A 72,089-nucleotide genomic window follows, 5' to 3' on the forward strand; every position below is an offset into this window, starting at 1 on the left:
TCTGAACATGGAATCTTATTGATTAAGGTGCTTTCACAAAGATTCATGTTCATCGTTATTATGACATAAAGAAACAGGTTGATAGCAGGTATAACAAACTTAGCATGATTTTCATTGCGTCAGTGATATGGATCAGGTTCAGTTAGGCATAAATCTTAGATGGACATCACTTATGGACCTGTGATGCCTCCTATCTCTTCTCAAAACGTATTTGGCTTTCCCCAGATCACCACAATTTGACTTCAACCCCCTAGTGCTTGATCAAAAATTTTAGGAAACAATAAAACTTTGAGCTTTAAGCTTATCGAAAGACAACCGCACAAATTATATACATACTCAACTACTCAACATCATTCATCGATTTTTTTTGTTTTTTTTAAATAACAAGCACCTGCAAGTCCCGAATCTGGATCACTACAGTAAGATATCACAATATTTTTGGTGAGCAAGACACTAACGGGCTCGTGTATGACTGGGTAATTGCTTTTCTGCCTATCCTTCGGAGAGATGTATATGAAGACATGCACATTTCTTCAAAATGACTCTCCACAGTAAGTTTAGCATATTTAGTTTACATCACATCAACTTTTACGCATCATGGAAAGCTATCATACAAATCAATGACTGTTCTAGAGCCTTTTAAGCATAATAACTTCACCCGTTAGGCACCCAGAAACAATTTATCTATCATTTTCCAAAGGTTGGATCAATTTTCATTTGAAAATATTTTGAAGCTTCTAAAAAGCTGTTAACTGAATAATCATATCACTTCCCAGAAAGTTACAGAAGACACACATGTTAAGAACTCAGTCACCCCGGTCATTATTCAGTTTTCAGATAAATGACTATCCCGTATGACCACAGGTGGTTAACAGGACCAAAACACATATGAGAATATGTGTCCCTTCAGTTTGGAATTACCGACATAATTTTAAGTGAATGAATTCAAAAAACGAAAACATATCACAATCGCCCTGGATGCTTTCAGTCTTTAGATAAATGGCTATCCTGTGAATCTACGAGTAGATCACCGGACCAAACATATACAAGTATATGTTCTTCAAACTTGAGCAACCGACATAATTTAAGCGAAAGTAATAAATTATTATTATTATTATTATTATTATTATTATTATTATTATTTTAACACACACACTCTTTTTAACTTTTTGTTTTAAAAAACACACACACACACTCTTTTTGAATTTTTTTTAATTTTCTCCCCCTAAATTTGTGTAAAAATTTTGACCGAAGGGAAAACTTTTATGTACAAATTTACCCTAAAAAATCCTCGAAACGTAGCATTTAATAATAAAATAAGACGAAGTGTGATAGTCAGCCAACTGATGTACTCTCATTTCTCATTTCTCATGTACAATCAAGTCATTTTCACATTTTATTTGAAAAACTATACTTGAAAAACTATACGTGAACATATTTTTGTATTTTTTAAAAAAAATAATTTAAAACTTTAAAAACTTTTTGACTGATCAATCTTTCATACCAAAGTGATACGGTTACCTTTTATCTTCAAGACATCATTTTCCCATTTGTGAGAATCTCCCCCTAAGAATAAGCTTGTTTTGAGATTCTGTATCCTTGCGAGTTGAATGTCTGGAACAAGCCTTTTAATATGCAAAGTATTCCCTGATTTGTTCCTACATACTTAAAGAGCAGATTAAAAACGTTCTACCACCCTAAAATCCCGTCCAGGCAACAAATAATCCATTTTATGGTTTAAATATTTAATAACAATGGATATTCGCCATGTCATGTGCCTGGAACAACCCATTTAATAAACAATGAATTTGTGGTTGTTCCTACACGCATAGCGGGATCAGTTGGACATAGGAACCCAAGTCATAAATGTCTTGGGGTTCCCTTGAGCATCAACATATGTGACTTCTTGCCAACTCATATATTTCCCATCTTTAACAGATCATTTGTTATTACAGATTCCATTTGCTGAGTTTTAAGTTTCCATGTCTGCCTTGGTTTAGTGAAATTTGATAGAACAGACTTTGTAGTGGAACAATTCGAATTCGAATTCTTAGAACTCTCAACACTCTTTGACTTCTGAAAATTTATTTTCTTTTAACAGTTTCTAAATCATTTGAGTGCAACCTGTCATATTAACTTTGAGTCCTTGAGTATCTGTGACCCGTTGTACAAATAATTGTGGTTTTGTAAAATAAGCATTTTGTTTAACCACAGGATTCGGTTGAAACCTGTTACCTTTCACTTGAGATGCTTGTCTATTAACAGCACGGTAGTGACACTCCTTTGCCAAATGCCCAATGTTCCCGCAGATGAAACACGCCTTCATCCTTCTTCTAATGTCAACGGAAGCACTTGCCTCATGTTGGAATTCCTTCTTAGGAAATGTTTTTCCATTCTTCTTGCCCCTTGGTGCAGCCTTCTGGTTTTGCTTGTAATAGGGAACATATAGATGATGAACACAATTTCTGGCTATATGTCCTGGCGTGCCACAGTGGTAACATGTTTGCCTCTTAATATAAATAGCACCCAATGATTTATCAACACATGGAGATCCGGAGGATCTGTGAGGACGAGACTGTCCTTGTTGTGCTGGTTTCTTAGGTGCCTTCCCTTTGTTGCCACAACTCTGTGTATTATTATTGGTACAATTTTGTGTTGTGGTGTCATCTGAGTTTGATGACACGTTAGAATAAGATTCATTTTCACTAGCCTGAACTCCTTTACTATCAGAAGCAACATCATTTACTATATCTGCACATGAAGTAGAAGCATCAAAATTGTTCACACATTTAAAAACAGGCTTGATTTTCTCTAGGGATCCTGATCCAATAATTTCAGATTGAACCTGTTTACCATACTTCATGTCTTTTACCTTTTCTTCCTGCTCTTTGGTAAGAGAAAGACTAGTATAGTTGTCATTGTATGGTGGGGGTACTTGACTATATCCTATACCCTCACCTTTGTTTTCTTTCCACTATAATTGATTTTCAATCATTGAATTTACTACTTTACTGGAACTCTCGAATTTTTTTAAATCAAGTTCAGCCCCTTCACATTTACTAGTTAGATTCATAATTTCTAACTTGGAGGCTTCCAGTTTAGCAGTTAGTTCAGCGATTTCCTGTGTGGCATCTAGGTGGTGACAACTTTTTATACTGAAATCAGACTTAAGCTTAGAGATGTCCTTTTTCTGTGCTTCTATTTTGTCTATGAAAGCTTTTTCATTTTTCTTAAGTTTAAAGTTTTCAGATTTTACTCTTTCCATGTCTCTAATCAAGTTATCATTATGGAGCTGATATAAATTAATTTTATTAACACAATTTTGAGAACATGGTTGAAAACTTACCTCTGTAGAAGAACTCTGAAATACTACTTGTGAGGGACCAGACTGATTAAGAGTAATTCCAAACATTGAGATGGGTTATGGAGAATCCAATGAGTAATTAAAGGAATTAATCTGATTTTCCTGCCAAAATTTTTTTTCGAAAAAATATGATCGCCAAAATTCTCAAGAAAGATGTCCAACTCAAAAGAAGCGTCTAGGAAAAATTTCGTTCAAGATAAAATTTTCGGATTTTCCCGCCAAAAATTCACCGAAAATCACCTGGAAAAAAAAATTTCGCCAAAATTTTCAAGAATGAAGTCTCGCTTATAAGGAGTATTCAGGAAAATTTTCGTTCAAGAAAATTTTTCCCGCCAACCCAAAGCTTGACCGAGAACAAGGTTAAGATTGACCGAGAACAAGCTATGTTGCCCTAGAACAGGTAGCGTTGACCGAGAACTCACAAGTTTGATTGAGAACAGGTAGACATGACCGAAAACACTTATAGTTGACCGAAAACCCTTAATGTTGGCCAAGAACACTAGTTTTCTGGCCGAAAACAATTTAACTTGGCCGAATACGATGATTAATAGCCAAAAACACTTGGTTTTGGCCGAAAATTGGGAAAACCAGCCGAGAACACCCACAACCACGCTTGACCAGTTGATTTGGTAACAACTAAATCCCTATTTTGGTGGGATTTACACTGTTTCCAAAGATAAAGCAATCTTAGGTAAAAAAATATCCTCTGATCTTCTTCTCCAATCACAATCTCGTCGGAAACACGTCTATTCCTCCAAAACACCAAAGTCACCAATAGATCCAAATGAACAATAAATCTTGAATCGTTTGATATCAAACCTGAGCCTTGAATGGTTTAAAAGCTCTGATACCAATTGTAAGTCCCGAAACCGGATCTATGCAATATGATATCAACCTAAACACGATGTTAATGCGGAATCCTAACACCGTGGTGATTCAAGAAAAAGATAGAAAAACAATATGAATATCATAAACACGATAATACTCCAAATGCACACGATTATATTATTAAATTGTCTGGTACATGAGTTTGCTCTCTTGATGATGGCTTCTACTGATTAGCAGTGTCCTCAAAGTGAACAACCAACCATAAACCCTATACATGTTATCCATAGGGATTTCGGGACTACATCATAATCATAATGCAATTCTTCAACTCGTCTTCGTTTATGTCATTTTAGTCTTGATCATGTCATGGCCTTTTGATATACGTCAGTCTAACCAAATTATGACCCAACAGCTTCGTTTAAGGATAAAAACAAGAAGATGCCTTTCAAAATCCTGCAAAGCTCCAATCTTAACCCTTCCCTACCGAAATGATGATATTTTTTCAGTTACTACGACACATCCGATGAAGGTCTCGGTTGTATACTTATGCAGCGAGACAAACTCAACGCCTACACTTATCGACAACCCAAGATCAACTTGCCCTAGATAACACGTATCCCACTAGTTAATTTGTGGGATAAAACTCCCCACTATGATAATTATGTTTCTTATTTGAATTCTTGATAATTATGTTTCTTATTTGAATTCTTGATCGTTACCTTGAATTTTCAAAAAAAAAAAAACCCCTCAAATATATGTTTGTTTGAACGACTTTATTTTGAAACTTGGATTAAATTCTTTGGATTATTTTTTTTATAAACTTGCACTATGTTTTAAATGTCATATTTGATTAGTAGTACAAGTTACATTTTGTGGATTTACATACATGAATGTCTCATTTTACACGTTACTACTCGCTAATAAAAAAATCAAACGTGCATGCATAGGATATCTATTTAATCATTATTGTTAAGTCCTAAAATTCACGTGCTACACTACTCTCCCATAATATTCACAACTTTTGTTTACGCTATTATCATCATCTTATAAATGCATAATGGAACACATGGCACCCCAATGTAAGATAAACTGACGATTGCGGTTCGGAATGTAATCGTGAATATATAGGTACATTGGTGTGAGATGGGATCCTATTGTGTAAATACTCCCCAAAACAAATGTCCAAAACTTTAAACTCGGTCATCCAACGTTAGGGTAGTTCTGGTAAGCGACTAGTACGTCTCCGAAGTATCAAAGTTGTGATGGGTTAGCTGTGGTACACCCTATATATAAACACCAATGGTTCACTAGAAATGAGACTAGGAGTTGTTGTGAGAACTAGCCCATGTCAACATACATCATAACCCCTTTTCTACCCAAGTCTCTAGTAGCTGAATTTCGGGACGAAATTTCCTTAACTAGAGGAGACTATAACATTTGTGAAATTTAAATTGTTTGATGCGTTGGTCATTTTGTAACTGTAAAATAAAACGTTGAACAACCGGAAACGATAAAAAAATAAAAACAAAAGACAAAAAAAAAAAATAAGAAATTTCATCCAACAGAAAAGTTGAAACATATTTAATATATATCATTAGGGTGGGGTTAAAATAAGAAGTGTGGTGTGTCTAAGAAGTATAAGAATTTAATCTGGTGCGTTACATATGTTGATCTGATGGTGGATATGGAAAATGTGTTTATTGTGTGGTGTGTTTTATTTTAGTTGCGGTGTGTTTATTATGCGGTGTGTTTTATTAGATATAATGGTGAAAACACTGTAAGGCCCCGTTACCGGTGCCTCACATTGGACGTTGGATTTACTCATAAACATCGTTATAAATATCAGAGTTAATAAAAACTTTACGCGGAATATAAAAAACTTCAAACCAATATATTACATAATCATCAAATCTTGTCATAATAAACATTCAAATTAGTTTAAACATAAAACTTAGTCTTTAAAATAACATAACATTTTCTTGAGATGCCAGTATCTTCAATTCCATGCCATGTGTTTCCCCTCAAGCGAGCTGCTCCATCCTACTCACCTGCGTGCATACTAAAAGTCAGCTACGCTGAGTGAGTTCTAGTTAATCAGTTAATCGTACATCGCATTCACATATTCTCACATAAGCATCCGAAGACACATATTATATGATCTGCTTACCTTTCTTTCATACATACATTATCATATACTTTCTTTATATCTTTCATTCTTTCCTTTTCTATCTAATTTTATATTTAAACCCTACTTTACATTATTCTATTCTGCCTCGAGAAATATAAGGGCTCGGTCCCTTTTCTACCTCGGATATTATTAGGGTCCGGTCCCTTTCTGCCTCGAGTATTATTAGGGCTCGGTCCCTTTTCTGCCTCGAATATTATTAGGGTCTGGTCCTTTTCTACCTTGAGTATTATTAGGGCTCAGTACCTTTATCCTATACCTAGTCATCTCTTAAATTCATATATAACATACATATATCATTCACACATTATATATAACATTCATATCCGTAATTATAACTTGACGATACATGCAATATTCGAATATCGTTCACGCACCGACAAGCAATCATTCATATCTTTCACATATAACATTAGTGTATTAACTAATCACATCGAGTATACACACAATCCCGAAAACATAACAAGGAATTGGGCTAGAAACTCACATGGACCCTGTTTCTTTCTCCGTTAATTGTTAATAATTTCTTTAATTGAGCCCTACCAACTGTATATAAGTTACACGTATCAAAACTTGTCATATTTGTATTTCAGCCAAAATTGGCTAAGTCTGGTCTAATCTATTGGTTTTGTTTTAGATTAACTTATACTTAGATTATTTTATTCTAAACCCTAATGTATAAGGCTTTTAAGTATTTTAATATTCTTTTCTTTCTTTTCATTTTTAAACCCTAGCCTTGGTTAAATCTTCCATTCTTTATATTCCAGTAGAATACATTTATGTAATCGAGTTAAGACATTGTATGCAAAGCATACAATATAATCGAATGTTAAGATCGTATTAGAATCTATGGTGTATTTGATTAAGTATAAAGTAAGCAAATGCTAGGATTGTAATCGAGTCTAAGGTGTAACCGAGTTCAAGGTGTATTCGAGTAAGGCAAAGGGATCAAGTTTGTTTAGTGTGTGCGGATTTCAAGGTGATCGACTAGCATTGCATGCGGCTTACTTTTGTAAGCGATATTACTATGAAATCGAGTATATTAAAAGTAATCGAATACTATTAAAGTAATCGATTCATAAAAGTAAGCGAAATCTGATTGTATTCGAGTTATGTAATGTGATCGACCTCATCATTGTAATCGATATCAGGTGTAAGCGACCAGATTAATGTGATCGACCCTGATTGAAATTGAGTTAAAATGATCGATGTGTCTCAATGTAATCGAACTGTCCTTATGATCGACCCATTCGATGTGATCGAAATCCCATTGTAATCGATGATGACATTGTAATCGACCTAGGATTATTGTAATCGAATTCCGACTCAATGTGTTCGAGTATATTGTAAGCAAGTAATCCAAGTGATCGACGAAGCAAAGTAATCGAGTTAGGTTTATAATTGAACGACCGGATGCAAGCGATTTCAGAAGCAATCAAGTCTACTGTATGCGACTCCAATGTGATCGACCCCTTCTTGTAATCGAACCCAATGTAACCAAGTTAAAAATGATCGATTTCTTAAATTAATCGATTACTAAAAGTAATCGATTTGGGGCTTGTCACACCCCCATCTATGGCCTAGGAGTGCGACCAACAATTTGGTATCGTGTTTGTAAATAATTCAGAGTTGCTTTATGTTGCGGGAGACTTATAAAACTTTAAGGATCGAAAATGTAATTTATATATATTCAAAAGACGGGAATTATAAAATACCCGTTTAAAGTTGTTAACAAAAGATTACTTGTTTATGTTTACAAACCACCATGTTAAACTTATACAAAAAGAATCCGAGCCATCGGATATTAATACTTCGTCATTTCCAAGCTCTAGCTTTGTTCACCTGCAAAATGTAATAAAATACGTCAGCAACGAATGCTGGTGAACATGCTGACGCAAAAATATTTCTTTTACTTTATTACCCCTCGAGACTACGCCTGCCTCGGCCCAACGTGGCTTAGGAATAACAAAGTCAATTAACACATTATAAATATGAACCTCTACTCTAGGTCACCTCAGCAAACACCACAACGTTCGACTTAGTTAAGTACTCGTCAATATACACAACGGTCGTACTCCCTGCAGGAGAGCGTCCTACGACCAAGGGTGGTGCGATCATGCCCATACATTGCATAGTACCACCTATGTAAGGATCCACACATACGTATACCACAGCCTGAGGGCTAGGTTTATACCCTTATTCATAACGGTTTTAGGAACACATAGTTCCTTGTAAACAATTTCAAATAACAAGTTTGACTCATTTTAAATAAGTAAAAGTTTGGGGGCGTATTCACCTTGTCTCTTTAGGATCGGCTTCACTCACCGTCCAAAGGTCTTTCCCTTTCTTTATCTCGTACCTATAGTACGAGTATAAATATTAGTCGGATACACGATCCGGCTTAAGACCTTTAGTCTTATATCTCAATCCTCGATTGAACCTTTAGTTCAATTCTTATTTACTTGAAAACCTTTAGTTTAAAAGTAAATTATAAACCTTTAGTTTATATTCAAAACCCGACGTTTCTTCTTCTTCAAGAAACGTAATATTTTTCTTTTATTATTTAAGAATACTGTTTATTCATTAAATAATATTTCATAACAAAGTATATTTACATATATACTTACACACATATATACGTATTCATCAATATTCATAATCATACTTTCATTCGTTTATTTGTTATGTTTTCTTTTCTTTTCTTTTATCGAGGTATCGAGTATATCTTCGACTTAAGGCTTAAGACTTGAATATAATATTGAATTATATTGAATTCGTTATTACGCCTAACCTTAGTGGCGTATAGAAACTCTAGAGAATTGAGCAGCACTCCGACGCCGCTTTACTTTTCTCGATCAACTTTGATTTGCCAACTTCAACACTCGTCGGCACGTCTTTCGGGACTCGTTGCCATAACAACGCCTTCTTGATGAATGAGGGTGGAGGGTGGCACAAACTTTGAGGAAATGTTATACACAAACGAGGGATCGTGGCACGCTTATCGAGGCAAATCGTTTATATGTTCTAGAGAGAGTAGAGAGATGTGGGAGCTGATTTGGGATGTGAAAAATGAACACCCCATGGCTACTAGTTATAGATGAAATTTTGGCTCCCATCGCGCTACGCGATAGGTTCCTGGGCAGGCCTATCGCGTACCGCGATATAGGCCTGATGACGCAGAAGGTAGGGCTGCCACGTGTCGACACGTGGCAGTCACCGCTCCACGTGGCAACACGTGGCGACACGTGACGGCAGTGTTGCCACGTGGTGACACGTGGCAGCACATGGTGCCACCGTGTGCCACGTGGCACACGTGTCACACTGTGTCAGACTCCCCATCGCGATACGCGATGGGAGTCTCTTCTGACTTATTGCGTAGCGCGATGGGTCAGGAAAATCAGAATTTTTAGTTTAAACCCTCAACTTTGGAACTTGGCAATTTTAGTCCCTAGACTTTGGAAAGTTGATACTTTGAACTCGAAATTTTCACGTTGTTACATCCTCCCCACCTTGAAACAAATCTCGTCTTCGAGATTGCTTTTACAAGAATAGTTGGGGGGTAATTCTTTCTCATTTCCGATTCGAGTTCCCAAGTATATTCGGGCCCTCTACACGAGTCCCATTTTACTTTCACTATTTTCAAAGTTCTTTTCTTTAACTTCTTTGTTTTCGAATCTTCAATTTGAATTGGACGTTCTACGAATTTTAAGTTCTCATTTATTTCAACGTCTTTTAATGGCATAGCCAACGATTCATCGGTCAAACATTACTCAGATTCGAAACATGGAATACATCATGTATCCCTTGCATTTCCTCAGGCAGTCGCAAATGGTATGCAACAATGCCGATTCGTTTGAGTACCTCAAAAGGTCCAACGAATCGAGGACTCAATTTTCCTTTCTTACCGAAGCGAACAACGCCTTTCCAAGGCGAAACTTTCAATAACACTTTGTCACCGACATTAAACTCTAACGGCTTACGACGGACATTGGCATAACTCTTTTGGCGATCACGTGCTGTCTTAAGTCGTTCTCGGATTTGAATAACTTTGTCGGTAGTTTCTTTGACTATCTCGGGTCCAGATAACTGATTGTCTCCGGTTTCAGACCAACACACGGGCGTTCTACACTTTCTTCCATACAACGCCTTGAACGGTGCGGTTTGAATACTTGCGTGATAGCTATTATTGTACGAAAATTCCATTAGGGGCAAGTGGTCATCCCAACTTCCACCTAGATCAATCACACAAGCGCAGAGCATATCTTCCAATGTTTGTATCGTCCTTTCGCTTTGCCCATCGGTTTGTGGATGATAAGCAGTGCTAAGATTCAACTTTGTACCGACAACTTGTTGGAAGCTTTTCCAGAAATGAGACGTAAAACGACTGTCTCGATCAGATATTATAGACAGCGGTACTCCATGCAAAGCGACAATGGTGTTTACATAAATACGCGCTAGTCTATCCATAGAATACGACTCATTGATGGGTATGAAATGTGCGGACTTTGTTAAACGATCCACAATTACCCATATTGCATTGTTTTATCGAGTCGTCTTCGGGAGTTTGGTAATGAAATCCATAGTAATCAACTCCCACTTCCATACGGGAAGTTCGGGTTGCTGTAGCAATCCCGAAGGCCTTTGGTGTTTAGCCTTGACTTTCAAACAAGTCAAACATTTCGCAACATGCGAAGTGACATCCCTTTTCATACCATTCCACCAATAATTTTCTTTCAGATTGTGGTACATTTTATCACTTCCGGGATGCATCATATATTTAGACTTGTGAGCTTCGTTCAAGATTTTCTCACGCAATCCTCCAACGATTGGTACCCAAATCCTATTGCCAAGTCTAAAGATACCATCATCACCCTTGACTAGCGAGTCAATGGTGCCATTTCGTTTTTCGTCGGATATTTGGTTTTCATTGATCGCTTGAGTTTGCGCGGATTTGATTTGTTCAAAAAGATCAATTTGAAGTTCTTGACGTAGCGCTTGAACTCTTTTTGGTTTCTCGTGCTCTTTACGACTTAAGGCACCGGCTACAACGTTGGCCTTACCTTCATGATAGACAATCTCGCAATCATAGTCGTTGAGTGTTTCCATCCATCGTCGTTGACGCATGTTAAGCTCTTTTTGATCGAAAATATGTTTCAAGCTTTTATGATCAGTGTACACAGTAAATCGTACTCCATAGAGATAGTGCCTTCAAATCTTAAGTGCAAAGATTATGACACCTAACTCTAGATCGTGAGTCGTGTAATTCTTTTCGTGTACTTTCAATAGACGAGAGGCGTAAGCAATTACCTTCTTGCGTTGCATTGGTACGCATCCCAAACCCGAGTGAGATGCGTCACTAAATACTACAAAATCTTCAGTACCTTCTGGCAAAGCCAAGATAGGTGCTTGGGTGAGTTTTTGTTTGAGTATATCGAACGCCTCTTGTTGCTTCGTTCCCCATTAATACTTGATGTTTTTACGAGTTAAGGAAGTTAATGGAACGGCGATACGAGAGAAGTTTTCGATGAACCTACGGTAATAGCCGGCCAATCCTAAGAAACTTCGGATCTCGGTTGGCGACTTCCGGATCTCCCATTTACAGATAGATTCAATCTTAGCGGGGTCCACTTGAATACCGTTAACATTGATAATGTGACCAAGAAATTGCACCTCGTGCACCCAGAACTCGCATTTTGATAACTTGGCGTAACTTCTCGGTTCTAAGAATTTCAAGCAAAGTACGAAGGTGGATTTCATGATTGGCCTTAGACTTAGAGTAAATGAGTATCTCGTCGATAAACACAATAACAAATTTATCTAAGTAAGGCTTGCAAATACGGTTCATCATATCCATGAACACGGCCGGAGCATTAGTAAGTCCAAACGGCATAACCGTGAACTCATAATGTCCATACCTCGTTCGGAAAGCAGTCTTTGGAATGTCTTCAAATTGAACTTTAAGTTGGTGATAGCCGGAACGTAGATCGATTTTTGAAAAGAAGCTAGCACCTTGAAGTTGATCGAAAAGGTCATCAATACGAGGGAGTGGATATCGGTTTTTGATTGTAACTTTGTTCAACGCACGATAGTCGATACACATCCTCATGGAACCATCCTTCTTCTTGACGAATAGAATTGGTGCTCCCCAGGCGACGAACTCGGTCGGATGAAACCCTTCTCCAAAAGCTCATCGAGTTGTTTCTTTACTCCTTCATTTCGATTGGCGCTAAGTGATACGGAGCTTTTGCGATCGGAGCAGTGCCGGGAACAAGATCGATTCTAAACTCTACTTCGCGATCGGGAGGAATACCAGGGAGTTCATCAGGAAAAACGTCAAAAAAGTCCGAAACGATAGGAACGTCTTTGATTTCTTTTGGCTTAGACTCTTCAAATGCGAGACATCCTTGATTTAAACACTTGTTAGCCCTAATCATGGAGATTATGCTAACTTGGCCAGCGTCTTTGTCCCCTTCAATTCGAATCGTTCGTTTATCGAGGGCTTGAAGTTCAACAGTTTTGCTATTGCAGATAATACGGGCATGGTTATCGGATAACCAATCCATACCAAGTACAATATCAAAACCAGCCAGACTCATGGTAACAAACAAATAGGTAACAAATAACCCGCTAGAAGGATTTTTCCGTTTTCAAGAGCTTCGGAGATTTTAACGATTTCACCGCTAGCAGTGTCGACGCTTAGAGTTTTATCTAATTTAGTTAATGGTTTGTTTAATAGACTACAAATATTATAATCTATAAAACTCAAATTGGCACCAGAATCAAATAAAACTCTAGCATAGGTGTCGTTGACTAGAAACTTATCGGTAATGTTTCTGGCACGTCAGCGGCCCTTTTTGTGTCGAGTACGAAGACTCGAGCGTTTCCCTTCTTGTTTTGACCACTTCCACCCGCACCACCAACATCGGGCTTGTTCTTTGGGCACTCAAAACTTAAATGGCCCATTTCCTTGCAATTGAAGCAAGTCATTTTCTTTTTCCAGCAACTATCAGCATCATGTCCCATACGATTACAGGATTCACAAACTTTAGAAGACGGGGCGAAATTGCATCGGCCCTTGTGGTATCTCCTACATGTCTTGCACGGCGTAGAGTTGTTTCGGTTTACGCCCTTTCCTTTAAAGTTGAAACCTCCTCCAGTCTTTCCTTGAGCAGCCGTTGTTGTTGGCACCTTCTTGTCCTCTTCTCTATAGCGGACCATGCCGCCTATCAAATAACCAGCCAACTCCATTGCAGAGTCAGCGGTTTGAGGTAAGTGAGACCTTACCATGTCGCGGATTTCCCGCGGCAATCCCCATATGTATCTTGTGACTTTGCTGGACTCAGGGTTAACCAGCTGGGGAAAAAGGCGACAATACTCAAGGAATTTAGTGTTGTATTCCCGAAGGTTTGTCCCTACGACCTTATGATTGAGAAATTTTGTTTGGATCTGGTCAGTTTCGTGCATGGGACAAAACTTTCCCATCACCATGGCCTTCAATTCTTCCCAAGTCAAGCCATACATCACTTCTCTTCCCTTACTCATCAACAACGCATTCCACCACCCATGCGCTTCACCCTTGAACATCAAAGCAGAGTACTGAATTTTCTCCTCCTCGGAGCACTTGCTTGTTATAGTTTCCATCTCCTCGAGCCATCTCACAGTTGTGATGGCCCCTTTGTCACCATGGAACTCCTTCGGTCTATAGTATTTGAAGTCTTTGAACGAACAACCACTTATCTTGAGTTTCTTGAATTCACGTCTAACTCCGCCGTCGGCATTAGACTCATGCACACTTTCCTCGGCACGAGATGGATTCGGTCGAGACTTTTCAGATTTTCGAGAGGGATGAACGGAAGGATTTGCAGTTCGAGAATGTCTAGATTATCTATATTGAGATCTAAACGCGGATTCTTCCCTAACAACATCTTTAATCATCTTTTGAATTTTATTCATATATTTCTCGGGAATTTCTTCCTCCCGCTCATTCTCGGGGTTTTTCCCATTGTCTTTCATTTCTTTTTCTATACGAGCATTCTCGATATTATTGCTTTGTTCAGACATTTTCTTTTATCTTTTTCAATTTAGTCTGAAAATTTTAACAACATTTATTTTATTAAACACACCTTTTATTACACACACATATATATATCATAAAAGATATATATATATTTTCTATTACACACACACACACACACACACACACACACACACACACATATATATATATATATATATATATATATATATATATATATATATATATCGTTTCAACGATATATATAACTTGTCCTATCATTACATTAGAACGTTTCAAACGTTCTTTATTGTACATACATCACATACAAAACTATTTTATACGTAGTCTCCTCATAACACTTCTTTCCACCGTCTTCAATCTTTCTGGAATTTCTTCACTACCTTCGTTAGTTTGTTGCATTTATGAAGGAGTGTCTCTCCAACTTTCTTCTTTTTCTTCTCTTCCTCGTCTACCTTCTTTCTCCAGTCGTCGGTCTCATGCAATGCACGATCCAGATGTTCCTCATACGACTGCGGGACTATGTTAGGGTATCCGTACTGCGTAGGTAGGTCTCGATAACCCAGTGTTACCATCTCGTAATGGTTCCGCGGCTCAGGATACGGAACATAAGTCTGATCAGATGCAAGGTAGAGGTATGTCTTGGCGGCTTGATTTTGCTCGCGAATTTCATCGGCTTGTTCTTGAATCGAAGAAATTCTTCCTTGAAATGGCGGGAAGCTTGACGAAGCTTGGTTCCTTAGTTGCTCCAGATATTGAACATACGGATCGACGGAACCGTAGCTTGGATTCTTGGAAGTGAGTGATCCATTCATTGAGCTTGACATCTCTTTAGAGTTCTCAGGATGCTCTTCTTCCATTTCTTCGTTGGACTCCTCCACAGGGTCCTCATCATCTTTGGGATCTTCTTCCTCATCAAGATCCTCTTCTTCATTGGGTTCTTCTTCCTCGGGTTCATCTTCATCTTCCTCCATTGGTTGTGCAGTTTCGTTCTCCATTGGGGGTATCTTGAAACTTTCGTTGGGCATCATTACCCTCATTTTGGGCTTGCGGGACGGCCCTTCGATATTGTTGGGTTGCGATTTGACTTCATTCATGGTGGAGCTTCCAGTAAACCATCGGCATGGGTCGGAATAACACTGCATCCAATCAGAGGATGGGCTTCGTGGTTCTTCTTTTATGGGTCGGTTTAAAAGGAAAGTATAAGATGGGTGTGCATTTGGGAAATATCCTGTGGGACAGTTTTGTGGTTCTTGTGATGGTTGATACATTGGCATGGTTTGTGGGTGATAGCTGGAGTGTCTTGGTGGCTCAACACTTGGCTTTGGTGGACTATCGGGTACTTCTATCGGGTAATGCTTACTTCCGGGGTAATACAAGGGTTTGGACAAGTCTCGTTCCACGTCTTGATCAAAGAACGCTTCATAATATCCATCGCTCATGTTATCCTCGGGATAAGGTTCGGCTATACCGGCTTTCTTAGCCTTGCGAGTAAAATTCTCCATAAGAGCTTTGAATGACATCTAACAATTTTGGGTGGTTTAGAATGTAGAGAGGGATAGAAATAGTTTCCTACACTTGGATCGAAGCTTGGGTATTTTTTTATGATACCCAATTCGCTAAGATCGATGGCTCTAATACCAAACCTGTCACACCCCCATCTATGGCCTAGGAGTGCGACCAACAATTTGGTATCGTGTTTGTAAATAATTCAGAGTTGCGTTATGTTGCGGAAGACTTATAAAACTTTAAGGATCGAAAATGTAATTTATATATATTCAAAAGACGGGAATTATAAAATACCCGTTTAAAGTTGTTAACAAAAGATTACTTGTTTATGTTTACAAACCACCATGTTAAACTTATACAAAAAGAATCCGAGCCATCGGATATTAGTACTTCGTCATTTCCAAGCTCTAGCTTTGTTCACCTGCAAAATGTAATAAAATACGTCAGCAACGAATGCTGGTGAACATGCTGACGAAAAAATATTTCTTTTACTTTATTACCCCTCGAGACTACGCCTGCCTCGGCCCAACGTGGCTTAGGAATAACAAAGTCAATTAACACATTATAAATATGAGCCTCTACTCTAGGTCACCTCAGCAAACACCGCAGCGTTCAACTTAGTTAAGTACTCGTCAATATACACAACGGTCGTACTCCCTGCAGGAGAGCGTCCTACGACCAAGGTTGGTGCGATCATGCCCATACATCGCATAGTACCACCATGTAAGGATCCACACATACGTATACCACAGCCTGAGGGCTAGGTTTATACCCTTATTCATAACGGTTTTAGGAACACATAGTTCCTTATAAACAATTTCAAATAACAAGTTTGACTCATTTTAAATAAGTAAAAGTTTGGGGGCGTAAACACCTTGTCTCTTTAGGATCGGCTTCACTCACCGTCCAAAGGTCTTTCCCTTTCTTTATCTCGTACCTATAGTACGAGTATAAATATTAGTCGGATACACGATCCGGCTTAAGACCTTTAGTCTTATATCTCAATCCTCGATTGAACCTTTAGTTCAATTCTTATTTACTTGAAAACCATTAGTTTAAAAGTAAATTATAAACCTTTAGTTTATATTCAAAACCCGACGTTTCTTCTTCTTCAAGAAACGTAATCTTTTTCTTTTATTATTTAAGAATACTGTTTATTCATTAAATAATATTTCATAACAAAGAATATTTACATATATACTTACACACATATATACGTATTCATCAATATTCATAATCATACTTTCATTCGTTTATTTGTTATGTTTTCTTTTCTTTTCTTTTATCGAGGTATCGAGAATATCCTCGACTTAAGGCTTAAGCCTTGAATATAATATTGAATTATATTGAATTTGTTATTACGCCTAACCTTAGTGGCGTATAGAAACTCTAGAGAATTGAGCAGCACTCCGACGCCGCTTTACTTTTCTCGATCAACTTTGATTTGCCAACTTCAACAGTCGTCGGCACGTCTTTCGGGACTCTTTGCCATAACAACGCCTTCTTGATGAATGAGGGTGGAGGGTGGCACAAACTTTGAGGAAACGTTATACACAAACAAGGGATCATGGCACGCTTATCGAGGCAAATCGTTTGTATGTTCTAGAGAGAGTAGAGAGATGTGGGAGCTGATTTGGGATGTGAAAAATGAACACCCATGGCTGCTATTTATAGTCGAAATTTTGGCTCCCATCGCGCTACGCGATAGGTCCCTGGGCAGGCCTATCGCATACCGCGATATAGGCCTGATGACGCAGAGGGTAGGGCTGCCACATGTCGACACGTGGTAGTCACCGCTCCACGTGGCAACACGTGGCGACACGTGACGGCAGTGTTGCCACGTGGTGACACGTGGCAGCACATGGTGCCACCGTGTGCCACGTGGCACTTGATCACACTGTGTCAGACTCCCCATCGCGATACGCGATAGGAGTCTCTTCTGACTCATCGCGTAGCGCGATGGGTCAGGAAAATCAGAATTTTTAGTTTAAACCCTCAACTTTGGAACTTTGCAATTTTAGTCCCTAGACTTTGGAAAGTTGATACTTTGAACTCGAAATTTTCACATTGTTACAAGGCTGCATGTTCTTGGTGTATAGTAGCCACGGGTTTGGGACTTTTAAGTCCACTATGGTTTCATATATATATATTTTTTTTTAACATGAAACCTTTACTATAATATTATTCATCCCGTAAACGCTCCAACGGCTATATTCGGGTAAGACTAATTCCGTGTAGCCGTAAAGCTTAGACCTTTAATCTTATAACGTTCATACTAGATCTAGGGCTTACTTAAACGAGCCATTCATAATCGTAAGTTCGTTTTAACATCAAGTTTGCTACTTTATGTTTCGTTTATAGCCGATCTACTCTAGGTTTAAGTTTCAAGGCCAACCGTTCATTAAAACATAAACTTTAAGATCAAGAACATACCTTTACGTGTTCGTTTGGTCTCGGTTAGCTTTGTTATGAACCTTAAATCTTGTATCTATCTTGTATATTGAAGATATATCAAGAATCAAAGTTTGTTTGGTCTCGTGTCTCCCTCTTTCTCTCTCGGCCGTATATAGTAAGAGTGTGTGTGTGTGTGTGTGTGTGTGTGTGTTTTGAGTGTGTAGAGATTATGGAAAGATGGAAATGAGGACCTAAGGCCGATCCCATCCTTTTATTCAATCGTAAATCCAATTCCATACTTCATTCGTTTATTTAATCTTAATTAAATGCTACACACGTTCCAGAACATAAACTCTCTTTTATTTAATATTATAAAATTCGGGATGTTACAAGTCTTCCCTCCTTAAAGAGGTTTCGTCCCCGAAACCTAGCTATTACTTAAACAGATTAGGGTAAAACTTGCGCATCTCATCCTCAGCTTCCCAAATAGCATAGCATCTGATCCCTTGCGATGCTTCCATATCACTTTCACCAAAGGTATAACCTTGTGACGAAGTTGCTTCTCCTTGCGATCAACAATCTCTATCGGTTGCTCAATGTAGTTCAGCTGTTCATTAACCTCAATATCCATCAATGGCATGTGAGACGTGTCATCAGCTAGACATTTTCTTAGATGAGAAACATGGAAGGTCGAATGAAATCCTTTGAACTCATCGGGTAAATCCAGCTTGTAAGCTACTTCACCCACCCGATCCATAATCTTAAACGGTCCAATGTACCTTGGACTCAACTTTCCCCTTTTCCTAAAATGAATAATTACTTTCCAAGGCGAGACCTTGAGCATCACATTGTCTCCAACGTTGAATCCAATCGGCCGTCGCCGCTTATCAGCATACGACTTCTGTCTGTCTTGAGCAGCTTTCATTCTTGCCTTAATCTGATCGAACTTTGAGGATGTTTCTTGGAAAACTTCTAGGCTTCCAATTTCTTTCTGACCAATCTCTCCCCAGCAAATGGGGTTTCTACATCGTCTACCATAAAGCATTTCAAATGGTGGCATACCAATACTTGAATGGTAATTGTTGTTATAAGAGCTCTGCCAGATGCAGATGATCATCCCAACTTCCACCAAAAATTAAAACACAAACACGTAGCATATCCTCAAGGGTTTGGATCGTCCTTTCAGACTGTCCATCTGTTTGAGGATGATACGCCGTACTGATGTTCAATCTCGTTCCCATAGCTTCATGGAACTTCTTCCAAAACCTCGAAGTAAACCGAGAATCTCTATCAGACACGATCGATAACGGTACTCCATGCTTAGTCACAACCTCTTTTATGAACAAGCTTGCTAACGTTTCTGATGAGATAGCCTCTCGTATAGGCATAAAGTGAGCACTCTTGGTCAAACGGTCCACAATCACCCAGATGGTATCATGATGCTTAGCTGTACGAGGTAGCTTAGTTATGAAATCCATGGTGATGTGTTCCCATTTCCATTCAGGTATCTCAAGCTGTTACATTTTCCCATAAGGCTTCTGATGTTCGGCTTTGACTTGTAAGCAAGTTAAGCACTTACTAACATAATCTACCACATCATTTTTCATTCCTGGCCACCAGTAATCTCTCTTCAAATCTTGGTACATCTTTGTAGTTCCTGGATGAATTGAGTTTCTTGACTTGTGAGCTTCATTTAAGACTCGACCTCTAAGATCTCCATGACATGGAATCCACATACGGTCAAACCTAGTTTTCACACCATGCGTGTTTTCTATCAACTCATCTTGCTGACCAAAAATCATTTCTTTCTTTACTAGCCCTTCATTTATTATCACTTCTGACTGCACTTTGATGATTTCTTCAAACAGGCTTGAGTTCATAATCAACTGGTATGACTTCACTATTGCAATGACTTCCTCGTTCTTACAACTTAGCGCGTCGGCGATCATATTAGCTTTACCAGGATAGGATTTAATGTCGTAGTCATAATCTTAAATCAACTCCAACCATCTCCTCTGTCTCATGTTTAATTTCTTCTGCTCGAAGAAGTACTTTAAACTCTTATGATCTGTGTAAATGGTACACTTAGTACCATACAGATAATGCCTCCATATCTTGAGAGCATGCATTACTGCTGCTAGTTCTAAATTATGCGTTAGATAAGTACTCTCATGGACTTTCAACTGTCTAGAGGCGTAAGCTATCACTTTTCCTCATTGCATCAACACGCAACCTAACCAACGATGCGAAGCATCAGTACAAACAACCAAATCCTCGTCACCATCGGGTAAAGCAAGGATTGGTGCTTGCGTGAGTCTCTTCTTTAATTCCTCAAAATCTTCCTCTTGGAACTTTACCAAACTGAATACTACCGACTTTCGGGTCATACCGGTCAACAGTGCGGCTATCTTGGAGAAACCTTTGATGAATCTCCTATAGTAGCCAGCTAACCCTAAGAAGCTTCGTATGTCAGTCGGATTCTGTGGAGTCTTCCAATTCGTTGTCGCCTCAATCTTAACTGGGTCCACGATAATCCCTTTAGGATTAATCACGTGACCTAGAAATTGCACTTCTCGTAACCAGAACGCGCATTTCTAAAACTTAATACAATTTCTCTTTCTTCAGCGTCTCCAATACATCTCTCAGATGCTCAGCATGATCAGACTCGTTCTTTGAATAAATCAATATATCATCAATAAAGACGTTACCGATTTATCCAACATCGGCCGACACACCCTGTTCATCATGTTCATAAATGTTGCGGGAGCAATCGTTAGACCGAATGACATAACGAGGAACTTGTAGTATCCATGCCGCGTCCGACACGCTGTTTTAGGGATGTCCGCCTCTTTCACCTTCAGCTGATGATAGTCTGACCTGAGATCTATTCGTGAGAACCAACTTGAACCTTGCAGTTGGTCAAACAAATCATCAATCCTTGCAAAGGATACATATTCTTTATCGTAAGTTTATTCAACTCGCGATAGTCTATGCACATTCTCATACTTTCATCCTTCTTCTTCATGAATAACACTGGTGTGCCCCACGAAGAAACACTTGGTCTAATAAAGTGACTTGATGGTCAAGGAAACTGATTTTCAAGATTCCATTATTGTGGAAAACAGTTGAAATCATTGCCGCTCATTTATGCGCACTGTGACAACGTTGTCACTTTGACATATAAGTGAAAGTTTTGGCATTTCAGAAATGAATCTTATATAGGTGTATTATCTCAAAAAAATATAGCACCCACTGGACAGCTAATGTTTACAGTGCCATCAATCATTACACAACAATACGTGTTACAAGATGCGACGTGCAAAATACAAGGTTTAATGTTTACTAGGTTATTGACCATTGACCTGTGGGTGTCACGGGTGGAAAAATATAAATCATGTAACATCCACATGTTTCTAGCATCAAGTGATATATAAATCATGTATAAACAAAACATTCAACTAATATAGCATCCAGTTTACAATTATTAATTAGTAAATAGTTCCTTATAAACCACATTTGTAGTTTTATTTGTAACTTTACCTTTCTTGTCTAATATAAGTATTTTAACACCATCTCTACTCTTCACTCGTGGTAAAGCCACATATAGTTGACCATGCGTAAACACCGGTTCTCGTAGGTATATTCCAACTCTTGCTAGTGATTGGCCTTGACTTTTATTAATGGTCATTGCAAAACAAACCGTAACAGGAAACTATCTTCGTTTCAATATGAATGGCAGTTTTTTATCTAGAGGAGTTAGACCACTAAGAGTTATATAAGTGCGAAACCCAACGTTAGTACCAGAAATAACCTTTACTTCGATAAAACGTCTCTCGTTGCATAAACTGTTCTTCTGATCAATATTCTTTAGTAACATTATTGATATACAAACTTTTAGAACCAATCTATAATTAGACATACCAGACATCTTTAAACCATTTAGAAAATCCGGTGACTGTAATGCTGGATCGAAACCAGGACCAACACTATCAGACTTGTCTATACTATCAGAACTGTGATATTCAACTTCTTCTCCGGAAAACAAAGACAAAAATTTGTCATTAATATCTTGGACAACCTCATTTAAAGGTGAAAGTATGACCCTTTCTTGAAAATATAAAATATCATTAAAATTTTTTAATAATGCCGGATATACAAAGTCAATCAGATCATAAATAGGATCGGATGAATCACCAATCAAAAGATCATCCGGTATATCTATAATGGCGTTGTATTTATAAATAATGAAATGCAAATGTGGTATTTATAAATAAATGATAATTTTACATGAATTATAAGATATCATAACTTATTTGAATCAAATACAAAAACATACAAAGACTAACAAAGATAAATGAAAAATTAAAATATTTTATAACTTATATCATGAGTAGAATAATAAGCAAACAAAGAAATCAGTCTCCAAATCAACAAAACAATTTTACAATTTTGATTTAACAAAATTTCTATCTCAATGCTGATTCAAAAGATGAACTTTATCTAAGACATTTATTACACATCGGTAACCGTAATGTTTATTACTCTAAGATAGTATTCGTGTTTATTTACACATCAATTTAAATATTTGTTGCACATCAATGTTAAAAGATGAACAATATCTAAAACATTTCTTTTATAAGTACATTTTAAATTTATGTTACAAAACAAACTGTTATGACAATCTAAAATCTAAATTTAGTCATTCATAATAATATAATTAACTGATCTTCAAAATAAAACCTTAATCAATATTCAATAACATATTAATTTTCATTCAGGTATATTTGACATATAGTTGATTCCTAGTATATATCATTTAGGAAATTAAGCAAAGCTTTCTCATGCATTTTTTATAACTTCTTTATGGATAAATTATGTTAAATATCATCTACTAATGTAAATTTATGTTTGTCAATTTAAGACTTGATTTGAAGTCAAAATTTACATTAGGTCAAAAAAGAATTATCATTTTGTACAATAAAAATAGTGATTAAAATACGAATTAAAACATAAATTAGTAGATGATGTATATGAATATGGTTGATGACTATTAAAGAAACTTTATAATTAATTTTATTTAAACGAATATAAGGAAAGTTACAAATAATTTTTATTTCTAGTTAGGAATAAGGTATTGATATATTTTGATACCATAATTAAAAGTTTAACAATTACTAAATAAATAATTAATTAATACGAATCAATTTTTTAAGTAATTGTATTTAATATAACGATAATTTTGGTAATACGATAAATATTGATATAAAACGTATATTGATTTTTGACTCTAACAATAATGGTTTTTATTTTATAAAATATTGTAACAATAGAAAGTAAGTTAATTTGATAATAATGATAGTAAGTCAATTGATGCTGTTTTTAAGCATATGCAACTTGACATTTAGACATAATTATAAATTGTCAAATAAAAAAATATAAATTTTTCTAAGATTGGAAAGTATCAAAATATTTTAAATGTCAATGAGAATTGGTCAAATAATGTTTGTTGAGTTTGAGATACGATTACAAATAGATTACATTGCTAGAATTTGACAAATTATAATTATAGTGTTTGTTAATAAGATCTGGAATGAAGAAAAAAAATAAATGCTTTGTATATGAGCAAAAGCATATAATGATATACAAATTGTAATTAATAAATATACAAATTGTTATAAAATATTTTTTATTTTAACTTTTGTATAAGAAAAATTCAATAACTTTTTTTGTTAGATCTATTAAATCCAATGCTAGTGTTCACTTTTACGAATAAAAAAAATTATTAGTAAACTTCAAAAAATATTTAGTACAGTTGTATTGTAACAAATAAATTTAAAAAAAATGATTTTTTTTGTTTCCGTAATATTAAAATGGGGGTTTATTTTATACATTAATTTTAACATTCAATTTGTAAAAGTTTGTATTTAATTTGTAAATTCCGTATCTAATCGGTTATAGAAAATATGAGGGTTTTACTAAAGGTATGAATCTTAAATTTAGACATAATTAAAAAAATGGTCAAATATAAAAAATAGAAATAAGGGTTTAAATATGTTATAAATATTAACTATAAATTAAAGGTATTAAATAAATTAAATAAATGTAAATTTTATTATAAATTTTATTTTTGATATTTAGGAATAAATATATTAATTGATTTAGTTGAAATTGACGTTAAAATCATAATAAATTGAAAATTTTAGAAATGGTTATTAAAAATAATATTTTTTTATTTAAGGCATTAATATTGAAAGTTTATGAAATGGTCAAATTCGTTAAATTTTGGTTTTTGAATAGCTGGTGAAAGTCAAACTATATAACACGTTTTGTAAACTTCACATAAATAATGAATATCCAAATTTGAATGGTAAAAATCGGTTTCTAAAATGTCATATTAAATGTGTATTATTTTAAAATGTTAAATACGATGATATTGGAAAGTATAATAATGTTTTAATTGCGTTGACATTAGTGATTTAATTGGAATTTGAACAACAACAATACAAGATTGATTATCTTAATATAACTAATTTAATGTCTTATAGAATGATCAATTAGATTTCATTTCTGGATTATATTATAATCAATTAAATTACATGAATTGTGAAAAAAATACACGAATAATAACAAAAAATACATTAACATTAAACAAAAAATAAGACATCTTGTCAACAAATCCTCAATCCATTATATCAAGTTGAAGACAATAACCTGAAATGATAAAATTAAATATGAATATTAATATCACATAATAAATAAATTACCAATAATGGAAGATTTTAATTATGTGAACAAATGTAAATCTTACCGGAAAACGATATAACCTTACCGGAAAAACAAATTAATGTGTATTAGTACGAAATCGGTGAAAACCTAACCAATAAATATAAAAACATTCACCATCCAATAATTAGTACAAAATTATGTGAATAATATACTAAAATTAATGAATGGGTAATTTGAAATAAAAGTAAAAGTCCGGATTATAGTAAGCTATTTATTTTTATGTAACAAAGCCATTTCGTCTTGCAAAATCATCTATATCGACCATAGTTTCAAAATACGAACCTTGAGGACACAGTCATTGTTAAGCATATCCAATTGGTTCAACATTGTAATGTTAGTTGGCTCCATCTTTCTAGTGATGAAAAATTAAAATAAACAAAGTATTATTTTTTAAACATTTATACTTTGAACCGAACAACTAAACAACAAAATGAATTATATAAGCACAACCAAACTATATACCTTACAAAGAAACAAATTCGTTTTTGCTAATACCGGTGTGATGGTGTGAGAATTATTGTGTGAAGGTCAAAGTATTTATACATAAGTATTAGATGTTTGAATTTTTGGATAAGTTAATAAAGTAGGAAAGTATAAATGTAATTAATTAAAAATAATAAAATAGAGATTTTGAATTAGTTTCTAATATGGACGAAAATTAGGAGGTGGATTTTGAAATTTTGAATTTAATGTTGTTAAATTATATTATTATATTATAACTACAATATAAATAAAATTAATACGTTTAAATCTACACCATATTTCAACATACAGCATAAAGATAGTAATGTACAAAAATATGTAACTTTTTTATTTTTTATTTATTACATTAATAAAATTAATCATCAATTGAATAATTGCATTATTGATATAAGTTGTAGATTTATAATAATTTTAGAATCCCTATGATAATTGTTTATTGTATTATGAATTTTATTTTTTATTTATTACCATCCTAAAATTAGAATCATTATGATAATATTATATCCTTAATCATATGGTTGATTTGATGATTATGTTAAAATCATTCATACCACGTATATATCATAATTGATTATAATTTTGAAATTCAGTAATCAAAGTGATCCTTAATCATATGGTTGATTTGCTCTTAATATAGAGAAATTTTACTTGCAATTGATTACGGATTTCAAGTTTACTTGCAATTAATCGGTCAAATCTCATTAATTTAAAATTAAAACCATTATTTATCAAATAATAAATTAAACAATTAAACATTAAGCAATAATAATAAAAAATAACAAACTGACATTTGATCGAACACCTGGTGGGCAGCCTAAATTAGTGTATGAAATCACTATATATATATATATATATAGGTATTGGATCATTTCAGAAGTTTTTTTTTACAGTGAGAAGTGAAAATGTAACTTCATTAATCCCTAATTTCACTTCCTTTCTTATGTGTAGGTGGATATGTATGTGTGTAGGTACGTATGTTTGTATATGTGTACGTATGTTGGTATATGTGTATGTATGTTTGTATGTGTGTAGGTACATAGGTTTGAATGTGGCTCGGTACATTTATATGTTTGTAGGTAGGTTTGAATGTGTAATTAAGACATAAATACAACAAACCAACATATATGTATGTAACATCATATGAAATGGAGTGAAATTAGGGATTAACGGAGTTATACCTTCACTTCTCGCACTTCTCGCTGTAATAACACTTCTCGCATGATCCATCTCCTATATATATATATATATATAGGGTAGGGTTGATGTAAAAAACAATATTTTTGTGAGAAGAATAAGAATAGATCTAGGCCCTTGGATCTATGATCTAGTGGTTGAGATTGGTAGTTTCTAAATAATTGTATTGTTTCATATTTACATTGTATAGTGCCATATTTAGGTGGTTTCTTTTATTTTAAAGCTCTTCTCACACTTCTCACAAAACACTTGTTTTTTATTTGAACTCTTTTCTATATATATATACACTAGACGGGTGCCCGCGCGATGCAGCGAGTGTTTGAACATGTTAATCACGTAAATATAAGTGTTTATGGTTCGGTTAATACCTTGAAATCGTTTAAATCGTTCATTGGTTTGACTTTTTTTTTACTTTCGGTTTGTTGGTCGGTTTCAAAATTTTCAAAACGTAGTGAATGGTTGGTTCACGATTTATATCAGCAACCGGCCATATGAAACCAGAAAAGACTGTAAATTAACCTAATTGCAATATGATTCTTTTGTAATCTTTGTTATTATTTCACGTCCTATATCTTCCATTAATATTTACCATTTATGTGGCTAAAATTATCATTTGTTATTTATGATAATCTAAAGTATCATATTATGTTGGTTTTTAGTTAAAATTGATGGTACATTGAAATTATTAATTATTTTAAACTAAATTTATTATTAAAATTTAAACTGTGAAACCAAACTGGAACCAGTCCTTTAGTATTGATTCGGTTTTAACTTTCAATGGTTGAGTTTGGTTTTGGACGACAAAAAATCAGTATTAACGGTTGGACTTACAAGTTTAACTTAAAAACCATCAAAACCGACACTGAACACCCCTACGTAATATATTAATTTATTTAAAATGAAAAAAAATTACAACAATATCATATCCAAATTAAAGAGAATAAAATGCTCGTTTTTATGGTGCAATTTTTTTATAAAAATATTAACGTATAAAAAGGCTATAGTCGTTTAATAATCATGGGTGGGAAGTTAGTTTACAAGTTAAATTAAAAACATAATATGGTTAAAGATGAGGGACCGAACTTGTAAGTTGAATGGATTGTGTTTAAAAGACATATTTACCCTTACTAACACATGTATATTATGCTTTAAGTGTTGTAAATTACTTAAAAATGGGTGTCTTAATTTGCTCTGTTTGATGTATTATATATAGTATAAATATATATATATATATACACTAGTAGGTACCCGCGCGATGCGGCGGCAACAGTTGGTAAATATTTTCAAACTCGAACAAATAGATCATATGTCAGTCTGAGTAATAAGCAAGTACGATGAAACAGGTGGACGCGTTTCATGGGTATAACAGTATAAGGTATTTAATGGGCTGGAAATTATAATGGCTGCATTTAAATGGGTAAACCCATGATATAGATATATTTGCGATCCAAAAAACATTGATACAAACAATTTAAAAATACAAGAAAAAACTTCTTACATTCAAACACAGTTTCTTCTAAAACATATACAAAAATACAAGAAAGATTTGGAAGTTGATCTTTTAGAGGGTACAGCCGTGTAGCGTCGGTTCTCATCCACTGCCTTTTGTCCATCAAGTTTCTTGAGAAATTACCATTTTACCCTTAGATCTGCAATAAAAAAATGAAATTCAGTCCCAAAATCAAAACTTTGATGCACATAAACAACTTTTATAAATGAAGTTGAAATTTGATCACTGAATCAAGTTGTTCCTAATGTTAATTTCACTTCCCTAAATGCAATAGCATACATACACATAATAAATAAAACAGCAGAGCCTTTTTAAAATGGCTTGTTTTGATCGGCACCAAATCGATATTTTTTTAAATTGGCCTATTTTGACCTGAACCAAACTGTTAACTTTTTAAAATAGTATGTTTTGACCTGAACCAAACCGATGCGCCTATTCAAAATGGTTCGTTTTGACCCAAATCAAACCGATGCCTTTTTAAAATGGCATGTTTTGACCCGAACCAAACCGATATCTTTTCAAAATGACCCATTTTGACCCGAAAGAAACCGATATCTTTTTAAAATGACCTTTTTTACCTGAACCAAACCCATAACCTTTTGAAATGGCTCATTTTGACCCGAACCAAACAAATACCTTTTTAAAATGGCCATTTGTATACATGTTATGATGTTAAAACAAATTTTGACTTATCACATTAATAATGACCAGAAAATACTAAAACATAAAAAGCATAACATACAAATAATAATAATAATAATAAAACAAACTGTACAAAATCCGCTGAATAAAATCGCAATATTAAAATCTGAATGTAGTGTTGAATAAAATCGCGATATTAAAATATGAATGTAGCAGCGGGTTTAAAACTTTACCAGAACCAATTCACCAAATACAATATCAGCGGATGAGGGGCATTCAATAGTTCTAACTTGAGCTATCCCTGCCCGTATACATACATTATAGGTGAGAGAGACATAAGTGAAACATAAAAACCAACATGCTACAAAAATAACGAATTGTTTTAAAAAGAGTATGAAGTCTACGCGTGTTGACCCAAAAGTAGGGGTGTAAACAAATCGAGCCGCTAGAAGCAACTCAAAATTGGCTTGATAAAAACTCGAATCAAGCCAAACTTAAAAGAGTTCGAGCCCAAGACAACTCATCAGCCTAAACGAGCTTTTTATATAAGATTATCTCATATAGTTATACAATAGCAATATTATATACAAAGATATGGTAAAAATAATGAAATATTTATTATATTGTATCATATATAAATATTAAAATCCATGAAAAATTATTCTTGATGTGCAAATACTCGTCAACTGAAGATCCTATAATTGGTAATCAATTCAGTTTATCCTATAATTGTAAATTATTGCCCAACACAGTTCATGTTTACTTTTAAATTCAATCTAAATTCTTATAGAATCTCAATTAACCTAAATATAATTTAAATTCAATCTTTGCATAATACCCAAAAAGCCCTTCCAAAAGAATCGTATCATTTGACAAATGTTTACCCACTGGAATAGCAGTTGACCCAAATAAAGTGATTGCTAACTTGTAAATCATCTTTGACCAGGGAAGAGTCAAACATGTCTATTAACTCAAAAATGTCCAAATTCTTTTCAAAACTGATGGATCATATTATATTGATAATTCACCCAAACATTCATATTTATGCCATAACACCTACTGACCATTTTACCAGACATGAGAATGAGTAAAAAACGGGTTCTCAAACTTGGCACACACAGTTGTTTGGGATCCTCAATAATCAGCCCAGGGTCATTGATAACTTCCTTTAATGTAATATCACCAATAGGTTGAAAATGAGAATTTGTATAGGATGTCATGGATAATTTAATTCCAGTGGCATATATATATATATATATATATATATATATATCAATTGCAATATTCATAGCAACAAAGTAATGCTATATTAATCTTCCAAAATGCGAAAACAAATATCCTTAATAATATTGACTTACATGAACTGTTCGCATATGTTGCAAATTCACAAGTGCCTTTTCCATCGACTGTCATTGTGAAAAAAAAGTTCAAAACGTTAGAAGTTTGATGGTAAAACAATTTAAATTTTGCAAGTCAACCAAACCATCATGCCCACCCATTTTGACATACCGAACGGTCACTAACTTCTCTTCTTTGTTTCCTGGTAAGTCATAGCAGCATTGTGAAAAAGCCTTCTGTCATCCTCACGTTTAACTGTTGTTGTTGCTCTTAAATCTGTAGCCTAAACAAAACAGCAGTTCCACAACAACTTAATGTCAGGTTACCCTACACAAAACAGTATGCAAAAGCTGCTAATATTTTAGGATTACCAGGCCGATTATTTGATGTGATAATGAGCTTTAATTGTTTAAAGTGGTTTCCCACACTTGCCTCTAATCTGAAAGCAGAATCACATTAAGCTAAGACAGTCGAGATTACATGTACAAATGTCATGAAGCTGCTAGTTACCTTCACAAGTAGCAAATAAGCACAAAAAACCGAATATACCACCCCCCTATACAATAAAAATATATTTACTCATTATTAATAAACCATGTAAACTCAAAATAAAGCAAACTCATATGAAGAGTTTAAAGTTAACTACTACCTTTTTTTTGTAATCCTTATGTGAGAATAAATGGGAAAATAGGAAAATAAAACATATGCTTGTTGTCGCCATCTGTTACCTCAGACCACTAAGAATCCATCAAAGCCCAAGCACCACCATTAAAACCTCTAGATCTAGTCTAAATAAACATGACACCGGGCCAGACGTTGCAAGAACCACTGGCCTTTTCCCATCGGAACCACTAAAGATCTTCCTTTGCTGGAGTCGCCGCCTATTGATCCATTCACCGTCGACGGTTTAGCATGGATATATGTTATGTTAGATTTTTGAAGTTATTACATCAAATGTGTACCTACATCAATAAGTTAAATCCTAGTAGATGAATCAACGACATTTGCCACATCATCATTCTGAGTGAAATAAACAGGTGACAACATATTGACCCGAAAGAAGACCATGAGCAAATTCACTTCAGAGAAACAAAGTAAAGAGGCAAACTTTAGAAAGTGACATACTATTGGATAAGCAATCAAATTATGAAAATACAACTTACAATTGAATATTCAGGTCTACAATTGGATCAACAGTCTAACATGCACGCCCAATTCCAATTATATGCTGATTACATATCTTCTCCAACTTTAGAAATAAAAAGGCCCAATTTTAGAGCAATAAAATTAAAATGTTTATATATATATATATATATATATATATATATATAGGTTTAAGGTAGAAAAATGTCACCAAAAAATTATCTGAATTGTTTTCCATTCTTTTTAAAATCATTCTCTTGTTACTTTAGTGGATGTTAGGTTCCAGAATTGGATTGTCATACTCTAATGTTCATCAAAACAAAACAAATAAAAATTAAAATCAGGTAGCCCAAGATTATATTGCTTTCGGTGTGTGAGACTATGAGCTCATAGTATATTCATAAACCAAGATGGGCAACAACTAAATTTGAAAAAAATAAAAACAAATCAGAATATACCTAAGAAAACATCAAGACATGACTCATGAGATGTGCACAGATACACTTGTGTCTTTACATGAAATTATGAACCCTACACATTAATTTATGAAGATTCAAAGTTGGACCTTTGGATAAAAAAAGGCTTACATTGTTGATGATTCCAGAGATCGAAGGAAACCCAAATGCATGTATGTTTGCTTCTGTCTTCTATAATTTTTCCTACATAACCATAAATTTTCCATTTAAGCCTACTTTACCTTAGAAACTATATGATCGTTTATATGATTCTTGAGATTAAAAAGTAAAATTAGGGATAAAATCAGGGTTATGGTTTACCTCTTGCTGCTCCAAATCGTCAAGCCCATTATGTCGCAATGAAATTGATCAGTTCATCGTCATCTACACCTCATACAAGAAATCATCCTCATGTCCGTCATAATCCTCAGACAAAATCTGTGTTTTAAGAAGACTTCATATAGCCAAGGACTCATACCACCAATTGACCTCCCTCGTCTCTCTCTCTCTCTCTTGTACGACTCTTATTTTTAAGAGTTTTGTGTAAAATGACAGTTTTGTTCTTTCTATATGTATTATAAGATAGTATAGATATAATTTCAGGTGAATCAACATACACAATATAATACCTGGTGCTTTAAGTGACCGGTAGAAACGTTGATGGTTTGTTAACACAGTCATGGGTAGGCCGAATTGCTGTAGATTAAACGTCCGGCTGATGAACAGCTTCATCGACGGTGGGCGGTCAATTTGCCAGATAAATGAAATGAAGGTAGAGATCCGTGAAAGAACAGGATGGAGGCGTGAAGGAGGGGATAATTGATTTGGGTTTAGGGTAAAATACGTTATAATGAATAATGAAAAAGGAATAATGTAAATGATATAAATTAATATTAATAATCAATAATCATTTAATAGAATTTATTGTCTAGTATTTTTATTTATTTTAGAATTTTTTTATTCACATCAAAAATAGAGACGTAGTAGATAAAAATGGAAAGTTTAAGAATTCAACAATAGAAAAAGATCATGTTGAGTTAAACTCATTTGTTTTAATACAGTACTATAGTTAGATTAGATAAATTAGCACCCCTAGTGATGTCAAGGCAACATATAATTAAATTTAACTACTTTGGTAGTTAATAACTAACTATTCTCCAACCAATTAAATTTTACTATTTGGGTACTTAATTAATTTTTACTTTTCTTTTACCAACGAAAAAGAACTTCTCAATACCATAAAACGAGTTTAACAACTTAGGAAGAAGCTGAATACACAAAACAAGTAATAAACAACATATATCAGCCATATCTACTAGAATATCCAACCTTATCAGTTCTACAAACATCCAATAGCTCAAGTGTTGCCGGATAATGAGACATAGCATTCTTGGTTAACCCACAATTAATCACTACCATTATATGAAAATTATCCAACCACCGGCCAAATTAACCGCAAAGTGATTCTTCTCACAAAGTAATGTGTGTATTCATGGCCGAAATTCGTATCAATTCAACATTTATAAATAAAACAATCTTCAATGTTACAAAAATTAAATAACTACATAACATGACATATATAATTGTCATGTTATCTATTTCTCACCTTAACTAAAAAGTTAATTGATGGATTTCCTACAATAAAGTTCATCGTATCCATGCAAACTTAGATTGTGAATTCTTACTTTGAAAAGTGTTCATTAAACATGGTAAGATTATCTAGTTTTGGTCCTTGATTATCTATCCTCATTCAATAGCTTTCTAACATTTAGCGATGACTTGCAACTCTGAAAGCACACCTCAGAAGAAAGTAGAGAATATCAAATTCGACCATGTTGTAATAAGATAACACTTGATGAGTTATGTAATAAACTTTAAAATAAAGGCTAATTGGATTTTAATAATTCCAACTTAATGCAGTTGGCCGATAATAATCTCCACTTCGAAAATAGTTGTCATTGGTCCCAACTTTCACACTATTTGTTTTCATTGGACCTTTGTTAAAAAAAACTTAACGATGTTAAGTTTTTATCAATTTTCAAATTGATATTCTACGGATTTTGATCGGAATGTGGATACGAGTCGATTGATGTAAAATTTACCTCCAAACGGTGGTCCAAACGACTAAATGATGCTTCAATTACGGTGTTTAAACTTTTAATTAACACAAATCAAGCTGTTTAAAGTGCCGTTTAAGTTTTACATCAATCGATTTGTATTCTCATTCCGATCAAAAGCCCTAAAAGTCAATTTGAAATTTGGAGATAACTTAACGTTGTTGATTTTTTTTAACAGAGATCAAATGAAAACAAATAGTGCGAAAGTCGGGACCAGTAACAACTATTTTCAAAGTTGAGATTATTATCGGCCAACTGTATTAAGTTAAGATTATTAAAATCTAATTTTCCTAAAATAAATGACAGTTCAATACTGCTAATATCAATTAAAACAAGGCAACACAAGTCAAACTTGATAACACGATACTCAAAGGTGATTTAGAAAAGAAGGAACATGAATTTTAGTATTTTATGGAAACCAATGGACATAGTAACATGAAGATTTTTTAATGTTCATGTGGTATTCGGCAATTTTGGCCTTTGGGTCTACTTATTGACAGTGTAAGATACCACATACCGAAGGGTGAGATGTTGTAGAGTAACATAAAGATTGTCATTTATGATTATGTGTGATTGGTGACAATTTTGGGTCTACTCATCCATAGTTTGAGATCCTCTTATCATGATCATCGTGTAGCATATGTAGGGACCTTTTGTTCTAAGTTTGTTTTGGTCTCGGTGGTTATGTCAATTTCATTCTATCATACATGTTTTGGTTGTGTCGTGTTCGGTTTAGCCTCCGGTTTGATAAATACATGTATGTACAAGCTTTTTTTTTTTTTTTTAACAAAAATCATTATAATTTAGTTTTAATTGTTCACATAATATCATAAAAACTTGAAAAGAATAAATATTTAATCAAATTAAAATCATACATAATAGAAATTAGCTTCGAAATTCAATAAAATTCATACAAAGTAAAAAAAAACGTTTGACGTTGTTTTAATTGTAACTTCATCCCAAAACACAACTGAAGTTTCAGAAATCATGACAAAAAAACTGAGCATGGAACAGAAAGACAAGCAGAACAATATCTAAATAAACACCCCCACAAATCCTATACATAGAATCTAAATAAATTACATTAAAAACAAATAAATATAAAAAAAGATAAGGAAAGACATAATTACCCTTTCTTCTTCTTTCTGATAGGTGCAATGTGCAAAAGCATAAAAGAAGCAAGCAAGCAAGCTAAGTTAAAATATTCACATGCCAATCATGGGACCACTGACCCAAACACATCACATGCCCGCATGGGCACACTTTCAACACTCCCAGATCCAAGGTCACTCACTCATCCGTACCATTAACCACCGCAGCCGCCGGCGAACCATTGGTGGTGGTATCCGCCGCCTTGTTCATGATAAACCTTTCTTAATCTCTCTATCTCTTTCTTCAATGCCTCTTGATGAGCTACAGTTTAAAACAATTGATCAACTTTTATCGTAACATCTGGTTTCTCGTATCACCAAATATCATTTCATTGTGCTTATTAGCCGTTCACGTATTTTATTTTTTATAAGCTTACTCGTCGTAGAATTTTACCCAACCTAAGCATATTTAATTGTGAATTTTTATCTGAGCACTAGCTAATGGGTCCATAACATGTTGACAATATTAGAGGTGACGTGAGATCTGTCTAAGGTGTAATATTTGTGCACGGTCAAACTCATTAATTTCAAAGCTATGATCATGATCTTACCGTCTTTGAAGATTTTATCCTGAGCCAAAGCAGCAATCCGTTGCTTCAGCGAGCTGTTATCCACGTTCAAAATCAGCCTCTGGTGGTCGAAAAACGCTACCCGTGGTGATAATGTTGATACTTCCGTCTTCATAATCAAACAATTAACCGTAAATACTTAAAATCATATGAACTATAATCCATAATCTAATGAGATATACTACCTGTAACGTAGTGACACTGCGTTCGAGCTCAGAAATGTAATGCAGTTTCCGTACTCTCGATCGATGAGCAGATTGACGATTTGCCAGTATTCTGATTGTCGAAGCACGAGATGAATCTGACCTGATCCATGACGATGTTTCCACGGATTTCAAGATGAACGAACCACGTCTTGATCTTCTTCTCCGGCTGGTTGGGATCTGCAATGACTTTTTGGGGGTGTGGAGGTGACCGCTAAGAAATCTCCAGGATCTCTTGTTCACAGACACAAAAATACGGTGGTGGCTCTTATTGAGAATGACCAACCCCTAATAAGGAGGTGGAGACCTTCTTATATAGGGAGCCTCATTGCCACCATCATGGTACCCTAATGGGCCTAGCCCAGTTAGGGTTACCTCCACAAAACCCCCTCAGCCCAATAACATTGTATTAGTCCATATAATAAAATAAGCCAAATATAATAAATTTAGGGTCGTAAAACCGGGTTTAGTACCATACCCCTACACTGATCACAAATTACACAATTCGCATCATGACGAGTTTATTCGTTGTTCGTTAATTAAACTAACTATATATTATCATTAACTACCTTTTAACTCGTTTTGGATCATCAATTGTGCCACCTTCTGATGTAAAAGTAACCGGTGGCTTAACGGATTCCGTTACTTCATAACCACCACCATCTTCCACCTCTCCAGCAGTCTCAATCTTCAGCTGCACCGGCAACTCATCCTTCATTATCGGTTTTGTGTCGCTGTTCTGATCCGATGGAGTAGACGGAGACTGAAGATTCGCAGTAAAATCGTCGGAAAACATCGAGCTAAGCTGCTCATCATCCAAACGTTCAAATTCGTTACTATCCGAGGCCGGTATTAGCGATTCATTGACAGCAGAATTATGACATTGATCGGTAACAAACGGAGTTTCAACGAATTGAATTGGATCACTAGCGGATCTACGATGAGAGTTTCGTTTCGCGGAGGAGAAATCGACGAAATCGTCCATCCACGGCTGCCATTGGGGCGAATGAGGGCCATTTTTGGGGCAATGTTGGGACTTTTGGCGGCAATTGCGCCATGCAATGAATCGGAAGTGAGGAAGAAATGTTAGAAGTATAAAACGTTGAAATGAAATGAAATGAAGGAGTGATGAATGTATTGAGAATTTGGAATATGGGATGGTTATGAAATATATTTTGTTCGAATATCCCTTTTAAGTGGTATTTATCTAAGGAGAATTATTACTGGTATAGATATATAATAACATTCATATAATACAATGTAGAACTATAGATAAATGTTGCTTTGGAAATAATAATTATAATAACTTTTCTTTTCTTTTCGTGTGTTGGTGTTTCAGAAAATTTAAGGGAGTACACGTTTGGGTTCACCATAATTTGGTTGTGGAGAGGATGAAATAGTCTTTAAGATTGTTAGGAAAATTACTTGTAATGTGAGAGAGTTTTGTAAATTATATGGTATGGTTATGAAAGATTGTGAGTAGAGTAGAGTAGAGTAAAGAGAAATATTATACGGGAAAGTTAAATTTAATTGGGGTTTTACTATCACACCGTATAATTTTTTTAATATTTTTTTTAAAATAGTTGTGAGTAAATAAGAGAGAAAAAATAATAACAAATATATATAAAAGTATGGGTCAAATTATTCTACAAAGGAAAACAAATATGAGAATGATGAGAAAAATTTGTAGCAACAAAAAAAACCCCTTTAAAAAAACGAAAAAAGTAAAAACACAAAAATGTTTCCGCCGTCTTTCTCGCAAAAAAAAATAATAAAAAAATCATAACTCAAATTTAATAAAAAATTAAAAAAGTAAAAAACACAAAAATGTACGTTTCCACCGTCTTTCTCCTTCTAAAAAAAATGGTGAGTGAAAAAATTCGTGTATTTTTGTTTATTATTGTGTTTTGTGTTTATTTTTTGTCATTAATTGTGTCTATTTTCTTTTACATTGTGTATTTTTTTATATTGTGTTATATTACTCAACATTGTGCTATATTTTGTTCGGCATCGTGTTATATTTTGTGATTTATTGTGTCATTTTTTAGTTATAATTTTGTATTTTGTTCATTTTCGTCATTGTGTCTTTGATCTCGTCATTGTGTCTTTTTGTCAATTTTTTTATTTTTTTGAATGAGAATGATGGAGAAAACATTTAAGTTTTTAAAATTTTTCCTTTTTTTATTTATATTTTGAGTTATGTTTTTTTCTTTTGTGAATTTATTTTTAAGATTTTTTTTTGTGGTTACAAATCCTTTTCACGCTTCTCATTTTTGTCTCCTTTTTTTACTTTAACTTTACCCATAAAAGTATTATTTAATTGAACACGATAAAAAAAATACAGTGATTTTTAGTATAATTATATGATTATATATGGATATACTAATTTTTATCCCCCGTATTTCGGGGTTGTCTTATATTATTCGTTTATAATATTTACACATATTTTTTGGATTTTAATTTAATTTAATTTAATTTTATTTATTGTAAGGAAGTTAATAATATAACTATAATTTGATAATGAAAGGGTTTCACAAATAAATGAGATGTTATAACCCGGTTAAAAGTTATATAGGTTTGGTGAGACTCATGGCCTATTTTTTTTGTTATCATACAATTGTTTATTAATATAAATTTATAAATATTATTTTTTTTTAAATTAATATTAATTTTTAGTATATCCTGATTTTATAGGATTTTATAACCCGTTTAAAGACTATCTGGGTTTGGTGAGACTCATACACGTGAATTCGGGTCAAATGCATGAGAAGCCTTCATTTACAAAATAATACAATTTGGTGGCTTGAAAGAATGTAACGAGCAACCAGAGAGCTTTTAAAGATTTCATTTATATATATTATAGATAGATAGATAGATTGATAGATAAATAAATAGTAGGGAATAGGCTGGAAATGCTCTAAAAAGGCTAAATATTATCACTCGTACGCAAACCGAGTAGATATGCTAACAAGTTTTTAAAATTCCGAAAAACATGAATTCCTCTTGGCTCTTGCAAGTTTCAGTTATTACATCCCATCATATGGCATCATATTCAAATGAAACATAAAGCCATTTTCTTTGATCATGAAGCAAAAGATAATAATAAGTTGATACATTTAATTAAATGTTGAAACTCCCTTAATGTATTACGTGAAAACCCCCTAACTTTAGCCGGTTAATAAAATTTTACATGTGAAACTCGTCAATCTAATCAAATTCGACATGTGAACTCCGACCCAAACTTTTTTTTTTATTATTAAATGAGTTATAGTATAAGCTCAAGCCATGCTCGTCAGCTCGTTAAGTTTAACCTATTTTATGCTTTTAGCAAACCGGTGTCATACAACCTAGAAACAAACTCTATAAGTTTAAATCCTTAAAACCCCTACAAATACATTAGCTAATATTTTTTGTTATAGAAAATATAAAAGTGAACTTGTAGCTTTAATCAAACTTGCCCCGACATTATTACTAGAAACATGTTCGCATGTTAGGGCAATGTATGTTGTTTCTTATTATAATATTATAATCGCATTGTCGTTTTTAAAAAAAGAAAAAACTAATTAAGTTTAATAGTTTCTAATTAGTATCCCTATATTATTTATGTGCTTTACAATATCGCAGTGGTTATAGGGTCGAACATGATTCAGGTTTGACTTGGTAACCATAATACTCGACTTATGATTGGATCGGTTCAGCATATTTGGACTTGGTTCTTGGTTCAAAATATTGGTTGTGCATGGGTTCGGATCATTCTGGGTAATATCGAAATATGTAACATACTAGCATAAAGAACTCATATTTGATCCTAACCCATCTCCAACCCAACTTGAAAAGGTTGAGAAGGACCCACCTATATCGGTCTAGTCTTCACTTTAGCCGATTTTGCATAGGCTACAAGGAGTTGTTCCTTCAGTGTGTAGGCTCCTATGTAGTCAAAACACGTTATCATCTTTTTAGCCTAATCATTCCTCTCCCGTCTCTTCTGTAGCATGCTCGCGACATGTGTCATGTAAAGATTTTGTCATGAAAGCTGGCCCAAATGACATATCTAACCAACTTATGTGTCTATATTTGATTGTCATGATTAATTTTAAAAATTGAGTTTTCAATGCCTATTTTAGGTCGTATCTTGGTCACTATTTTAGACATTCTTTTTATTTCATAATTCTTTAATACTTGGGTGTTATGATTTTTGTAAACACAAATAATTACCTTGATAATTTGTTCTTAACAGTTAGCAGCATCTGGTTTGCCTCATTATTTATCATGTAATGGTTTCGAAAATTACACATCATATATTATAGTTAACAGCTGGAATTAAGGTGAATTATGAAGGTATGTGAAGAAACACGGATCCGTTCCCCTTGTCGGGTCCTAGATCCAATGAGTCCACAGGGTAGGATACGATAACAACCAACACAATATGAGTATAACTCCCTAAAGTCCAATGACCGGAACCTGCAAAACAGACACCGTGAGTCTCGTCACGGGAAGGACAAGAGGGGGGAGGTCTTCCCGTAACCACCCTTCGGCGTGAGAATCAGTACAGTTCTTAAGAGAGAAAGTACTAAAGTAAACAGAGTAAGTACAGTGGGAGTGTATGTGAATGAATGAATACCTCATGCAGTTTGATAAGGTATTTATAGCCGAAGGATATGGGAAGGTGATTGGTCCAGCTGTCCCTTTCTGGAAGATCTCAATAACCGTCTGGACGCGTGTCCCTTTGTGATAGGTTGAGCTATACGTCCCATGTGCATGGGTATAACAACCTGGACACGTGTCACCTTATGATAGGGTTGATCAAACCCTGGCCATGTGCAAGGTTATAACAACCTGGCCAGGTGTCCTCCATTCTTTGGTTGATGGGTCACGTATTCTCCAAGTAACAATCGAGGTTATTCTTTTAGAAGGTAATTAGTTATTTGCAGCTGTCCTGTTGGCATTGCCTCCCGGTCATTTTGTGCGGACGGGTACACCGTCCTGCGGATGACCTTTGAGGGTGCCAGGATGCTTCCGTATGCGTCATGTGGGTGTTTCTTCCTTAAACGATTAAGCGGGTGATCCGTATGTCTCATGGGTGCTTCGTGAGAGGCCCTCAGCTGACCCGCGAGTAGTATTTAAGGGTATTTGGGTCTTTTTGGTACCCTACCTCTCTATAGTACGCATTTATATAATAGAAAGTTTAATATTACTATGTTAAGTCTTAAGACCATTGGATTAAGATTTGATCTGTTTCAAAAGATTAGTATTTATGTTTCCAAAATATAGTTCACTAGTAATTCGTGCAAATCACTTTGGTGTTATTTTATAAGTATCTGATACCGTGGAACAAAACCGGTAGCGTTAGCTAAAACCCCGTCCATATTGAATTATGAAGCGACTAGGAGGTATTGTATTTGTATAAATTTTGATTATTACAATCATTGCCAAACAATTATCCATAGCTATGGAAATTAATTCTAAACGAAACATTTATACATCTTTATTACTATCTATCTTTATTTTATATTTTATTTTATTTTTTTAGTTGTCAAAGCATTCCACTTGTCAAATGGCTAGCCAAAGACCTCCAACAATCAACCCACATGGAGAGCTCGATTGTATGTCCTGTTGTCACTATTTTAGTTGGTTTGTGTCTTTTTCTTGTTTCTTTCTTTAAATATTTTCTTTTACAAAAATATCAATCCCCTTGTTATAAATAACTACTAGAAGAGTTTCTAAGTGTTTATTTAAAAAGATAACCTTTGTTCAAAAAATTTTAAAATATAAATTTAGAAGGTGAAAGATAGTGGTGAACAATGGCTTGTTATAAAGTACATTTTTTATTGGATTGTTCAAGATTAGGGGCTATCAATATTCAATAGTAGAGATATTGAAATAAGATGAACAAATATGGCACTTAGGTGGGTTTTAAAGACGTCATAGTTTTAGAATATTATAATTTATAAAGCTTTTAAATATAAATTGAGGTCATACTAACGTGACTATTTAAAGATTTTTGATCTAGTTGGGATACTGAATACCTTAAGAATATTTAAATTTACGGATGTTAAATTAGAGTAAAACTGGTGAAAGTATAAACTTTTTGTATTTACTTGATAAAAAGAGAGCTACAATAACGTCATTTTCAATATATACAGTATCTTTGGGAAAAAGAAATACAATAAAGTTATGATAGTGATCTAGTGCTAGGACCATGTAAAAATCTAGCAAACTATGCAAATGAAATATACCTCTACACACTATATACAAAAATAACCGTCTAACAAATGCTGATATAGATAACTATTTACGTAGATGATAAAACCGGTCATAAGGTCACTTAATTATAATGTGCTCAAAGAAGCACATTAATCGAATTTGGATTGAACGGTGTATAGAAATTTTGGGCAGCATTTAGTTATATGGTAGCTTTAATGTATAGAGCTTCTCCGAAGACGGTATACACCAAATTTATATTTTAAGTATAATTGTGATTAAATTACTCAATTCCTCACTTATGCATAGTGCCATTTTATATGTTTATTGTATGGTCAAGTCATATGTTGTCTCTTACCATGTAATTGGTATGTCTGGATGAAGTGATAATCCTAACAAGATGTGTTAAGTAATGTCGAGGTCTGTTTTGTAAATATTGTAATCAGTTTGGTATTAGTAGCTGATAGGATTGTAAACACTTTTTACTTTTTGTTATTTTGAATCTAATAAAATTCCGTTTGTTTGTTAACTGAGCTTTTGAATCTCTCTGGTACCTGTTTTCAAGATGTTCTAGAATTTGACTTACACTAAATTGATTAATTGAAGACATTAACCCTCCCTAGGGCGAGATGAGGACTTTAATCCTCACAAGGATAAAATTTAAGTCTGTCTAGAGACATTATCTTTACGTATGGCTGATAATTGGGTGTCTGTTTAAAACATGATAAAACTTGTTAACAAAAAAAGTGTGGTATTTGATTTTTTTTTCTTAAATAATTGAAATTAGTAGACTAGACCCCATCGTTTTCTCTTATTGGTAAATGAAACTTAAAACAGTCTTATAGTAGTGACATATAAACTAGTTAAATCAAAATGAGTCGAATTCATGTTTGATATTTGTGTTAAGGGCGTCTTTTTAACCTGTTAAACAGGTTAAGACACGAATTGTCAACCCTATTTTTCACGGTCATATTTAGAGGTGGCAATGTGAGTGAGTTGGGTGGATTTGGGTGATGGGTTAGAATGGGTGTGGGTCAGGATGAATTTTTAAAATAGAGGGTTAGGATGAGTATGGGTCAAGATGGGTAAAGTTAACCCATCTTGACCCAACTGAATGTGAAAATACAAAGGGTTTCAAAAACCCCTCAAATAAAAATTCAAAAAATTTAATAAAAAAATAATAACTCAGAATATAAATAAAAACGTAAAATGTAAAATATCTAAAATGTTTCCTTCATCATCCTCGTTCATTAAAAAAACCGGTCTTGTAACGGCTCAGGTTCGATTTTTTCTGTTTTTTTTTCGTTTGGTTTTGCTTTTTTTCATTTTGGTTGTTTTCAGTATCTATTCAGTTTCATGGGTTTTGTTTAAATTAAAATTTGATTGAGCTTGTTTTAGTCCATTTTAACCCATAAACAAAAGTCACTAGCATTTCCCCAACGGCCCAACACATCTTGACCTCGTTGGGAAAAAATTTTGATTCATCCTAACCCATTTTAATGTTAAGAAAACAACCCATTTGAATTTGTTTTGCCACCCCTAGTCATATTTAAAGAAATATGATCATGAATATTATTACTGAGATCAGTGAATCTCACACCTTGATCTTGGAAACCACCAGTTTATAATTGCATTAGAAACCATGATTCTCGACAAATCAACATTGAAATAAAGATTCTCATGTTCAGTTAAAAGCACACTAGACTTTTGCCTTATTCCAGTTCTCAACCCATGACCAATATGAGCTCCAAGCTTCCTTCGTAACTCCCAAAACTTCTTCGTAGTGGCTCCCTCCATGCCTCATTTCATAGAAAACCTAAAAGTGGCTCTATTTCATTATTAGTTTTTCAGTTTGTTATTACTTAAAACTCCACATATATAGACAACAACCAAAATAACACATGAGAAACAAAAGAAATAACATGCATAACTAAGATATATCAGAGTTTTCTTTTTCTTGTTTTTGCCTTATGATCATCATTATTTATCTACTGTGATCATGTACATACATTTCAGCTACACACATTAGACATATTCCATGTGGGAAACATCATCATTCCCGGTTTATATGAATCCTGAAAACCCGATGAACAAACAACTCTACGATTCATTATCTAATTGCCCGTGGTTTTGTAACCCCGTGTTTGTGTTTACTGTGCTATCGACAAAATGTGATTTTAATCCAATCCAACATTGATAATAATCATGATCCACAGATGGCGATTCAAGAGCCCATGGACAGATTCGTGGCATTAGACACGATTCAAACATGAAAGCCATCGTGTCTCTTATTCTGTGGGGCCCAGCATCATTTCCTTGCGCAATCGTAGCCTATCGAAAATAAAGTATCTATATAAAGTGAAAAAACAAAGTTACCGAAAAACCTCATTTCTTTAAAATATTTACCTCGTAAGTTTTAGTGTCAGGACCGTGAGGAGTCATGCAACTGTGAAGGCTTGCACCACCAGGCAGAAACCCATCAGCTTTTGCCTGCAAATGTATTTTTATTGTTACTATCTAACACCATTATAAATATTGACCTTTTTTGGGTCAAAATTGGTGGCTCTAACTGAAACAGTACCTCATATCCTCCATGAATAAGACCCATAAATTCACTCATGCAATTGCGGTGGTAGTAAGGCGGTCTAAACGTATGCTCAGCAACCAACCACCGGGGCGGGAATATCACAAAATCAAGCAATGCAACTCCCGGTTTATCAGTTGGTGCAGTCAAAACTGCATTAAGATTGAAAAACATATAAGAGAGTTTATTAGTGTATATGAATACTAATTTTTCTTATTTTATTAGAATTGTATAAAAGACAATATTATTATAATATACTGACCGGTATTAATTGATGGATCACCATGGTCAACCAAAACTGTATTGTAAGGGCAGAACTTGCTTAGATCATACTGCAAGCAAATAATATGATACAATCAGTCAACAAGCAAAATTATCTAAAAGAGTTCTAAAAGTAAAATCTCTTTAAATTAAAATTAAAATGATATTAGGTTATCTACATGTTTTGATATAGGCAATTCTAATCTACCAACAAGTAAAAAGATTACAATTATTTGTTCACCAATACTTATAAATAATTACACATTCACCCACTTACAATAATTTACTTGTTTATAGGCTTGTAAACGTCTAGACAAACCAAATGGACACGAACGGAGCACATGCTTATGTTCGTTCGTTTAATATCAACCAAACAAACAATCGATCACGGACGTTTATGACGGGCATAACGAATTTAGATGAAGGAACATTCACAAACATAAATGAATAAACAACATTGTTTGTGTTCATTCATTTATTAAATAAACGAACTTCCTGCCGAACAGTTCACAAAAGCTTTTTAAATGTTCAGTACGTTTACAAGCCTGCTTGTTTAGACTTCACTGGATTGGTGTCAATTAATCCATCAATCAAACTAAACATAAATCTCAATAAGATATACTCAATTTTCTCACTTTATTACTTAAATTAATTAACAGACGTGCATACCTTATAGGGGACATAATTACCATGCCACGCAACCACATTAAAAGGTGAAAAATCTTGTATGGCAGTAAAAAGTTCACCACCAAATTTCTGAATAATGGTGTAACCCGGACGAGATTCCTGTTCAAATGAAGCTTTTGGTACAAGAAAATCCCTTGCAGAAGCAAGTCCATTTGCACCTAAACAGAATTAACTTGATTAAAAACTTAAGATGACACACAAATATTATCGTCATTAATATTAGTAGTAATCACCTATTGGTCCAAGATCAGGCAGTTGAAAATGAGCACCAAAAATCTCAGCAACATAACCACGTGAAGGGCCATCGGGTAAATCCACAGAAAACCGGAATCCTTGAGGCAGGACTACTATTTCACCAGGGCATACTTGTAATTTCCCACACTCAGTAGTGATCCACAGCCCTGTATTGATAATGTCAAATTAGTTACTAATTTGTATTAATATATTAATATTTAAACCTTTTAGATGCTGATTTAGAATTATGATTAGTTACAACTTACTTCCAGTTTGGGGAACTATCAAGAAATCGCCATCCGCATTACAAAAAGCACAATTCTCCATTGACTTGTTTGCAGTGTACCTAAGCAATCACATCAGTACATCACATTATAACAAAATCAAACTTTATAACATGCAGCTAACTAATATCGAAAACACCTTACATGTGAATGGCGAAACCGTGTCTAAGGAACGAACTGCCAGCACCGCAAACAGAGTATAATCCATCAACAAAGTCTGTTGGTTCATCTGGTACATCAACAGGCTTCCATCTAATCTGAGTAGGATTAATCGCACTATTAACTTGACTGAACTCACTCACAAGCTTCTCATGTTTAGGTATTCTTGGTTTAAACGGTTCATGAGTGACTGATGGCTTGATCCGATACAGCCAACTGTTACAAACAGAAATTAACATACAAACATCTCAGGTACAAATATTTGTATAACATAAAACACAAAATAGAATCTTATGGCACAGAACCAGTGTTGTAAATGTCGCGATTAGTAATCAACTGATCACCGATCAATCGCTAATTGGTATGCTACCAAAATGATTTCACCTAATCAGACCTAAATATCTGTCGTCAGTCAAATCCAGTCCAAATTGTTCAAATTTTGGTCCAAATCAGTCAAATTTCGGTCAAAATCCATCAAAATTGGTCAAAATCTTTGAATTTTTTGGAAAATGAAAACTTGGATTTTAATAATCCAAAGTATGACCATTGGCCAATAATAATCCATACTATCACTTTGACCATTAACACTCCTATCGGTGACTTTCATTGCCATGGACAATACCAGTAGCATAAACATTTGTAGATTTATATTTAACTTCGACTCGACTTCACTGGCAACAAAACAATGATTATCAACTAAATGGGGAGACATACAAGTGAAATCGAGTGGAAACAATATAAAAACTGAGTGAATATATAATGATTATGCTTATGGGATTGTTTTTAGCAACAAAAACGAAAGTTACAACTGTCAGTGGTCAACACGAGTGATTGATGAAAAAATAATATTTACTAAGCCAGATACAAAAAAACAATAAACTCATCATACATCGTTAAAAACAACCGTTAGTTGTACTGTGGTGTTTAAAACAAAATTAAGTATTTATTTATTTTTATTCTTCAAATTAGTACTTACTAGTTATCGATTTTATTAATTTAGATGGTTTTAAATCGTCTGGGATCAGAGAGCACATCTTCCAGAAAACTAGATATAAATTCCAATCCGAGTTAACGGAAATCGATATACCTTCGTTGATTGAGCTTGCGAGGTGCGGTAAACGAGGTGCCAGAGATCTGTTCGGCGTAGAGGCCAAGTGGACAGACAAGTGGACTGTTTTGCCCCTTGGGAAGAGCTCCGGGAATAGCTTCGGAGGAGAAGCTGTTTCCGAAGCCGGACAGGTAGTCTGAATCTTCGGACGAGAAGGCGGAGGATGTGGATTTGGGAGTCATGAGGAGGAATTGAAATAAGATTTGAGTCAAATCAAATATATAGATATAGATATAGATATAGATATAGATGAAACGTGGCACGTTGCGGATATACACTGACGTGTGTAGGTGATCAACTTGAGGGTGCTTGAAATTGATTAGTCCGTCACTCCCAATGGCACGTTTTTTTCCCCCTTCAATAATAATTGTCTTTTAACACCGTTTTCCCTTTGTTTGCATTCACGTATTTCCCCCACACTAAAATATATATATATTTCTCTTACTGCTTAATTATATAATATTTTTATACATCTATAGTTTTCTCTCTCATTTACTTATAACCGATTCAATAATATTAAAAAATAAATAAGGACAAACTTTATTTTCTCAAATTTACAAAAAATCACTACATTTTTTATCTCTATTTCATAATATACACTCACAATCACTCAAAACACCACCATATAATTTACAAACTTTACTCACATACTTTTAAGGGATGGAATGAGAATGCTCTAAAAACATTTTCAGACCGTCTCTCTCTATAATTATAATTACACTAAAAATCACCACTCACAACAAATAAAAGTTTGTATAGTGACAAGCTTAAACAAACTTAGTAACAAACTCAAGTCTAAGAATAAGCTCGTTATTAAGCCCGAGCTTGAGCATCACTTGCGGGTCCAATCTAACGTATTTTTTTATATATTTTAACATAATAATATTTGTTGTATGTAAAATATGGTTGAAAATAATTTAAAATGATTTAAAATTGTATTATAAAAAATATAAATATAATATATGAAAATAAAGTATATATGTATATAAATAAATCATGATAGATAAACATGTAGAATAACTTAATATTCTAAAGTCACTCGTTATATATTCATCATACAAAAACTCATTATATTTCAAGTTAGATTATAAATTATAATTGTTGTAATTAACAAATATATATAGTTCTTAAATATATTCAAATCTAATCATCTAGAAATTTAAAGAAATAATACATTAGTTTTGTAGATTATTATTGCTTTATTACTGATATAAATTATTATAATCCGGCTAGTTTAACTAAAGATATTCAAACCACTAACATACAACATATTACAGACAAAATAATAAGGTGGTCCAGTTACCTTAGGCTATCCGGACCTAAGTAATTTCTTAGTAGCGATTGCCTTGTGTATATTGGTATAATTTCTTAGTAGCGATTGCCTTGTGTATATTGGTAGTAAGTAAGTAATCTCGAGCGCTGCGGTGTTTGCTGAGCGGTTTCAAGTTGAGCTAGAGTTTGTAATTGTTATTCAGATTTCAGAACTTGATTATTTTGTAGGTCACGTTGAGCCGAGACCTAAGTTATGTCTTGAGGGGATAATTAAGTAATAAAATATATTGTGTAAACGTGTTCACCAGCATGTGTTGTTGACGTATTTTATAATTGTTTTACAGGTAATCATGAATAGGTGTTTGGAGATGGAGAATAGCCATTAGACGATCTGATGGCTCAGGTGAAGCTTTTTGATATTAAAATAATGCAAATTATGGTTTTCATGTTTAAACACTTTGTAACAAACTAACAGGTGCTTAATTCCCGTCTTTTTGAATATATTAATATTTTAATCAGAATTTCCGCTTTACAATCTTAAACTCTTATATATATACAAAACAAGTACCAACTATTGGGCTCACACCTACGCCCTAAGTTGAGGTGTGACATATGTCAAAAGAAGAAGTTGATCACTATGGGTAAATCAGCTGATGATTATACCATATGATCAACACTTTTATGTTAAGAAACTCAATCTGTCCAAACTGTTAATCAAAGTTATGACTATCACATAGACATAACACTGGTATTGGATTAGCAGTTGACAATTCAAGAATTTGTTGCTAAAGAGAACTCCCCACATGTATCTAACAACCTTTCATTTACCATGGGAAGACTTGCAATACATAGATCCAACTGATTTGGAAGAAATGGAAATTTAAACTCCTTGGCATTGCTTATAGTCAAGACAAACAAGTTCTACAAAAGGATAGGTTGGAAGTTCCCTAGCATACATAATAAGACAAAAGTGTGGTATGATAAGGCAAAAATGATATTTCACAAGTGTGGCAGACTAGTACATTTTGCATGTGAATACAAAAGATGTCAAGTCCTAATCATGTCCAGCCTATAACAACCTACTCAAGTTCACCGCTTCATCCTCACTCACAACCTCAATCCTTCAATAACCTCTCTATGGCACACTTTGCTCAAACCTCAAATATGCCAAATATTGTTCCTCGTATCATTATTAGTACTCACCCATGCCCCAATAAGTGCAGCAGATGCAATTTGTTTAACCTCTTATCATGCAACCCATTAACACACATGTTAAGCTAAATCCTTGCCACAACTGGACCATCTTCAGTTTTTCGAGATAACTCCAAGACAAGTTTCTTTACTCAAGGATTTGTCAATTGGAGTAGTCTGAAGAAATAAATACCAAAGATCTCTAGATTTGGTGGTTATAGGTGAAGAAACATGTAAGAGCATTCTCAATGGGTTCTTCATACACATCTCCATTTCTAAAATTTAGAAAAATCATCTAAATAACCGCTCCAACCCATTTCCTATCTCCAAACTCCATTTCTAAATTTTAGTGAAATTTTATAAGAAGCATCTAAATTTAGAGTGTTGCTACAACACTCAATTTCCAACTATCCTTCCATATGCAAACCAAAAACATATAGAGATGGGAATGGAGATGGGTTGGAGGCGGTTTGTATAAAATGATGCATAAATTAAAGAAATTGTGTTTTTTAGTTAAATTTTAAATATGGAGATGGAGATCCCATTGAGAATACTGTAATTGGAGAATAGTTTCAATAATAACATTCTTCAAGCACTGATGGCACGTGATGTTTCTGAAACTGCTGCTAAAAGAAAAGGTCTTTCTGTAACATTCGACGTTTTTAAGATAATAAATAAAGAAATTTTGTAATCTAATTACGCGTATTTAATTTTCGTCAATAAATACTAAAATAATATAAGTGAGTGTAGGCTTAAATAGAGATGGACTTATAATAAATTATGGACTTAGTGTGTTAATGAGCCTAAAGTCCATGGGCTTAAGGAGTATAAATACCCCTTAAACCCTAGCCATTTTCCATTTTTACCAACACACACAAAAACTATCTTCCATTTTGGATCCAAATCCGAAGAAGAACCGAAGTTTATTGGTATTCGAGCATCGCCACAAGCAAGAACATACCAAGATTCGGCTAAAATCCGGTTCGTCTAAGGTACGTTTAATAACGAAAAACTTGTTTATAAGTTTGGCTCGTTTAGAATTTCAATATCTAGCTAAACCGGGTTGTCCAAATCGATCAAGATTCAAACTTTATCCTATATGAGCTAGATCTTGGTTGAAGATAGTAATAAAAATGGTAAAAGATAATAATAATAATAATAATAATAATAATAATAATAATAGCAACAGCAGCAACGTAAACATAATATATAATGATGTTAATAATAATAACAATAACAACAACACTTGTGATGGAAAAGAGTAAATATAGGTAAGAGGCGAAAAACACAAGAATTATTAAAAGGAGACAAACATCATACACACACATGTAGCTGGGTGGTTAAGTTGTTGTTGCAATGAAGGTACCCGGGTTCGAATCCAGTGAGCAGCGAACAACGAACATTTTCTTTAAAAATTATGGGAATAGCGAACACTTGGCCTAGGCCTGAACACTCGAATATAGGGAGGATTCTAAGAGAACAAATAAACCTCTTAAAAAATTATAAACAAAAACAACGAAAATTTTTAAAAAAATAAAAAAACCACAAATTTTTATTTTAATCCCGGTTGCATCTCACCCTCTGTTCTCAGTTGTTTAATGAGAGATAAGCTCGTCACCATGGGGAAGAAGTGCGGATTCAAGAACTATGATATACAAATTCCGAAGGTAGTCTAACTTACCCATTAGTTTTAACAAAAGCTATACCAACTTTACAAAATAGTATATGATTCCGTCTTTCTTCTCAGGAAACATTTTGCTTTGAAAAGAAAGATTGGTTTAAAGTTTCAAAACGCAAACTGCTTAATGGTTCTCATATGGTAATTGGACTAAATCCTCCTTTTGGTGTCAAGGATCCCTAGCCGACAAATTTATCAGCCATACTCTTAAATTCAAGCCAAAGCTCTTTATCCTAGTCGTTCCAAAAGAAGCTAAAAGATATAATAACATAAATTATACACATGCTTGGATTTATTTTATATAAACATTGTTCTGTGTTGCTATAACAGGTTTCGTGACACAAGCAACTATGATTTAATCTGGAGTGATGATTACATGTTGTCTGGTAAGGTCTTATTACCACTCTAGTAATAACTGGTTACCTATTACAACATTATGAATATTATATCCTCTGTTTTCAGTCATTTTACATACCTGGATCAATGGATGAAGAAGGCAAACAATTGGAGGATTGGAATAAGATTTCGCCGCCGCTCTCACTCTAGAGTCGTTCTAAACTGGATCACCAAGCACAGACATATAGCCCAAGAAATCGGTCACATAGAAAAAATGTAGGCCACGTCGGACCAACATGGGGGTACCCCCATAAGATAGATTGTTGCATATTACACATAATCGGTATTAGAACAAACACTAAGCAAACCGGAATATGGTTAACACCCAAATGTTAATTCATTCCTAACGATCAGATGAAACCCAATTTCAGCAGCAATTCAACTTCTTCAGTATAAGATAGCTATTGGGCATCAACTAGGTTTCTCGGAAGAAACTTAGTTGCGTGGCTCTTGAGTACAAATCGTTATTGTTAACTTAATTTAGCATTTACTAGTTCAATATCAAGCTTGAGCATTCCAATAGTTTTGAATTCGAGTGTCTTGTTTCTATACTAATATTTTTCATCAATAGAAACCACATTCTCTAGCAAAAAAACTTTTGACCTTCATGATATACTAGCTTATATGCCCGTGAGATACATGGGTTCAAAAAATAGTTTTTTAAACATATTAATAAATATAAACATGATATATGGAATTTTTAAAATCAAATTAACATGTAACAAGTAACTTAAATAAGACATGAGTTTGGATTAAATACAAATGTAATTAACGTGTTAATTGTGAGAATCAAGTAGAGTAATCATATATACAAATATAGTAATTATGTAATTACTCTATGATGTAATTACATAATTACACTACTTGATTCTCACAATTAGCACGTTAATTTCATTTGTACGTTAACTTTTCCCATAAGACATAATATACGGGGTTGGGTAAAAAAATATTAAATTACAATAAATACATATTACACAACTGAACCAGCGTTATTTTTTCAAAATTTGTAAGATCTCCGAGAGGATTTCCAAACCCACCTTCCGATTTCCAACAATATAGTTGTAATATTTAGCCAGCATAAATTGTCCGCCTGCGTTGACCAAGAATAAAAAAGTCAAGTTTTAAGATCAAACAATCCCATTAAGTGACATACACACCTAAAATTTAAAGATTGTGCCTTTGTTGGTCGGCGATAAATAACAGGCCCACTGAGGAAAGTCCCCCATTATAATTGACATTTGGACAATTATCCTCGGCCTCCCAATTATATGTACATCCTGAAAACCATGTCATTTTGCATCAAAGATTGTAGCTTTCTTGGTTCAGTTATGGCCTTATGGGTAAAAATCGGTAAAGATCAAAAGAGGTCATTTCTATCAATGTGCAGGTCAAAAAGGTCGCGCAGAATTGACCCACAATCACTTTTATTTTCTATTATATGTAATTTTAACCTTCATAAGGCTACCCGTAGTGGTCGTTAACATCCCGTGAAATGGAGGCGAAATAGGCTACAACACCCCCCCTGGCGAAATGTGGGGCGATAGGGGGGGATTCTTTTTGTTAAAAAATAACATTATTTAATTCATTTGACCGTTCAACGGTAATATTAATAAAAAATAAATAAATAATTAAAAACTTAATATAAATACCAAATTAATTCAACCCATTTTTCACCATATCATACACAAACTCAAACACAAATACCAAACAAATTCAACCCATTTTTCACAATATCATACACAAACTCAACCATTTTCACCATTTCATACTTCTTCACATTTTTATTTCATTCTATCTCAAAATGGATTCCCCGGATACCCCGAACTCTTCCGAAATTTGGGATCAAGTAATTAATGAGAGTCAGAGAATTTGTCAAGTGTAACAACGAGTGTTTGAGGAGACAAAAGAGGTCGTAAGTGAAATGTGGGCCGTTGCCAATACAATAGTGTCTCGCTCTACAAGCTCTTCATTGCCAATACGTAGCGATCGTATATCCATCGGGATCGTACCGAAGCGAATGATCGTTTGATGAAGGACTACTTCAATGACACACCTACATTTAACGACGCTATGTTTGAACGTCGTTTTTGGATGTCTAAGCGTTTATTTTTGCGTATCGTGGGAGATTTGGAGCAAGAGTATACGTATTTTCAACAAAAACCCGACGCAAGAGGATATTTAGGATTCACTACCATCCAAAAGTGTACTTCGGCGCTACGCATCCTCGCATACGGCAACACGACCGACATCAGCGACGAGTATTTAAAGATGACTGAGAAAACGCGTTGGAGAATTTTTGTATCGGTAAAATTTAAATTGTTTACATTAATTATTGTTTTTAATATAAATATTTTTTAATAATTTATTTGTATAGGAATAATACAATTATACGCTGGTCGTTATCTGAGGATTCCAACTTCAAACGACCTAACTCGCATATACGATGTATACGAAAACAAACATTCTTTTCCTGGCATGATATGGAGTATAAATTGCATGCATTGGGAGTGGGGAAACTGTCCAACCGCATGGCGAGGTCAATACACTAGTGGTGACCATGGAGTGCCAACGATTAGTCTTCAAGCCATTTGTTCACATGACATCTGGATTTGGTCGGCCTACTTTGGCTCTGTCGGTTCCAACAACGACATAAACGTTCTCAACGTGTCCGCCGTGCTAGAGTATTACATCAGCCGAAGCTTATCGGTATTACCGTTTTATGCCAACGACACGTTCTATCGTCACACGCACTATTTGGGAGATTGGATATATCCAGAGTACTCGATCATCGTCAAAACGTTTCAAGACCTGATCGAAGAAAAAAGAGATTACTTTAAGAAGAAGCAAGAGTCCGCGCGAAAGGATATCAAGAGGTGTTTCGGGGTGCTAAAAAATGTTGGCATTATGTGAAAAAACCCATGTCGTGTATGGACGATGGCAAAAATGAGCGATGCCATGTATACGTGTATCATATTGCATAATATGATTTTAGAAGACACTGCAAAGCAATATGTCAACACTATATACCGGGATCTGATGACAAACTCGATCCCCGCGGCGTAAAAGTTCTTTTCGTCGGATACTATAACCAAAGCGGCTATTACTTCTTTCATCCTGATACAAACGCGATTTCTATCAAGAGGAAATGTCACTTCCTCAAGAAGGAACTTATCGATCGAGAAACTGGAGATAACATTGTCGAACTTGAAGAAATTCAAGAACTACAAACAACCGCTGAGGAAGTTGGAGCGTCTGATCAACAAGTTGTTGTTGCTGATACATCGGAAATGAACACGAGCGTTCGCAGAAGTAGTAGGACTCCTATACCAAATTCTAGATACTTATGGAATTTAGATGGTCCCGACGACTTATTAGTTAACTGAGTCAAACGATGAACCTACTAACTACAAATATGCTATCTTGGATTCGGAATCTGAGAAATGGCGAGATGCCGAGATGCAGTCTATGCATGATAACCAAGTTTGGAACTTGGTTGAGCTACCCCCCGATAGTCGGGGCAGTAGGGAGCAAGTGGATTTTCAAAATAAAAACCGACATGCATGGAAATTGCAAACCTATAAAGCACCGCTAGTCGCAAAAGGTTTTACTCAAACTCAAGGTGTTGACTACAATGAAACCTTTTCGCCCGTTGCTATGACTAAGTCAATAAGAATATTGCTTGCCATAGCCGCGTACTATGACTACGAGATATGACAAATGGATGTCAAAACCGCTTTTCTTAATGGACATCTTTCTGAAGATGTCTATATGGTTCAGCCTGAAGGTTTTGTTGATCCAAAATATCCTAATAGGGTTAGCAAATTGAATAAGTCCATTTATGGACTTAAACAAGCATCTCGCAGCTGGAATCTTCACTTTGATGAGAAAATGAAAGAGTTTGGTTTTATCAAAAATGAAGATGAGCCTTATGTTTATAGAAAGGCTAGTGGGAGCACTATATCATTCCTCATCTTGTATGTGGATGATATACTAATTATTGGATACAACATTCCTATGCTTAAGGAAGCTAAGCACTGGTTAGAATCTTGTTTTGCAATGAAGGATCTTGGTAAAGCCTCATATATTCTGGGAATAAAGATCTACCGAGATAGATATAAGCGGCTTCTAGGGCTAAGTCAAAGTACTTACATAGACAAAGTAATGGCACGCTTCTCAATGAAAAACTCCAAGAAATGAGCTGTTCTAATGACTAAAGAAACCGTGTTAAGCAAATCGCAATCTCTGGCAACAGACATCGAATCTAAGCATATGCAAGCAATTCCATATGCTTCTGCGGTTGGTTCTATCATGTGTGCTATGTTATGTACTAGACCTGACGTCTCGTATGCCTTGAGCATGACCAGTCGTTTTCAGCAGAGTCCTGGCACTGCCCATTGGACTGTTGTAAAGAACATTCTAGCCGTTTTCCGGCTACGGCGCCTCCGACCACGACCTCCGGCGAGCACATCGGCCAACACCACCTCCGGCTACCACCTCCCATCGCATCACCATCATCTTGGCCGCCACCCCTGCCGGCCACCACCACCATCTCAACACCACTTCCCCTTTCCCCTTCTCGGCTTTCCGGCAGCCCCGCAATTCCCCCTCCTTCCCTCATTTCATTCTCCGGCGAGCTCTCCACCCCCCCCCCCCCCGCGCGTGTTTCCGGCGGCTTCCGTGGCCCCCCGGTACTCCAGCCACTATCTCCTCTCTTTTCTCTCTTCTCGTTGTCTCTCTCTCTCTCTCACCCTCTTTCCTGTCTCATTCATTTTCTCTCTCTCTCTCTCTCTCTGTTTTGTTTTCCGGCGCGTCTCCGACGGCCGGAATTGGCTCCGGTGACCCACTACGTCTCCGATAGCCTTCCTCCGACGACTCGTGAACATGTAAAAGGTAAATAATTTAGACTTTGGAGTTATTAGTTTTTATATATCGATTATAAGTTTTAAATTGATAGTGTAATCGGTTTTAATTATTGGTTATATTCTTTGAAACGAGTGGGTTGGATATGGAGTTGTTTTTGGATTTGTGAAAAGCTAAACAGCCGGGGAATGGATATAAATTTAATTATGGGTTTAATTAACAATCGTTATTTTGGTTACGGTTGATTTGTACGTTAGTTATTAAACGAGAGGTCTCGGGTTCGAGCCAAATCCTAGACCGGTGTAAATATTATTTTTATACATAACAAATCTCGATTTCTGTTGGTACTAATATTATTACACATATTATTATTAGTATTATTACATATAACTTACTATTATATTTATTAATTGATAATATTATTATTATTATTATCATTATTATAAATATTATAGGGGTTATTAATATTATTAAAAGTCATATTATTATTATCTATTAAAAATCATATTTTATCATTAATTATTAGCAATAATATCATTATAGTTATTTTGTGAACTCGTTTAGAAATCGAAGCAACATCGGGTATGATATCATTATTTATTATCAATATTAGTTGCTATTATTACTATTTTTTTATCAACAACACCTTAAAATTCAATACCAAGATCTTATTCTATAACTATTAATATTAGTATTATTAATAATAATTATTGTTATAATTATTATACTATATTAGTATTATTAGAAATAGTTATTGTTATTATTATTATCTTATATATATATATAAGTATATATATAACATATCTTTTTAGAATTATTATTATCATTACTATCTTATCATTAATAATATTATTATAAACTTTATTATCTATTCATTTATATAAAACTGAACCCTTAAATTAAGCTCGTCTTGTTTCTATTTAATATTGGTTTAGTTATTTAAAAGTCCCAATAAAATGATATTATTTTTATTCTAATTATTAATTAAGTACGAGTCTCTAATCATTAACAAACTAACCGGTAACCCGATTTTACAACCGAACCTCCTCGTTCAATGTTTCCAATATAGTTTCATTATGGTTTCAAGTTCATTAATATATATTACATTATTTATTTTAGCTGAGGTGTTTATCGTTTCAAGTCGGATCTGTTCGTTTACCGTTCAAACTTCATTTATTTATCTATTTATTTCTCGGTTCATTAATCGAGGTGAGTACTTTCATACCCCTTTTTCCATCTTCCGTTTTGGGGTGACATTTCATACTTATCAAACTAAATGCTTTATTTACCTGAATCTTTAAACCCACAAACGTGATTGTATACTTTACTTAAATAAATGCTCAATTTGGTGCTATATGCTTACATGCTTAAATGTTTATTGCTTTGCCGGGTAGCCACACTTGAATGCTAAACTTTGAATGCTAAGGCAGGTTGGCCTCACAAAATCCGATCTATTTGGCATCCCCTTATAGACGGTGTAACATCCTAGAAATTTTGGTCCAAATTTGACAACTTAGTTAAGTTGAAGGATCAAAATTATTCCCTAAAATAAGTGTTGGAAAATTTAAAGAAAACAAGATCATTCTATAAGGAAATAAAATATCCCATAAATAAAGTCACATTATGTTAAGGATATGGGATAAGGAAATTCCAGCCCACATTGAAAGATGTAAGAAAGTGGAAACATTCTACATGGGTAATAAGGAAAATAAAACCCATCCCACATGGAAAGTGGTAAAGAAATGAAAGCTTTTTATAAGGAAGAGATTTTCCATAATAATATTCTTATATGCCTAGCATGCAACCAGTGGTCCTAGCGCGCACGGGCTCGGGCTCGGGCACGGGCGAAGGGCGTTGGGCGATGGGCGCAATGTGGCGCTTTGATGGCGCACTTTGCACTTCGCACGCTCGCATCGCCGCGAGCCGCTTTAAGAGCCGCCTTAGTATTTTTGGACAACGAGAATTAGACTAGAAGTGACAAGCTACAAAAGATGAAGGATTGAAAATGAAAAATAATATACAGGGACTCATCGCGCTACGTGATGAGTCCAAGGAGACGGCCATCGCGTACCGCAATGGGCGTGATGACTCAGGGACACGTGTCACACTCTGGTGACACGTGGCAGAAATCTACCCGTCGCGATACGCGACGGTGTTGAAAAAGGGGACCCATCGCGTACCGCGATGGGACCCAAAATCAGCTATAAAAGGGAAGCCACGAGCTCATTCCCTCACACCCACATTCTCTCTCTCTAGAATTATACTCTCTCACTTCCTCGGTTTCCGTGCCGACCAATATCCCAACAAACGTCACCTCGTAATACGTGCTATACACTGACGGAACCTCGAAGTGCATGCTACACGAGAATAACCCGACAATCTATCACCAAGTACGTGCACGACACGACGAACAACATATGTCGCCTCATTTTGCGTGCCAACCTTGAAGTTCATACCAATATCTACGGTTCCGACAGTCTAAGCTCTAATATGCATTAGAAAGTAGAATTTCTGCTCAATCAATCTTAGTAATCAAACTCCGAATACCTGTGTAAGGTAAGGGTTCTGACCTAAGTGATAATATTATTATATGGCTTAGACCATAGTCAAGGGTATAGCCCAAACCTTGATCATAAATATGTTTAAATAAGCTTTAAACATACAAAGGATTATAATAGTGTTTCTTTACAATTAAGAAACATCAGTTTTACATTCATAAGGAAATATAGTTTCTTCACGATTAAGAAACATAGCATTTGTATACAAAGAATATAGTTAAAACATTGTTTCATCATGTGTAAGAAACATAAGATTTTACATGCATAGCAGTCAATGAATGTTTCTTCTTGAAGAAGAAACAGAATATAGATGTTTCTTCATGAAGAAGAAACTCATCATATGATTTGGTAAATAAACAGAAAGACTACGGGTCTAAATATTTTATTCAAACAAATGATCAATCAAGGTTTAAAGCTATTTAAACCAGACTAAAGGTCTATAGCCGGATCAAGAGACGATCCAGATATTTATATACCTATTTTATTATAGGTCTCAATTAATCAATCAGTCAATCAATCATTCATTCACAGTCAAGGTTTCAAACGAAATCACCATATCATTCAGAACAGACAATCACAGGTGAATACGTTCAAACCTTTTATAACGTGAATACGTTCAAACCTTTTCAATCAGTCAAAACATATTTATACCCAATGAGACGAATGAGTGTTTTGTCTTAACGAGTCAATCAAATGTCTACATGAGATCGAGTAATCTCTAAAACGTTATAATACAAAGTAGATAATAATATCAACTCAGACCGAATACGCATGTGTCTGGATCCAAACATAACTGTTAGAGCACAATCAATCAATCAAAGGCAATGAAGCCGCGAGCTTAAACGGTCATGACCAGTTCTCAGTTTAGGGCCGTTTGGCTCGGGGAATACCGTTATGTGTGTAGGGCACTGGTATATATACCGGAAGTAGAAATGCTTCCGCTGAGATTGTCAAGAAAACTATGTTTGTATTATAATGCCATTCAAAATGTTTTATCGAGTCATACGTGTTCACCAGCATATAGCTGACGTATTTTTCCCCACATTTCAGGGAATACAGATTAGTACAGGTAGCAAGACATTCATGGAGTTAGATGCTCTCAAGGTAATGATGACTCAGTTTTTAATTATTAAAATATTGCAAACGGTATTTCAACAAGCTTTATAAATCAAACATCGGGTATTTATTATCCGAGAAAATTTCAAAATCTTAATATTTTATTCAACCAAAGTCTTCCGTTAAAATAACCCGCAATTATGATGTATTTACAAAACCGATACCAACTTGTGGTCACACGCCTAGGCCCTAAACCGGGGTGTGACAGGTTGGTATCGCGATCCGAATCGATATCCCGAGTCCATTTGGTATTCTCTTATGGAGAGTATCGTTAATGTATTCTTATTAACGATAACTATGTTAGCATGAGGCGGGTAGCCTCATGGACACTATTTTAGCATGAGGCGGGTAGCCTCATGGACACTATTTTTAGCATGAGGCGGGTAGCCTCATGGACACTATGATCCGAGTATACTTGGTTTTTACCATTTAGAAAGGGTCCGAAATATTTATCTTTTGCAAATCTAAATTGTTGCTATTTTTTATTGTTCTGTATACAAGTTTTGTGGCTTTTTATTACTATATACTTATATGCTCAAATTTATGAATTGCTCACCAACCTTTGTGTTGACAAACTTTATTTTATGAAATGTTACAGGTTTGACTTTTGTTGAATCGAGGACTTGATGAAAAATGTTACCAAGACTATTAGGGTATTAGTAAAACAAACAATATGATTACTACTTGTTTCAAAATTTGTTTATATGAACGAGATGTGTTGATTTATTGATTTATGAAATAAAATGAGTTGATTAAATATTGTCACTTTAAATAGTGTCTTGTGTATTTGGGCAATCGGTTGCACCCCGGCATGTTCCGCCGCCTTTGGTCGGGGTGTGACATCCGGTGCTCTCCATCCTCAGATATTATTAGGGTCCGATTGCCCTTCTTCCTCGGATATTATTAGGGTCCGGTTCCCTCCAACCTCGGATATTATTAGGGTCCGGTTGCCCTTCTTCCCCGGATATTATTAGGGTCTGGTGCCCTTCATCCTCGTATATTATTAGGGTCCGGTGCCCTCCATCCTCGGATATTATTAGGTTCCGGTTGCCCTTCTTCCATGTAACCATACCATCATACTTTCCTTTTATATTTACGTAATTTCGTACATACTCATACATTCGTATATCATTCATGCATTATATCATACTAGGCATTCTACACATTACCTTCCCTGGCGATATCTGCAATATCCGAAGATCGTTCATGCATCGACAAACATTCATTCATAACATCAATATATTAACTAGCACATCAATCATATATGGCATACACTTACCACTTAAGGTAAGTGTATTAACTATCACATCGAGTATGCACACAGCCCAGAAAACATAACAAGAAAATGGGGCTAGAAACTCACCTGGATCCTGTTTCGCTCTCCGTTAATCGTTATTCCTTTCTTTAACTGAGCTCGGCTAACTGTTAAATATATATGTTCGTTAATTAACTGTATAATTAATTACGTTGGTATTTTAGTTAACCAGTGCTCTTTCTATATTAGGCTTGTTTGTTTAACTTAAGCTAATGGGCTAGCTTGTTTGAAATGGGCTTAATTAAATCAGGCCCATCCATTTTTAATGGTATCTGGGCCCAGCTGAAACCATGCCCAATGCCTAGAACAGAACTGATCAGCCGAGAACTCTTGGTAGAGAACCCAGCAGAGAGCTCGTGACCGAGAACTCAATGGAGTGACCGAGAATCCTGGGAGTGACCGAGAATTCTTGGTGACCGAGAACTCATTTTGACCGAAAAATCGTTTTGACCGAAAACTCGTGTCTGATGCTTTCAGTTCATGTTTTTCTATCTTTTATTCTTTTCTTGGCTCAGGTAACTATTTCACGATCCATATCACAACGTTTAACCATCACTCTCCACTATTCTTAACCGTTTTACACCCCTTATTATCACGGTATCAAGATCTAACCCGTTTTAGACCTAAAGCTTAAACCTTTATCGATTTCAAACCTGTTTTAGCTTAGATCCTTAGCTAGCAAGTTGATTAAGTCCATTTTTAACATCAAGTTCACATTTTTGTTGCATGAGGATGACCGGTCTTCCTTCGTATCAATCCTTAGGACAGACTATAAAAATGTAATCTTTAAGCTAAAACATACCTTTATGATTCACTTCGAGCTACGGTTGGTTTAAATACGTCATCTTGGACTAGTTTCTTGCTTGTAATAATCAAGGATCTAATATCTCTTACTCGGTTTTTGGATCTTGGCCGCAAGGTTAGAGGGTGTTTTGGCTTAAGTGTGTGTTTTACGGTGTAGGCTATGGTGTGAAATGGATGGAAATGGAAAGGATTAGGGTTTAAGGAGTATTTATACTCCCTTAAGCCCATGGACCTAAAACTCATCTTTCCTTTTTGGTCCATAATTAATTCCCTCTAATTAGCCTAGTTATCTTTCCATTTTTATTAATTTATTATTTCTTTACCAACTCAAGTAAACCCTTTCATCATAAATTTTATTATTTGAAACTTTAGGATGTTACACAATGGAGGAGATATTTATTGGAAGATCTCCAAACAGAGTGTACTGGCGGATTCAACTACCGAATCCGAGTATATAGCTGCTAAGGAGGCTGCTTGGATGAAGAAGTTCATCACCGACCTTGATGTGGTTCCGTGTATCAACAAATCAATCGAGGTGTTTTGTGATAACCCAGGTGCTATTGCTCAAGCCAAAGAGCCAAGGTCTCATCACAGAACTAAGCATATCCTAAGGAAGTTCCACCTTATTCGAGAAATATTGGAACGAGGTGACATTGTGATAAGCAAATTAGACACATATCAAAATTTAGCAGACCCGTTCACTAAGCCGATAACTCGGGACAAGCATGATCAGCATAGAGATGCTATAGGGCTTAGATTTGCTAGTGATTTATTTTGATTTAGTACTTGGATGTATGAACGTTTAAACAGTTGTCCTTTTCAGCTCACTTTTGATTTAATGGTTAAATGCAAACGTCGAACAACACAATTGTGTTCTTTTAATACGTTTAATCGGTGAATATTATATTCTAAATTATCTGTAGACGGTCAGATTCGTGGGAACGATTCTGAATTTAGACTATTCTGACTTTGGACTCAAGGAGTTGACTTCAAAACTCACATACCTCATTATGAATGACGTTGTATGTAACTCGCATCAAATCATCTTCATGGATTTTGATCATAAGATGTTTTGATAATGGTATACTCATTTAGTATCCTTAGACCTGAGATACATATTGGAGCTTTCGTTTACCGAGGAATATTCTTTGATCATGTTAACCGTTGTTGCGTAACTGCTAGTCATAAAGGCATTGATTGGGAATATTCTGGAGTTCAGTGGGACTTGTATGTAATCAAGATGGGATTTTGTACTCTTACATGAAATGTAACAGTTAGACATCTTGGCGCCCTCGTTGATTCAAACTGGTAAAGTGTGAGGCCTCACCCAAACTTACTGTGTGTTTAATTGAACCACTTTGACTCAATATCGAGAACTACAATAACTGAACAATATATGAGACTGATTTGATCCATGTCTCATTGTTCAATTGACGTCTCATACAGAAATGATACTTGACAACGATTACTATAAGTTCATTATCTTGAGATAATGTATTCCAAGATATTTTGGTTATGAATTTAAAAATGTCATAATCAGTTGGGGAGAGTTATGTGTAGCTAGAGCACCTCTAGCTTTCAACGTTGTGCTACGTGATCCAAATTCGCCCGGGAGACTGTTTGAAATATGTACGGTTCGGTTCAGGTCAAGTCAACGTGGGCCGACCCGATTGCGACCCAAGAAGAGTTACACCAGGATAACGAACATCGAGCCCACTTAAATAGTTAATTGGGCTAGACACAATTAAACAAGGTTATTGGTGATTAAAGACTTTTAGTTTGGTGATTTGGGCTCAAAGCCCATTGGGTTTAAAGGAGGTTTAAACCCTAACCCCTTTCTATAAATAGATCCCATCTTTATCATTAACATTAACCTACTCACTAAACAAAAGCCCTAGTAACCACCACCTTGAACCGCTGCCACCACCACCCTGCCGGCGCTGCCGACAGCCGTCGTTTTCAGGCAATCATTTTTTCGGCAGCCCCAGTTTTCCGGTGACCTGTATTTCCGGCAGTCCCAGTTTTCCGGCCACCCTGCTTCGGCGCCGTCGTCTCTGGTCACCGTAGAACATTACCGTCGCTTGCTTCTGGCTGACGGCGCTGCTGTCCACTGCCGTCACCGACTTGCTGTTGCTGTACCGACAGCCGCCGCCGGAGTTGTTGTTGGATCTTGTTGTGTCGGTTTCCTAGCTCCGTTCGTTATTCTTCGGTGTCTCTCCCAGTTATGTATAACCGAGATATAATTAATATTCCTTTATCTACGTTTATCGTTATGTGGTTGTATTGATTTCGTACTCGTATTGTTTGTAACCGATCCTCGTTTGGGTTTCGGTTTCATGGTAACTCGTTTATTATCCGCTGTGTTTTATTCGTTAACATGTTAATATGATTAATACTTATTAAACGAATATATTAAAACCGGGTTTAATATTTATTGTAATAGCAAATAACCGACTGCAATTACTCTAATTGGATTGTAAGTGTTAAAATGAGTAAATATTTACCTCATTTTAAGCAGAGGGGTAAGAAACTTGGGTGAGAATACCCTTTCTTTTTTTGTTGCTCATATTTAAATTTTACGTGAAATTTGAAGTACTTAATGTCAGTACCAATAAAAGATTTTTAAAAGTTTTCAAGACATAATTAGGGATGTGCATGAAAATAAAAATAAAAACATTCTGAAACCAACTGGATCAATCGAAACAAAAACCAACCGTTTGGTTTTTTGTTTTTCTAGAAACCGAACTTGCGGCTTAGTTTTGGGTTTGCATGTAATAAGAACCGGAAAACCGAACATAAGTTCTGTATTCTCCATTTTTTATGTTTTATTTTAAGTAATTTATAAATATTTAAGAAATATGTAACTCAATATTTTAGCCAAAGTTTAACATAGTGTATACCAGCCAGTTCATAGATGCTTGCTTCATAAACAACCTTCCCAACTTAGCCATAGCATTCGGTATTCTCTGCAATAAACTAAAAAATAGAGCATAAACTTATAATAAGCACAAAGATAAAAGAACTAAATTCAATCAGATTATAACTGAACTATACATTCTATAAAAAAGTTTGCATAACAACAAATTTTTGACAAGTATGAACAAAGTTGCAGATGTGAGTCTAAACTTGTTCTCCATTATTGAATGAAAATTAAATCTAAATCGGCTCATTCATAAGCAAACTGGTTAAAATATGTATTGACCTAATTCCTATTATTATGGCCTAAAACGAGTTCTAAAATATAATATAAAATGAATTCTTCAAAAAAAAATGTAAGAAAAAGTATATATATAGAATTGGCTACCAAAAGATCATCAAAAGGAAAAGTTTGAACATGAGTTGTACCTGCATCATCAGATTGAACGAATTCATGTTTAAAATGATATCTTATTTTAATCAATATTCTAAATAGTCATTTTTCAACTTACTTTAATGTGAAGAATGTCATGTTGTGCTTTAATTTTCAAAATACCCTGCAAAGATTCATTTGAAAAAAGAATAAAGTCAGCACCTTTTGTTAATTACACGAGACTGTATCTAGTATATAACTATTTTTTTTTCGAATTGAATTGTCATTTCAAATAAAATGATCCAATTACAATAAAGAGACACTAAGCGGGCAACAAGTTGCGCTGCCACCCCCTTTTGAATGGCAAAACCGATCCTACTGAAAATAAAATTATCGTTCTTTGGCGTCGTTGAGTTACTGTGCACGACCCGCTGAACTCTTTTTAGAAACGTAGCAGCATCGGGAGCAAGAGACCCAAATGTATCAAAAGCAAAAGGAATAAAGGCGTGTTGATTCTCCACTCACGCCTTCTCGTGCTTAGCAATTTTTCCTGCTTCTGCCTATATATTAGCAGAAGAAGATAAAATAACACATTTGACTTAAGAGATCAGCCACTCAGCTTTCCAACTCCAATTAACTCAAAGTTCAGAAATTTTTAAAGAAAATTGCAAACACGTTTAACCTAGAAGTAATACTATCTCATTTCTCACAACAATTGGAATTTAGTGGTTTAGCAAGAAACATAAATCTATGGTTGTTACAACTTACAATTACAAGAATTGCACTTGATTAAAAAGAACAAAACCCTAAAGTTTTATCTCAAAAGTAAACTATCCTAAGTTAATTTAGCACAAGTCATTTTAGTGTGCAATTGCTTCAACTAAATGTCATCCAACAATGCAATGCTTCAAAACTCACTGCCAAGGTATCGGATTTCATAGGGCTTCCAGTGATGCTTTGTTACACATTAGATTTGAATATATTTTCATGTTATTTTATTTATTCCTGTTGTGTATGTTCAAGAACACGCTGATTTTGCTATTAGCGAACTTAAAGATGAACTTATCTAGATCAGATTTGCATTAGTTAACGGGAATGATAAGAATTTGGAAGAAACGATGCTGAAGTTTCACTCCTTCAAGAACAGGTTTGTTTTTAAAAATTGTTGGGTTACCATAGATTGTTTATATATATGTATTAAGTTGTATATGTTTCTTTAGCAATCTCCATTATCATCAACACTCAAGAGTGCAAATTAAAGGAGGTTGGTGTAAACGCAAAAGTTATTATGATTCAAACATTATAATCAAATATGTAACCTTTAAAATTAAATGATGAATGGTTATGTAAATTAGTTTACCCTTTTTCATTACTTAATTTCCAATTTTTAATATTATATGTTCTATTAAACGTTAGGGACATACACTAATTAAAGTCACTGATGCAAAGATGGATCTTTTGATTCAAGTGCATTTCGACTCTCAAGTTAAAGAAAGTTATGAAAGCAATGAAACAACAAAGACCAGGAAAGTAAAATCATTAAACCGACCAAAATACTATATATTTTAATATGGTCGTCACCTATATTAACTAATTTATTATAAACTATACTTAAAACATAATTCTATTCACGCCTTACACAATCCTCTATTCCTGGTTATAACATGAGGGTTAACTCGTTTAGGCCTGCGCTTACTGTTGAGTTGGTCTCATTGTTTGGACCAATTGGACTTAGATCAATAGTGATCATAACAGAAACAATAAACCAAAACCAATACGTAAAACCGAATATTATGATTAATGTTAAGAACTTTTTATCCATGCGGTAACTTGCACATGGGAAACACAAAAGTATCATATATCCATGCAGTAACTGCCTTTAAATTTTAATAAAACTTTACTTTTTGAGTTAACTAATTTTTGTTTTTAAAACAGCCAAAAGTTTTTTATTTTTACATATTTTACACCATATATCAAGTGAAACTAAAACCAACAACTATTTGGTTGTAACCCACACTTTTTCCACTAGATTAAGTTAGTAAGTTAGTGGTTGTTTTGAGTTAACTAAATAAACGGATCTAATTATAATAAGGAAAAAATTATTTGACGGTTCAAAGTTCAAACATTAATAAAGAAAACCAATAAGTAAAACTGAATTCTGTAATAAATGTAAAGGAACTTTTTTATCCACGATAATTTTGGTATATAAGTGATAAGTCGTATTGTTTACAAATTCGATATTGAAAAAGGAATTTGCATAAAGACCTACCATACACATTTCGTATTGTAAAAGTAAATTGAGGAAACTTTGCATCCAGACATGCAAGTTTTTTATTTTAGAAAAACAAACGTGACCAACAAAGGAATAGATATGCCTTGCACCGGTGATCACAACTTATGATACCAGTATACACCGTTGTGCTTGCTATCTTGATCGGGTTCAATGTACATGCATTCCTTAGCCTCTCGCCACATTGCTTTGAAGATTGGAGTCCTATCAATCTTATAGTAATCACCCAAAACCGGTTTGATTGCTTCCCTAGCTTCCTTTGCATGATAATGTGGAATATATGAGATGAGATGATGCAATACATGAGTGTGCGTAACATCATGGAATACCCTATTTAGAAATCCAAAATCTCTATCGATTGTTGATAACGCTCCTCTGATCCAGTTCCACTCAGTGGAGTCATAATGTGGTAAGGAGAGATGGGTGTGGTGCAAATAAGTGATCAAAACGAAGAAAGCATGCACGCCTATCACAGGAACTAGATACATGCACATCACCCAAGTGAATCCTTTCATTGCTACAAGCTCCCGGAGAGCATAAAGAACTGCAAGAATACCAAGATCCGAGAGCAAAACTTGCATTCTTTCACGCTCGGTGAAAATAGGACTTAATGGATCAAAGTGGTTGGCAAATCTTTGGTATTTCTTCCCAGAAACGTTAGTCAAGAGATACAATGGAAACCCAAGGGTTAACCTAAATACCAAAGTGAAGACTCGGCCAGGTGGGTTGTTAAGAACTTTCGAATAAATCATAACTTTGGATTTACGTTTAGGGATGTAAACTTCATCATTATCAAGTGAGTTTGTGTTGGCATGGTGACTTCGATGGCTGTACTTCCAAGAGAAATAAGGGGTAAAGAGAGCCGAATGGAGGATGAATCCAACAGTGTCATCGACCCACTGGTATTCACTAAAGGCGTGGTGACCACATTCGTGACCGATCACCCACAAGCCAGTCAGGATGCTAGCTTGGCAAAACCAGTAAACGGGCCATGCTAAGTAAGCCAAAGGAGTAGGGAGAAGGGGAATGTAAGTGTTTGCAAGGAAGTAAAAGACGTAGGTAACAATAAGATCGTGAACAACATAGTATGATGAACGGATGAGCGATCGCTCGAAGCAATGGGCTGGGATGGCCTTTTTCAGATCACTCAAGGAGAACGGTGGATCGGTTGGAACACGTTTGAGGATATCATTCACCTGATCAGATGAATCGAACATCCGGCCACCTGCTCTCATATTTCTAAAATTAGATAGTTATACAAGAATAGAAACTCGATCAAGGGAGAAGAATGGCCTTAAAAGAGAGTGTGTGTTTCTCTATTGTTCCAAATGCATGCTTAGTATTTATGGTGACACGTAGTCAAAGCTGACGGCTCAAATAAATATTTTAGTCATGAAAATGCACTCATGTTTGGCAGCTATGAATTTTCTCCTGTCTTTTCACTAGTACATCTAGTTAGTTATATTAATAAAATAATGATATATACTTATACCAAACAAGTTCTTTTATTCTACGATGCAACAACTTCGTTTTCGTCTTTTTGTGCAAATTATCTCTTGGGTGGGAGACTGGGTTTGTGGTGGTTCTTCGATTGCTTTTTTAAATATCTACTAGCATTTTTTACTAAGATGGTGTTTTAGGTCCTTTATTTTTTTCTTTTTATAACTTATTGAAAAACTAAAAAAATGTTTCGAATTACTGTGCGAGTGGAAAATTTTTTAATTTACAAGGTTGTAACTTATGACTTATGAATAAGTCATAAGAAGATAAAAGTAAGGAATCCCAAACACCCCCTAAATCTTATCACTTGCCGTGACATTAATCCTCTTATGTTTATTTTGTAAGATATTATAGTTGGGTTGCCAGAGATATTTTGTGTGATGAACTTACTCTCCCGTTCTTATTCGAAAAAGAATGAAATAAACAGAATTAAGTACGTCATTTAATAAGTAATCATTCATGGGCAGCTGAAAGAAATAATTTCGTTTTGAGTTTTTTTGTCGGTAGTCGTTTTATCAAAGGAAACGGGGTTTGGAACCTTATTGTTGAATTTTCTAAGAATCAGAATGAGATAGTGTAAGGCCAAATACTAAAGGCAATCGTACCGAATAACTAGTTAGTGCAATCAGTATTACCTAGGGGTGTGCATGGGTCGGTTTAGAGCGGTTTTAGACCAAACCCATAACCATAACCGATATGTCGGTTAATAGATAATCATAACCATAACCGATCCGTTATGGCGTTTCGGTTAATCGGTTTTGAAGGTTATAACGAGTCGGTTAACCGTGACCAAACCAATGTATAATTGAGCCTAAAACTTTGGTACTAAAAAAATAAAAATGACATGACATAGTTCAACAAATTATATAATTCTTAATATTAATAATATATATTCAAACAAAAAATTAATGGTTTAACTCTTTAGTAAAATTAAATCATATAGTATAAAAATGAGAGCGTTATTAGTTATTACCTTCTTTAATTTTCAGCAAATTATCAACAGTGTGTCTAATCATACTTCATAAAATTGAGAATCTTGTAAATGAGGCGGTTCGGTTTTGGCGGGTTTGAAATTATCTTTAACCATAACCGACCCGTATTTGGCGGATTTTAAAAATTCATTAAACCGACCCGCGGGTTATGTCAGTTATCGGTTAAAATCGGTTCGGATATGTCAGTTATGGTTCGGTTAATGGTTATGACGGTTAATTTACACACCCCTAGTATTACCGTATAGGCTTTTAGTGTAGATTCTTAATAGAAAGTCATACTTACACACTCAAGGAGTTTTCATTCATAACAACTTGTTTCCATATATTCTTGATCGATTTTTACCGTTTCATATCAATTAGTTCATGTTTATGCTTTGTTTCTTCATTCACACCATTGATCTACGTGTTTCCGCCACATAGATCATGTTCTCGATCCATCTTGTATCTAGATCCGATTAGTAGACTAAGGTCCTACAAGTGGTATCAAACTTCCTTTTGTTTCTCTTGTTATTGATCCATCTCGTATCTAAGGACCATCTTGTATCATTCTTTCGTCCTATGCTTGAAAGAATGTTGGTAACAGGTATTACAATTTCTTTTGGCACAATATTTGGTTGGAGGAGTCTTCTTTATTCTTGGTTTTTCCCAGACTTTACCGGTCGGAATATTAGTGATGGCAGGCTTTTGCTTAATCATCTTCCTACTACGTCGAATCTAATTGATAAAGGGATTGATGTTCCTTGCTCACTGTTCGTTTTGTTCAATGAGTTGGAAGATGTGAGTCTGTGACACATTTATTCATAAATTTCTTGTTACAAAAAGGTTTATGATTTAATTGAAAGATGGTTTCTTTGGGCTCATTGAAGTTGCCATTGGTTTTGATGTGCTCTTAGATTTGGTGGGTTCGGATTCAAAGGCGAAGATGAAAAAGTTGTTATCTCATTTGTAACATTTGTCAATTTCTAAACCCAAACAATTCAATTTGTTTTCAACTTTTAGTAACCTCGATTAAAAGTTACTCTTTGAACCTTGACATGTTGCAAACATTATTTTGTAACACACTATTTTTAAATCCATAAAATAGTTAAAAGATTGTTATTAATAGTATAAGTAATATTTATATTTGTATATAAACTAGAATTTTGAACCCTGCGTTGCAGGGGCTAGGGATGAGATCGGAACCGTACCCGAACCTATACCCGTATCTGTACCCGAAAGCACCCGTATCTAAAATCAGTAAATCTTGGTATCCATACCCGTACCTGAATATTATGGTACGGGTGCAGGTACTTTGGGTACGGTACTCGCTTTGGTACCCCTTTGTTCTTTTTTTTAGAAAAAATCTCCACTAAACTTGATATCGGTAACGGTACGGTACCGACAATCAATCTTTAAATACTATTA

At 34.8% G+C, this 72,089-nt stretch overlaps 1 protein-coding gene and 2 pseudogenes across 2 annotated transcripts; all 3 read right to left on the reverse strand.

Moving 5' to 3' along the window:
- Positions 1-34,944: 34,944 nt before the first annotated feature.
- On the reverse strand, positions 34,945-37,017 carry LOC143553926 (basic leucine zipper 34-like; annotated as a pseudogene). Its single transcript, XR_013138917.1, has 4 exons — positions 36,476-37,017; positions 35,889-35,979; positions 35,686-35,812; positions 34,945-35,396 (listed from the first exon to the last, which is right to left on the reverse strand). The product of XR_013138917.1 is annotated as a basic leucine zipper 34-like (transcript).
- A 7,045-nt stretch (positions 37,018-44,062) lies between these two features.
- Positions 44,063-47,612, reverse strand: LOC143553934 (homogentisate 1,2-dioxygenase-like). The gene is made up of 9 exons (XM_077043815.1): positions 47,404-47,612; positions 46,302-46,532; positions 46,140-46,219; positions 45,873-46,040; positions 45,622-45,797; positions 44,954-45,023; positions 44,689-44,843; positions 44,514-44,597; positions 44,063-44,438 (listed from the first exon to the last, which is right to left on the reverse strand). The coding sequence occupies exons 1-9, from the start codon at positions 47,604-47,606 to the stop codon at positions 44,208-44,210; spliced, it is 1,398 nt and encodes a 465-aa protein (XP_076899930.1). The 5' UTR covers positions 47,607-47,612; the 3' UTR covers positions 44,063-44,207.
- Positions 47,613-68,238: 20,626 nt separating this feature from the next.
- Positions 68,239-69,578, reverse strand: LOC143553927 (delta(12) fatty acid desaturase DES8.11 pseudogene; annotated as a pseudogene).
- Between the last annotated feature and the right edge of the window lie 2,511 nt (positions 69,579-72,089).

This window comes from Bidens hawaiensis, unplaced genomic scaffold (genome assembly GCF_021521415.1).
Source record: "Bidens hawaiensis isolate Kalapana, Puna unplaced genomic scaffold, B.hawaiensis_p1.1 tig00017455_1, whole genome shotgun sequence".
Taxonomy (NCBI): Eukaryota; Viridiplantae; Streptophyta; class Magnoliopsida; order Asterales; family Asteraceae; genus Bidens; species Bidens hawaiensis.

Coding starts and splice junctions, on each gene's coding strand:
- LOC143553934 (XM_077043815.1), bottom strand. CDS start 47,606: ATGACTCCCAAATCCACATCCTCCGCCTTCTCGTCCGAAGATTCAGAC. Junction 46,533..47,403: donor CGCAAGCTCAATCAACGAAG/GTATATCGATTT, acceptor TGTTTGTAACAG/TTGGCTGTATCGGATCAAGC. Junction 46,041..46,139: donor GATAGTTCCCCAAACTGGAA/GTAAGTTGTAAC, acceptor TTATCAATACAG/GGCTGTGGATCACTACTGAG.